The sequence below is a fragment of the Leptonychotes weddellii genome, chromosome 4 (assembly GCF_054177405.1).
Source record: "Leptonychotes weddellii isolate Sample4059 chromosome 4, ASM5417740v2, whole genome shotgun sequence".
Lineage (NCBI taxonomy): Eukaryota > Metazoa > Chordata > Mammalia > Carnivora > Phocidae > Leptonychotes > Leptonychotes weddellii.
Genome location: NC_138372.1, coordinates 50253076 through 50319267, shown reverse-complemented (window position 1 = coordinate 50319267; position 66192 = coordinate 50253076). Strand labels below are relative to the sequence as shown.

General features: G+C 37.6%; 4 protein-coding genes across 23 annotated transcripts in view; 2 read left to right on the top strand and 2 right to left on the bottom strand.

Annotated features, from left to right (window-relative positions):
- Positions 1-1977, top strand: part of DNAI4 (dynein axonemal intermediate chain 4) — an 89840-nt gene extending 87863 nt beyond the window's left edge. For both annotated transcript variants that reach the window (XM_081818597.1, XM_081818596.1), the window contains one exon: positions 690-1977. In XM_081818597.1, the coding sequence (XP_081674723.1) occupies positions 690-740 (51 nt within the window). In that variant the 3' untranslated portion in view covers positions 741-1977. The remainder of the gene's footprint in view (positions 1-689) is intronic.
- Positions 1978-10746: 8769 nt separating this feature from the next.
- Positions 10747-16473, top strand: INSL5 (insulin like 5). Its single transcript, XM_006735433.3, is given in 3 exon segments — positions 10747-11566; positions 11569-11643; positions 13636-16473. Coding segments are annotated over 3 exon segments (399 nt in total). The 5' UTR covers positions 10747-11472; the 3' UTR covers positions 13866-16473.
- A 9753-nt stretch (positions 16474-26226) lies between these two features.
- DYNLT5 (dynein light chain Tctex-type family member 5) lies at positions 26227-53980 on the bottom strand. Its single transcript, XM_006735438.3, has 5 exons — positions 53548-53980; positions 51585-51706; positions 36350-36441; positions 29537-29661; positions 26227-28477 (listed from the first exon to the last, which is right to left on the bottom strand). Exons 2-5 carry the CDS (start codon positions 51701-51703, stop codon positions 28274-28276), a joined length of 540 nt encoding a protein of 179 aa, XP_006735501.1. The 5' UTR covers positions 51704-51706; positions 53548-53980; the 3' UTR covers positions 26227-28273.
- Positions 53981-56928: 2948 nt separating this feature from the next.
- The window catches only part of SGIP1 (SH3GL interacting endocytic adaptor 1), a 200018-nt gene continuing 190754 nt past the window's right edge, over positions 56929-66192 (bottom strand). For all 19 annotated transcript variants that reach the window (XM_081818575.1, XM_081818576.1, XM_081818577.1 and 16 more), the window contains 4 exons: positions 65840-66042; positions 64626-64690; positions 63895-64059; positions 56929-62899 (listed from right to left, as the gene is read on the bottom strand). In XM_081818575.1, the coding sequence (XP_081674701.1) occupies positions 62877-62899; positions 63895-64059; positions 64626-64690; positions 65840-66042 (456 nt within the window). In that variant the 3' untranslated portion in view covers positions 56929-62876. The remainder of the gene's footprint in view (positions 62900-63894; positions 64060-64625; positions 64691-65839; positions 66043-66192) is intronic.

Below are 66192 nucleotides of genomic sequence, written 5' to 3'. Positions count from 1 at the left end.
ATGAACCATGAGAGACTATGGACTCTGAGAAACAACCTGAGGGTTTTAGAGGGGAAAGGGGTGGGGGGATGGGTTAGCCCAGTGATGGGTATTAAGGAGGGCACGTATTGCATGGAGCACTGGGTGTTATACGCAAACAATGAAATCTGGAACACTACATCAAAAACTAATGATGTAATGTATGGTGACTAACATATACTAAAATAAAATTAATTCAAAAAAATGATCCCTTGGGGCGCCTGGGTGGCTCAGTCGTTAAGCGTCTGCCTTCGGCTCAGGTCATGATCCCAGGGTCCTAGGATCGAGCCCCGCATCGGGCTCCCTGCTCAGCGGGGAGCCTGCTTCTCCCTCTCGCACTCCCCCTACTTGTGTTCCCTCTCTTGCTGTGTCTCTCTCTGTCAAATAAATAAATAAAAATCTTAAAAAAAAAAAAAAGATCCCTTAACAGAATCCTTATAAAATTGTTTATCAAACTCCATTAAAAGAGTTTTTCATAGGAAAAAGCAGGTTTATACTAGGAAGTAACTGTTACTATTTAAATTTACTTTGGTTTGTTTACTTTTTACAATCTTATTGGATGCCCTTTATATGTATCACTAATTTATAAATTTTAAATGGCATTTTAAAGGCTCCTTTATCTCTTAATTTATATTTTATTGCATTGTAATTGTTTAACTTTTTCTTTTCAGGGAGATATAATAGATACTTTGCTTGGACCCAAGTCAAACCAACAAGGATAATTCATCATTACTAATATTTTCTCTTGTTGATGTTTAAAGAAAAAGAAACAGTATTTAATGTCCAGTAATCCAATTTGTATGCAGTAAGCTGGGATTTTGATGTTAGAAAATGATATTTGATATATAACCTCTATTTTAACTTAACAAATTTAATAAACTTCTATTTCAGAGATATGTGATTAGTTTGAGATCTAGGCTAATTATAAGAGTTCTGTTGGGATTTTCTTAATATTTTTAGTTATATTCCAAGTACATATAACTACATATGTGTACTTATGAAATATCCAAATAGGTTAGAAAATTATTCCATTAGAAGCAAAGCTTGGAAATTATTAGAATTACTTAGACCAAAAATCTTTACAAGATGAAGTTCCATAGACTTTTAAATCTTCTGCTTTCCAAGATCTATCTTCCAGAGTTTATGAATTATGCATGTGTTAGTGTTATGAGAATATTGGATTCTCACACCCAACTTTAAATCAGAATTTTATCTTCTTAGATTTGAGAGCTGAAGCTATGAAACTTTATTAGACTATCTGACAAGCAAAAGACATGACAGAAAATGTTGAAATTGCATTGTTTAGCCACCAGGCATCACACTCCCAATTCAGTGAGAAGAGTTAGTCTGGGACACATGGGAGCACCCTCCTCTGCATGCCCCAAATCTGCTCTGGGTTTTAAGCCCTGACGTGAGTGGGCCCAGAGAGAAAATAGAAAGTCCTTGCTCTATAGTTGGCATCAGGATGTTATCTTATGAAGGGTTCTAGAGCTAGCTTGTGGATACAGGAGGAGTGGGAGGTAGCAACTCCCCCAAACAGATTGCTAACAGCCTATCCCATGCTGTTTGTTAGAACAAGTCCTGCGTTTTGTTAACTGAGGCCATAGGACAGTATGACCTGTTCTGTAAAGCATTCTAAGTGGAGAGGAGAGGATAAGGCATTTGAAACTCACTAAACTCTCTGGAAAAAAAGTATGTGTAAAACTAAGAATGGAATCTGTGCAACAGTAGAAACTGCCTTTTATAAGTGTCCACTTCTTCACAATCTCCTTTTCTTTGGAGCCATCCTTTAAACAAAAGTAAGGTGATTCTCAGGTGGATTGAGAGCTTAGATCAGGTAATAATTATAAATTTTCTGCTGATATAAATCATTGTGGTTTATCTCTTTGTCTTTCTGAAAGGTTGGATTTTCCATAACACTCTGTGTAACAAAATAAAAACTTGATTTAATTGAAAAAATGTTTCTTTTTATTATGTATTTTTGACTTTCAAAAATTTTCACATATTCTACCATCACTGCTCATCAAACCTAAATGAAAAATAAAACTATTTTATTATTCTTAGACCCTGGGCAACTGATCCTGAAGCACTGGACCTATTCCATTTTACCCTTCTCACTCCTGATCTTATAGGCTCTCCCATGCTTTTAGATTAGCATCAATTTTTATTTTACGATCTTTCACCTTGGTGTTACAGAAGGAATTATTTTGCTGGCTTTCTGGGCTGGCTTTGGATTCTCACTAGTAAACTCTATTTCCAATAAAATACTTTTAAAAATTTAGGATTTTTTGGCTCTTTTAGGTTTATAACAAAATCAAAAAAAGGTATAAGAGATTTCCCATATACTCCTTGCCCCACCAATGTATAGCCTCTCCCATTATCAAAAACACTCACCAAAGTGGTACATTTGTTACAATCAATGAGCCTGCATTGACACATCCTAACTACCCGAAGTCCATAGTTTACGTAATGGTTCACCCTTAGTGTTGTATATTCTATGGGTTTGGACAAATGTATAATAACCTATATCCAAATTATAATATTATATAGAGCATTTTCACTGCCCTAAAAATCCTCTGTGCTCTGTCTATTCTTTCCTTCACTCCCCAGTCCAGCAATCACAGATCTTTTACTGTCTCAATGGTCTTATCTTTTCCAGAATGTCTTATAATTGGAATCATAGTGTATATAGCCTTTTCAGATTGGCTCCTTTCACTTAGTAATATGAATTTAAGGTTCTTCCATGTCTGTTCATGGCTTTATAGCTCATTCCTTTTTATTGCTGAATGATATTCCATTGTCTGGATATACCACAGTTTATCATTCACCTACCGAAGGACATCTTGGTTGTTTCCAAATTTTGGCAATTATAAATAAAGTTGCTATAAACATCTGTGTGCAGGATTTTGTGTGGGCATACGTTTTCAACTCCTTTGGTTAATACTGAGAAGCATGATTATTGGATTGTATAGTATGTTGTTTTGCAAAAAGATAAAAACCCCAAATTATCTTCCAAAGTGGCTGTACACAATTTTTCATTCCCTCCATCAATGTATGAGAGCTCTATTTTTCCATATCCTTACCTGCTTTGGTATTGTCAGTATTCCAAATTTTGGCTATTCTAATAGATGTGTAGTAGTATCTTGTTGTTTTAATATGTTTAATATGCATTTCCCCAATGATAGAATTTTAAGAATTGAATGAGAGGGGCGGCTGGGTGGCTCAGTTGGTTAGGTGACTGCCTTCGGCTCAGGTCATGATCCTGGAGTCCCAGGATCGAGTCCCACATCGGGCTTCCTGCTCGGCGGGGAGTCTCCTTCTCCCTCTGACCTCCCCTCTCTCATGCTCTCTCTCTCTCAAATAAATAAATAAAATCTTTAAAAAAAAAAGAATTGAACAAGAGTTCTGCTTAGTAGTTAGCCATCTCATTTTATCCTTCAAACACACACACACACACGTACACCCCTAATGGACTAATTAGGGGCCTAAAGAAGGAGTAGGGACTGGCCTGACTTTAGACTCCTATTTTGTGCTGGGTATTCTTTGCTTTATTTGGTTATTCTCTACCAGGCATCTCTCACATAGAACTTACATTATCGTTGTCTGTGAGTAAGTTGTTAGCTGCTCTTGCAACTGTTGTAGGGAAGGAATATTGTATTCATGATATAATTGTGTATCATAGTGTGTTCATTTGGTTCACTTCTATGTAATTACATACAATTACAAATGAGAAGTTGGACACTTAGTATTTGTCATTTTGTCTCAGTAAAAGTCTCCCTAAAAGAAAATGTTGAATTGTACTGTGAATAGATTTAGTTATCAACAACACACTTGTAATAATGTACATGTTAAAGTCCTTTACAGTTTGTAGGACACTTTCACATACATTATCTCATTATACCCTTCAGCAGTCCTATGAGACAGATAGGGAAAGTAGTTGTAATATTATTATAATCTCTATTTTCCAGGTAATATAATTAAGGCTTAAATAGGTGATGTAACTTACCAAAAACCATACATCTGGTAACTGGTCAGGCTTAAACTCAAGCCCAAGGCTTTGAGAAGTTCTTAAACATTTTTCACTATTGTGAAGTAAATGGTTAATGTCTATATAGTTTGTTGAGGTCTCATAAACAAAGCACAACAGTGTATATTCTTCTATAATTAGGCTTTGTCCCTAAATGATAATGCTTATAACTTAGTTTTTCAGTTTTCTCCTGCCATCAGACCTTGCCACATGTATCCCTTTGGTTAGGAACACGCTCCTTCCCATCCCTCACTCCCCTTCAACATGTTAACTCTTCACTCCCCGCCCTTCAGATCTCAGTTCATATCTCATCTTCTCAAGAGAGCCCTTTCTGAGCTCCCTCCTACAGGACCTGCCCCCCAGCCAGTCTAAATTTACTCCAAGTATCTTAAACATAAAGGGAAATGTGAAGTTTCTATGGGGCTAGAAGAGGTGGGGAATGAGGAAAAGAGAGAGTCCTAATGAATCCATAGAGCGAGGGGACCTATGTCCTGCTTCTAAATAACATTCTTCAGGAAGCAGAAAGGCCTATATAGGAAGGAATACAGTCAGCCTCAGAAAAACCATTCTCCATGTAATGAGTGATGTGTAGAAGCAGCAAAGACCACTGGAACCAAAAAAGCCAGGCAGCTGAGGATGATTAATGATCTACTAAAAAGCAACAATTTGATGATAGAAGGGCCTTGTCAGAGAGTAAGATGCTAGAATTACATCCTGGGAAAGGGAAGGAAGCCAAATCTGAGAGAGAGTGTTACTAACTTTGTGTGTATATCGTTTGTTTCTGCCAGCAGGGTGGAATGAAGACTTAGGGCTAGAAACTGAATTATAGAATGTACATTTCTTGGACACCCAAGTTTCTGAATTGAGATTCTCACCTGCTGTGCTAAATATTGGTGTGATTATTTGCTTAGTGTCTGCCTCCTCCCCTAGACTGTAAGCTCTCTGAGGGTAGGGACTATGTGTTTTGTTCTCCACAGTATCTCCAACACCTAGAACACTACCTCCACAGAGGGGTTATTGCAACAAATATTTGTTGAATGAATGAGTGATCGAATTAATGGGAGAAGTGTTGGCTTCATGCATACCCCATATTAAAATATGATTTAGGGGCGCCTGGGTGGCTCAGCTGGTTAAGCGTCTGCCTTCGGCTCAGGTCATGATCTCAGGGTCCTGGGATCGAGTCCCGCATCGGGCTCCCTGCTCCTTAGGAGCCTGCTTCTCCCTCTGCCTTTCTCTCTCGCTCTGTCTCTCATGAATAAAAAAAAAAAATTAAAAAAAATAAAATAAAATAAAATATGATTTAGTATTTTAAGTATGATTTCCTTAATATCCTAACAAGATATCTTAACATCCCACAGAGGGTAAAACATTTTAACATCACAGAGGGTAAAACATTTGATTTGAACATAAAATCAAACAGAACATAAAATCAGCCTTGAAAATCAGCTAAACATAGGTCATAGTTTTCTTTGCTCTATAACAATATAAAATCAATTTTCCACCTCAAGACAAAAACTGAAAACAAATTTATGATGACTTTCTTTAGGTGAATATTACTGCTACTTTTGAGATTGCGTTTCCACTGACTGGTGCAGTTTATCTCCAGTATAAAGCACTTAACACAATGCCTGGCACAAAGTAGGTACTCAAAAATGGTAGTTGTCATTCTGATTATCCCAGACCACATTCCCGCTTCTTGGTCCGAGAACCTCTTTGCCCTTTGCAGCTGGCTAAGTCCTTGCAAGACCCTGCTGAAAAAACCAGACACAAAGCCCAAATAGAACAAAGGAGATCATTAGCACAATCTGTGTCTCCCGAAGGATTTACTGCAGTGTTCAAGTCTACCCTCAAATCCATAGAACATTTACTAGGCTATTAGCCCTCATTTGCTTGGGTTGGCATACTCAGTGGGTGATAAAACTAAAAGGCTAACAGTTTACATGAAACTAATTCCTGGGTTAAATAGAAAGCAGAACATGTCCATTAAGTTGGAACATATAAAACATTGTTATGAATCTTATCAAAATAAGCACTGCTTTTTCTAAATTGATGACACATTTGTGTAGCATCCAGAACAACTCATGAAAAACGTACTCTCACCATGTTTGTATTTCTTTGAATAAGTCAACTATTAAAAGATATGATGCTATCATATCAGGAAGGAAAAAGTATCCCAGGATATTTTAGGGATCTTACATCATAACTCACTGATAATAATTTTATTGAATTTTTTGAATTATTATATATTTCAGTTACTTATTGAGCTTTTAAAATTTATTTATTAAGCTTTTAAATTTCTAAAAACCCAAAATAATGACAAAAACAGAAAAAGAAAAGAGCTTCTTTGTCCATAGAAAATGAAGCTTTAAATATCAATTACTGTCTTCTAAGATTATTAAGAACATTTTTAGGTTCTCATTTAAGTTCTTACTGATAGAGCACTTAAAAAATTACTAAAGTGAGTAGCAAGAAAGTTTTATCTGTAAAGTTATGCAGAAAGTTTTCTAAATAAGTGATATTTCAATACCCATCCTACAGATATTTGTGGAGAAGAAGTTAACTAGTTTTTGAAGAGGGGCAAAAAGAGGTGTTTCAGGTGAAGAAAGCAGCAGATACAAAGGCGTAGAGAGAGAGAGGGAGAGCACGGACTTCCCAAAAATGGTGAGGTTTTCAGTAGAGCTAGACCCCTGAGAGTTTGAGGTCCTGTACAAGTAGACACATGCCCATCATGAAAGGTCTTGTAGGCCATAGTAAGGAAATTTTGATTTTTTCTTGAGAAAAATGCAAAGCCATCGAAGAGTTTTCAAAATGGGTAATAATATAAGCACATGTTTAGAAAGATCATTCCGGCAGCAGTGTGGACAATGGCTTCATGAAAGATACAGACCAGTTGAAAGACTGTTGCAGTCTCTAAGTGAGAGTTGAGATCATGGCAGAAAGGATAGAGAGGAATGGGTGGATCACAGAGAAAGTTAGAGGTAGAACCTATGAGACTTGGTGATTTAATAGATGTGTGTGCATGAAGGAGGTTTTAATCAGGGAAGAGAGAGGGAGAATGAGGAGTTATGAATGACTGCCAGGAATAGCTGGATGAATAGTGGTGTCCTATGATGAAAACACCCTCGAGAAGTATGAATAAAAATAAATTAATGTTTGATAACAAATTTATAGAGTGATCTTATCATCATCATCATAAAATAACTATATGTGGTATACTTTATAATTTATCTGTGCTATAATTAACATTGCTTCATTTGTCCTGTGACATTTTTCCATGTTGCAAATTAGAAAATCAGATTACAGTTTAAACTACTTTATCAAGCTCTATTAGCTGGAAACTGCAGGACCAGTATTAAAACTCTAGCATTCTAACACCAAGGCCACTCTGACACAGTGTAATATTTGGTAGGATTATAATTCTCTCTCTTTTTTTTTTAAGATTTTATTTATTTGAGAGAGAGAATGAGAGAGAGAGAGAGAGCACATGAGAGGGAGGAGGGTCAGAGGGAGAAGCAGACTCCCCGCTGAGCAAGGAGCCCGATGCGGGACCCGATCCCAGGACTCCAGGATCATGACCTGAGCTGAAGGCAGTCGCTTAACCAACTGAGCCACCCAGGCGCCCTATAATTCTCTTTATTACCATGAATGAACACTCTGTTGAAAGCTCCCTTTGTGCTAGAGACTCTGACAGTACTCTGCATAATTTAATCCTGACAACCACTCTAATGAAGTCAGTATTATTATCTCCATTTTTACAAATGAAGAAACTGAGATTCAGAGACATTAAGTATTTCCTAAGGACACCTAGATATTAAATGGCAGAATGGAGATCTGATTTCCCAAATCTGAATGCCACAGGAAGTACTTATAACTCATGCCAACCTGCTCTAACCAGTGTATTAGGTGTTTTTGTGGCCATAGTTCCTTCATAAGCAATTTATAGATGAAATACATGTTTACTCAATCCATTGTTTGGTTGTTAATTTGGAATTTTGGTTTCTGTTAATTGTGGATCTTCGTATTATCAATCATACTGAGCCCATGGCAATTAATTCCAGTTAAGACCAAATAACTGATCTTACTTTGCTTTGATTTAAAAACTTGAATCATATAGGCATACTCTACATCTATAAGATGTAAATAACTTTAATTATACTAGTCAGGATAAGTCAAATTATGTTGTCATAACCAATAATCACCAAATCTCAGTGGTTTTATTTTTAAAAATTTATTTATTTATTTGACACAGAGAGAGGGAGAGAACAAGCACAAGCAGAGGGAGCAGCAGAGGGAGAGGGAGAAGGCTACTTGCTCAGCCCAGGACCCTGGGATCATGACCCAAGTAGAAGGCAGACTCATAACCAACTGAGCCATCCAGGCGTCCCAAATCTCAGTGGTTTTAAATGATGAGAATTTATTTCTCATTTACATTATATATTCATTACAGGTGAGCAGGTGGCCCTGCTTTATATTGTCCTGACTCAGAGACCAGAATCTATCAAGAATGCTTTTGGTCATCAAGATGGGAGAGAGGGAGAACTGGGGAATCATGAACCAATCCTTAAATGCCAGGTACAAGTGACATATGTTACTTCCACTCACCTTTTATGTGGCAAAATATGTCACGTGGCCACATCCAACTTTAAAGAACAGGAAAATAGAAAAAACGTGTGCCTGAAAAGAAGAGAACTAGAAATATATCCCTTTAGAAATTCATGACTAACTCAGATGTTAGTCAATTTCATGGTGAAAGATTTTCTAGGGTCAAATAAATTTGGGAAACTTTGAATTAAACATATTAAGGAAGTTTCTAAGTCTTCTCTGAACCCTTATATATAATATGCTTTATTAATCTCCAAAAAAGGGACCATTACCATAGGATATTTTTTCCCAAAGACTTTTTTCAAAGACTCATGTCCTAAAGAAAACACTTTCAGAAATAGTACTCTAAGGTTCTGCCTTTTAGAACTTATTTGTGGAAAGAGGAAAGGAACAAAGAAGGAAAGGAAAGAATAAAGAAAGGAAGGAAAAAGACCAGGGCAGTGCAAATTTATGGATAGTTTTGAGATCAACAGCCTTCCATAGTAGCTAGTTGCAACCAAAAATTGCATTTCTAATCTCTTGTGTATCACATAGTTAATTTATTGAGTTGTTTATTCAACATCTAATAAGATGCTATGTACTTTACTCATGTTACCTCATTCCATCTTCACAACAACATAAAAGGCAGATTATTATCTCCTCACAGATGAAGAAACTAAACTCAGAGAAGACAATTACATGTTCAAAGCCACACAGATAGTAAACTGAGTTGCAGATGAGATGAGAAGGAAAAGTCATGTCAACCTCCAATAAAAAGGATTAAGTGCTCTAGTTAGAGATTGGTCAAAAGATGGAAAGATTCATCTTCATTTTGATTATCTTCTCTGTTTGGACCTTGAGTTATGTGGAAGCAGTGATATTTGGGGGCCTGAGTGAAGAGCCTTGAATGCCAGGCTGTTTGGATTTTATTCTCCAGGTAATGTTGAGCCATGGAAAGGTTTTGAGGCAGGAGGATCAGACAATTATAACAAGACTTAGCATTTCAAGTCCCAAGGAGTCCTTGGAAAGGACTAATCCTTCACATCTGGCAGAAGAGGAGTCTATTTTGAGCCCCGGGGGATCAAGTCGGAGTGGTAGCAGCGTCAGAGGTATCAGAGTGTATCTGACATCCAGGGCAGGGATCATCCCTTGGCTGAATACTTCTCTCCTGGCTTGTGCAAAAGCCCAGCCCATAGCCACTGATCACAGCTTTATTGGAGTGCTATGTTAAACCTAGCATTATCAAGATGGGCAGTATGAGTCTCCAAAGAAAGGAAGAAAGAAGTTGGTAATCAATGGGTAAATAATTGCTTATGTTGTGGGTGTGCAGGACTTGGTCATGCAGATGCCCCTCTGGAGTTGGTAAATGACAAGATTCACCTGCAATTTTCACCTATGAAAAGATGAGGTAGCTCTTTCTGCAGTCAAAACCATCCCTGCCCCTTAGGTCCCTTTCTTAGCAAATGATTCTCCTCCAACATCCCAGTTGTGCAAGCCAGAGCCCTAAGTACCATTTTTTGGCCTTATTCCTAATACGTAATCAGGACCAAGCCCTCCTATATTTTGAATACTGCCACTTGCCCCATCTTTTCTGCAATAACCTTAGTTTAGAGCACATCATGTCTCATCTAAATTATTGCAAAAGCCTTTTTTTTTTGTTTCTCCTGCCTCAAATCTTGCTCCCCTTAATCAGTTCCCCATACTGCAGCCAGAGAGATTGAGAAAGCAACAATTCTTTGAAATAACATGTTTATTTTTCAGAGTCAGAAATGCTTTCAATCAGAGCATAGGTTATTTTGTTCCATTTTCTGGCTTCCTTACAGAAAAATGGCAATATCACAAGAAGTATGGGTGATATGATCTTGATCACAGGCTGAAGGGATTTTTTTTTTTCAACCAGAGATCACAGAAGAGGAATCAATTTAAAAAAATTATTTTTCAATTTGCTAAAAAGTGAGTCAACAACTCTTTAAGATCTGAAACTGCAGAATTCCCAGTTTAGGTAAGAGCTTTGTAAGAACTAGCACTTTTAGGAAGTTTACCAGAAGAGAAATTTCACTATTTAGCTCTTTGAGGGTGATGTATCCAGCTTTCTATTGTAAAAATGTGTATTGATAAATGCATGCCTAAGTCAAAGAGTGAAGAATAAGAAGAAGGATTCTAGTCAGAGAAACTCTCCTATGTTCTAAAGGAAAGTTATCTTTTCTAGTCCATCCCAATGGTGAGGGAAGAAGATACAATTTATCTCATTAGCTTTAAGAGTCAATTACTATCACAATTTTACAGAGAAGTATTCTTGGGGAGGTTAAATATCTTGGTTAAGATTCTAGATCTTCTAAGTGGAGATTCAAACCCAAACACAAGAATGTGAGTTCTTAAGTTAGCTTTCTCACGGCTTTGATATAAGTGTTGCTTTCAATACTCAAACACTCTTATGAGATAGGTTTTCTCATTCTAGAGATATGGTTATCAAAGTTTAAAGGGTTTAAAATTTGCCCCATGTCATTCAGTAAGTGACAAGGCTGACATTGAAAGTCATACTTGGCTACTTCCAAAGCCCGTGTTTTTCTAGATGTCTTCCAAGAGAGCATTCTGTTTATTGTCTCATGGATGCAGTTAATGGTACGTGACAGTGTTCAGAAGTGACTGAATAACTAGCAATAATCATAAAAGCACATTATCAAAACTTCACGGTGTAAACTTTGTGCTTCACAAATATTGTTAAAATGAGGTTCTGACCAATAAAATGTCAGGAAAGTTAGTATAAATTGGACAAGGGCGTGACGGTAACTTCAAAACTTAATTTGGCAATATTCACATCAGATTCTGATTTAATCCTTAGCAAAATGAAGGGCTCCCTTTTGACTTTAATTCTATTCCCTCTCTTACTTGCCATCTCAGAGGTGAGGAGTAAGGAGTCTATGAAACACTGTGGGCTAGAGTAAAAGCAGATGTCTACATTTGGGCTAGCTCCAGGTGGAGAAGGCACCCGGAAGGGACCCCTCAACGTCAGCAAGGTAACATTAACTCATGTGACTCCTTCATTTATTATTTTTTTTCCAGGCTTGTTTTAGCACCTGTTTCTCTGGATTTCTAAGCCACTTCTGTATCAGTTTAAGGGGTTAATTATCAAAATAAATTGAATTTGGCTTGGGAAAGAAGTGAGCTTGATACCTTTCAGAATATAAGGACCTTTTTTGCTTTGTCTCCAGCTTGAAGTCATTTGATTGTGTAACTACCTCTATGAGCTCACCATCTATGGCTGGTGCTATGGGGACTAGAGAGAAGCACATGATTTATTTTTTTAATTTTTTTTAATTTTTTTTGAGAAGCACGTGATTTTAAGGGACATGTTGAAGTGGCAGGGATAATTTCACACGTGGGTAACTGCCGAATAACAAGTTGGAATTCAGGTGAGTGCTAAATAAGGATGGAAGGAAGGAAACTGTTATTGAGCACTTATTAAGTGCCAGGTGGTTTTATGTGCAACATCTCATTCAGTCTACTGATAAGCTTCCTGTGAAGTAATATTACCCCCATTTACCATTTTACTGGGGACGAAATTGTTCACCCAGCTAGTAGGTAGTGTGGCGAGGGAGCAAAGCAGGTCCATCTGGCTTCAAGAGCTGAGGTCTTTCTTTGTTCTATACTGTGTCTCAGGTGGGAAAAAGAAGATGGTGAACCCGTGTCATAAATGATAGCGTCATAGAGGCAGTGGTGTAGGATTTGGGGAGTGCTGAGGAGTGGGGCGAAGTGGAATTCTGGGGGGAATCCAGTAGGAATTGTTTGATCAGGATGTTGAAGGTAGGAATAAGCCTAGTGTGTTTCAGAAATACGGAGGGGACTGACTTCACGGTTTATTTCTTCATTTTTCAATTCAAGGAGTTTGACTGGAATTTTCTGCTAATCCTATATTAAAGTGTGAGGTAGAATTTATTTAAGACTCTATTTTAATCATAGAGTGTTATAGTTTTATAATAAAAAGTTCAAAAAGGAAAATGTGATTACATAATAAATGTTCCAAACACATATATAATTGTGAAGATTCCAGTGTGGTTTCAGATGACTTTGGTAAACAAAAGTATTTTAGAAAATGACCCACAGTTTTCATATTTTGGTGGGCTAATTTCTTGAAAAATTATGAACTTACCACTCCCACAATGAGAGGTTCACAGTTACTAGATGTTAACAGATACAATAAAGGTTTTTAATCTCCAGAGAGTAAGCATAATTTACCAGACTTACCATTATTTATCCATCTCTGCATCAGCAAGCCAAAATGCACTAGAAAGAATATATTTGGAATATCTATGAAATACATAGGGCAGTGAAATGGATGTCTGCGCAAGGCTTTCTTTTTACCACCACAGACATCATAATACAGTGTATATAATCTTTCACAGAGTATTTTCTCATATATTATTTCTTCGACCCATTAGTGGCTTACTAATGAGCATTCATTCATGTAGGTTTTCTTAGTGCTCGCCAGTAAGCCAAGGTACTGATAAATAAGTTGGAACCAAGTTAAATTGAGGGAGGACTTTGTTTGGGATAACAATGCAAACTACTTTTTGTTTTCAGACCTAGAAGTTTAAACCTCCACTTCCTTCCTTACCAATCAGCTTTGCAAGGCATACCCAGGGTTATTTGTTGTTTGTGTGTTTTTTATTTATAGCATGTAACGAATACCTCGGAGGCAGCTGGTCAACGAGCAGAGGCGGCCAGTACAACGCAAGGCGAGCCCTGACTTGGCTACTGGCTGGCCCCCAGCCCCTGGTTGTGTCATGCCTCCTCTCTGCTCTCATGTTGCCTCCTCCGCCAAAACAGGAGGCTGGAGATGACTGAGTTCTCCCCAGAATGTCTAATCTTTCTGAAACCAGACCAACATTTAAAGAAAATGATGTGTAGGGTTCAATTTCTTTTAAAAAATCCAGGCGTCGAACTTGGCGGCTACCTTCCTTCTTTGTCAGCGCCCTCGGAGGAAGTATGGTTTTTTGTCTTCTGTACAGCTGAGTGAGGAAACGAGCTCCAGCTCCCAAATGAGCCTGTTTCTGAGGAAGGCGCAGCGCCAAACCTCCCGAAGGTGGATTCCTCAGGGGAGGAAAGTCTTCCGGATGGACAGCTGCCCCCTGAAGGGCTTTGGGGCTCAAAGAAGCATTGGGTGATGTCAACACAAGACTCACAAAGAGTCAGCTGCCCTGCCTGTTGTTCCATGCCTGATTTGCCCGCTCTTTGTTAAGACCAGAGCCGATACCCAACAATGGTGGAGCTTTAGCACGTATTAACATGTTTTTACTGCTCAGGACAATGCTTATATTGTGTTATTAAAACAATGGCTTTTGGCAAGGCAGTCTTTCTTCCCTAAAAGTTGTGGGTGAGTGGTGAAAACCACAATGAAGTCTATTTTCTCCCTTTGCCACGGTGAATGCACTGTTCTTTTAAAATTTTAACGAATCCTTTGAAATTTGAAATGCTGTGCAAAACTGCAGTAAAAATGCCATAAACCAGGCTCACTGTGATTTTCTCCTTTTAAAAAATATTTTAAAGTAACTTTAAAACAGTAAACAGATTATGCTGACGGTAAGAAAATGTAAAACAAAACAAAACAAGCATAAAAAGAAAATAAAAATCAACTGTTACCACATCACCCAGAAATAACTATCCACTCTTAACTTTCGGGTTGCTGTATATTATTACTGAGAACTTAAACACTGATTCATGGTCAAGTATAAGAATCTAAACAAAGTGCTTTTCTCAAAAAGTGCTTGATAAACATTTCCTAATATGCAGCCCTTCTCCTTGAGGATAGCTGGAGGCAGATGTGTGTCAGGTCCCCAAACAGCTAAAACCCAGAAAACGTTTGAATAATAAGCTCTTTCCTATAGTCTGGGCTGTTTTGGGTTTTGCTTTCCCAGAGATAAAAGGACATTGTATTCTCATTCTACAAGTTAAACTGAGACCCACATAGCTGAGTCTTGTGACACAATTGGATGTCTTCACAGACAGAAAGACAAAGTAAGGAAATCACAAAACTATGTTTTCATTTGTAACTCTGACAGTCAACACTCCAGGGGGTTGTAACAATAGATTCTCTGTTATCTGAGGTGCTGCTCTTATTAATACCGCAGTCTGTATTTGAAATTCATCTACTACGTATTGGGCACTGAAACTGTGTCAAGGCATTGTGCATGGCATTTAAACATTTACTTCATGTATTTGTTGCAGGAAACCTATGAGAGTGGATAGTACTTTATCACGGTTTTGCAGATAAAGAAACTAAGGCTCAGTGGAATTACGTAAACATGTCCTAAGTCACACACAGCTAAGGAGGTGGTGTTACTGGATTCAAATTTAGGCTACTTAGCATGAATCAAGGCAGTCACATCAAACTGTACTGGTAGTCAATGTATTCTTCACCACCAAGAACAACACTCCGATAACAACGGGAACTACCCTGGGTTCTTTTGTTTGTTGTTTTTTGGGGGGTATTTTTGGTTGTTTGTTTGTTTTATTTGGTCTCACTGAAAGAATGTCCATTGATGAGGCAATAAGAATTCATTATATTAAGTCTCAGTCCTTGAGTATGTGCCTTTTCAATATGGTGGGTGGTGAAATGGGAAGATGCAGGAAGCACTTTTGGAACATACTGGAGTGTGATGGTTGTCTCATGGTAAAGCACTTACGTGATTGAGTTGTGAGCTTAAAACTAGATGCTTTTTCCAGGAAGCACTTTTCTTTTCTTTTTTTAAAAGACAGACTAAAAAACTGTAGTTATTCAGACTTGGATATTTGAAATTAAATGAAAAAAGATATGAAAATGAACAAAGTAAGCCTGTCACTTCAAGGAAAACAATTGACAATATTTGTTGCTGGTGATAAAATTCAGGCTTACAAGCAATTTTGGAAAACTTTTATCCATCACCATGAGCATCAGTGGTGATATTAATGAATTTTATTTTTTGATATTCATTGTGTAATGAAATGTGTCAACATTTGGGAGATCAGCATAACTCGGTGAACCAATATTTTCCAAATGAGCAATGCATGATATTAGAAAATCATAAATAGGTAAAATATCCATCCCAAGTGCAAAATAAAGATTTTAATCTAACAGTACAACAATTCATTGATGTGATTTCAGATTCTACATTGCGACTAACCTTTAATAAACAGCCACTTGTTGGGTTTTGGTATACTATTAAAAAAGAATATCAAAATTATGTGAAAAGATAATTTTATTAAATAAAACTGAAATAATCTTAAATTAATGAAATTAAAATAATCTATTAAAATAATCTTCCCTTTTCCAACCAAATATCTGGATTTTCTATGAGGCTGGATTTTCTGTGAGGCTGGACTTTCCTCATATATATCAATCAACACGACACACAGTAACAGATTGAATGCAGAAGCTGATATGAGAATTGAGCTGTATTCTATAAAGCCAGTCTTTAGAGATTTGCAAACATATAAAACAATGCCATTCTTTTCACTATGTGTTTTGTTTTGTGAAAATAGACATTTTTCATAAAATATGCTATTGTGTTAACATGTGGTAGGTAGGTTTATTATTTTTAAATGAGATAATAAATATGTTTAAATTTCTGTTGTAAATTCCATTATGATAAATATGGATAAATTCAACCCACACAGACAAAAACCCTTTGAAGTTCTTAATAACTTTTAAGAGTGTAGAGTACTGAGACCAAAAAGTTTGAGAGTTACTGTTCTATAACATGTACTTTTTGAGATTTCACCAATAGGTATTCAAGTTGTTTGAAGTATTTGCCATTACAAATAAAGATGCACTAAACAGCCTTGTTTATGTATCCTTACATTGTCACTTTTATTTCAATGAGATAGCTTATCAAGTTTTTAGGGGAAAGGTGTGTTTATTTTTTTCAGTATATTTGTATTAGTTACTATTTATTTGATATATACTTATTAGTTATTTAAAATGTATCTATGTATTTTAAGTACATAGAGAAACAAAGAGGAAAAATGGGACCTACTCTATTCACTTGAATAAATCGTATAGCCAGGTTTTTTTGGGGGGGGAATATATGTATCAAGTTAGGAAATTCAAACAGTCCAGAGAAATATAAAATAAAACAAAAGTTTCATTCTCTTCCATTTGGTTCTAAGTTATAGTATAATTATAGTATAACCCTTATTGAGGGTTTCTTATAATTTCTGCCAGGAATAAAAATCATGTTTATACTGAATTTATGTAGTATAGCTACAAATACAGTTAGATAGCTTCCTCCCTATCTATGTATCTATCATCTGTCTATCTACCTACCTATCTCCCTATTTATTATCTATAGCAGAGACTTTTAGCTGTCCACCAACATTTCTCCTCTTCTTCTTGGGCACACAGCTAGATGACATTTCTGTCTCCTTTGCAGGTACATGTGATTGTGTGACTAATTCTGGCCAATTAAATGTGAGTAGTAGTGATACGTGCCAATTCCAAGATTAGCCCTTAAAATCTTAGCAACTTAGCAAGCAACATCCTTTGAGTTGTTTTATGTTTGATTTTATTTTTTGTAGTAGTTGGCCTAATACAATACCTACTGAGTTCATCATACTATTTTACACAAAAAGGGGTTATACATACTATCTTACATCTTGTGGTTGTATGTAGTATACCTTGGAGATATTTCAGTAACACCCTGGTATGTGTATTTTAAATTTAAAAACACATACTGAGAGATTACCATCTAAAAAGTTTGTATTAATTCATATTCTCACTAGAAATTTGTGAGAGTACCTATTTCTCTATATCCTCATCTGTCCATACGGTTATTATGCTTGCAAAAATTTGCAATTCTTAAAGGTGAAATATTGAATATCATTTTTGGTTTTATTGGCATTATCATGACTATGACCACCTTTCATATTTATTGGACATTTGTATTTTCTATTCTGTATATTAGTCTGTTTATGTACTTTGCCCATTTTTTTACATATTTATAATACCTTTATTATCAATTTTCAAAGCTTTTTTTATATTAAGGATACTAACTTTTTTTTTAAGATCTTATTTATTTGACAGAGAGAGAGAGCATAAGCAGGTGGAGTGGTAGGCAGAGGGAGAAGGAGAAGCAGGCCCCCTGCTGAGCAGGGAGCCCGATGTGGGGCTCCATCCCAGGACCCTGGGATCATGACCTGAGCCGAAGGCAGGCACTTAACCAACTGAGGCACCCAGGCACCCCAAGGATACTAACTTTTTGACTGTCATCAGAGTAAAATATTTTCCCCTAGTCTTTTGTATGTCTTGACTTCAGTTAGGATGTCTTTTGCCAATGTCTATCTTTTCCTTTATAATTTCTGTATTTTCTGCTTTGCTTAGGAAGATCTCCCTTAGTGCAAGGTTGTACAGGAATTCTACTAAATTTTATTCTGATAATTTTGTTTTGTACCTTTGCATTTAAATTTAATCCATATTACATTTATTTTTTTATAATGTGAGGTATTTAATTTTCATCTTCTTCCAAATTGACAGAAAATTTTTCCTGCATTATTTATTAAATGAACCATCTTTTGCCCATGAAAAGTTCATGTCACTTTAGTCATATGTTGTTTTCATTACATTTGGAACTATTATAGGGCCTTTATTCTGTTCACTGCTCTATTTATTCTGAATTAGCCGCATGCTATTTCAATTGCAGTAATTTTATGGTAAGTTTTAATATCTTTTAAGAAAAGTTGTCCATCATTACAGATTAGGTTATGGGGGGGGTTTTATGGCGATTATGAGACATAGATTCTTCCATATGGATTTTATAATTGTGTTATTTTGTTCCCCCCCAAATTTCATTGGAATTACAATTTCAATGGCATTACATTTGCATTAATGCAGGAAATATTGTATTCTAACATATTAAGAATTCCAACCCAAAATGTTACTATAATAACATAGGTATTTTGTTCCTTTTAATATCTTTTTGTAATATTAATTATGTAGGTCTTGTACTTAAAAAATATATTTTTTTTTCTTTAAATTCAATTTAGTTAACATATAGTGTATTATCAGTTTCAGGAGTAGAATTTAGTGATTCGTCAGTTGCATATAACACCGAGTGCTCATAACATCAAGTGTCCCTCACTCATCTTCCCTCCAGCAACCCTGTTTGTTCCCTATAGTTAAGAGTCTCTTATGGTTTGCCTCCCTCTGTTTTTATCTTATTTTATTTTTCCTTCCCTTTCCCTATGTTCATTTAGTTTCTTAAATTCCACATGTGAGTGAAATCATATGGTATTTGTCTTTCTCTGACTGACTTATTTTGCTTAGCATAATACCCTCTAGTTCTATCCATGTCATTGTGAATGGCAAGATTTCATTCTTTTTGATGGCTGAGTAATATTCCATTGTATATATACACATAATACATCTTCTTTATCCATTCATCTGTTGAAGGGCATCTCAGCTCTTTCCACAGTTTGGCTATTGTGGACATTGCTGCTGTGAACATTGGGGTACAGGTGCCCCTTCTTTTCACTACCTCTGTATCTATGGGGTAAATACCAAGTAGTGCAATTGCTGGGTTATAGGGTAGCTGTATTTTCAACTTTTTGAGGAACCTCCATACTGTTCTCCAGAGTGGCTGCACCAGTTTGCATTCCCACCAACAGTGTAAGAGGGTTCCCCTTTCTTCACATCCTCGCCAACGTCTGTCGTTTCCTGACTTGTTAATTTTAGCCATTCTGACAGGTGTGAGGTGGTATCTCATTGAGGTTTTGATTTGGATTTCCCTGATGCTGAGTGATGTTGAACATTTCTTTATGTGTCTATAAGCCATTGGTATGTCTTCTTTGGAGAAATACCTGTTCATGTCTTCTGCCCATTTTTTGACTGGATTTTTGTTTTTTTGGAACTTGTTTGATAAGTTCTTTATAGATTTTGGATACTAGCCCTTTATCAGATATGCCATTTGCAAATATTGTCTCCCATTCTGTAGGTTGCCTTTTAATTTTGTTAATTGTTTCCTTTGCTCTGCAAAAGTTTTTAATCTTGATGAAGTCCCAATAGTTCATTTTTGCTTTTATTTCCCTTGCCTCTGGAGACGTGTCTAGCAAGAAGTTACAGCACCCTAGGTCTAAGAGGTTGCTGCCTGTGTTCTCCTCTAGGATTTTGATGGATTCCTGTCACATATTTAGGTCTTCCATCCATTTTAAATTTTTTTTGTGTGTATAGTGTAAGAAAGTGGTCCAGTTTCATTTTTCTGGACAACATGTGGCTGTCCAATTTTCCCAGCACCATTTGTTGAAGAGACTGTCTTTTTTCCATTGGATATTCTTTCCTGCTTTGTCAAAGATTAGTTGACCATAGAGTTGAGGGTCCACTTCTGGGTTCTCTATTCTGTTCCACTGACCAATGTGTCTGTTTTTGTGTCAGTACCATACTGTGTTGATGATTACAGCTTTGTAATACAGCTTGAAGTCTGGAATTGTGATGCCTCTAGCTTTGGTTTTGTTTATCAACGTTACTTTGGTTATTCAGGGTCTTTTCTGCTTCCATACAAATTTTAGAATTGTTTGTTCCACCTCTGTGAAAAATGCTGGTGGTATTTTGATAGGAGGTCTTGTACCTTTTTTTTTTTTTTTAAAAGATTTTATTTATTCACTTGAGACACACAGAGAGAGAGAGAGAGAGAGAATGAGCAGGGAGAGAGGCAGAGGGAGAGGGAGAAGCAGGCTCCCAGCTGAGCCAGGAGCCCGATGTGGGGCTCGATCCCAGAACCCTGGGATCATGACCTGAGCCGAAGGCAGATGCTTAACCATCTGAGCCACCCAGGGGCCCCAAGGTCTTGTACCTTTTTATATTACCTTTTTTATTTACCATTTTTGTTTGCCACAGTGAATGAGAAATTTCCCCCACGTTCATTTCTAAATGCTTGTTATGGTACAAAGAAAAATCTTGTTTTTTGTATATTCATCTTTATCTCCAGCAGCCTTGTCCAGTTATTTTACTAATTTTAGTGGCTGCTTTATTAGTCTTTCTTGGGCTTTCTAGGTATACGATATTGTTATCTACTAATAAAAAGGTAATTTTGTCTTTTCCAGTATTTAAGCTGATTGCTTCACATTCTTATTACATGACTCATAATGCAACAATTAGTTATTGAGATTAATGCCAGGCATTGTTGTGGATACTAAGGATACCAATGTGAATGAAACAGATGAATAAAGTGTCTATTCTATGGAAGACAAACATAAACACAAGAAATATTAAATAATGACTGAGAAAAGAAAGTATGGAAGGGGGATTGGAAAGCTTGGTGGGGGAGTGAATTTTACACAGGGTGGCTAGGGAAGGCCTCACTGGGAAGGTAACTACAAGAAAAATTCTTAATAATGGTGATGATGTTAGGCATTTCTTTCATAGTCCTAATTTTAATGGAAACAGCTTTAACATTTCAGTACTCAGTATGATGTTTGCTGGTTAAAATATTTTTAAAAATAAATAATATAAATAAAGTAGTCTTTACATTATATATGTGTATATAATATTGGTCATCTTAAGAGTGTTATTCTATTATGTATCGCTTAAGAACTTACTTTGTTATAGCTTCTCAATTTTATCAAATATCTATTTAACTTCATCATATGATATTTTTCTCTTTTGTTAAGATGAAAAATTACTTTGATAACCTTCCTTATGTTGAAATTTTTCTGCATTCTCAGAATAAATCTATTTGATCATAGAAAAATATTCTTTAATTCGATATTTTGTATATCAGAAGAACTGAATGTGTTTTTTATTTATCTGTGGCTTTTGTTAATTCAATTTGATAGGAAAATGAAGCAAATTCATGTTTAATGAGTGACATGATATACTTGATTATATTCCATATAATCTAGTATTCATTTTAATTTTTTTTGTTTGCATGGCTAATGTAATTTTTTTGTTTGCATGGCTAAATTAGTAAGTCAGAAAGGGGGTTTCTCACTTACTAATTTAGAAATGCTATTGTCATTTTCTATGTATTGCTGCTTACTTTCCACTTTCTGCTAGATATATTAAAATCTCAACTTCTTTATTATGATTACAATTCTCTTCCTCCACTAAGATGAACCCTTTAGAAGCCAGGTGGTCAAACTATGGCCCTTGGGCCAAATATGCCCTACCATCTGATTTTGTATGGCTCACATGCTAGAAGGGTTTTTACTTTTTAAATAGTTGGAAATAAGTCAAAAAGAATAATAACTTCATGATACATGAAGAATACATAAAATTGAACTTTCAGTTACATAAAGAAACTTTTATTGAAACACAGTGACACTTACTTGGTTACTTACCATCCATAGCTGCTTTTGTGCCTCAGTGGCAGAGTTGAATAGTTATGCTGGAGACCATATGGTCTACAAAGCTGAAAATATTTGCTATCTGGCCCCTTACTGTTTGCTAACCTATGCTTAAGGACTGTTCCTAATTGTCTAATTTTCCTCACATTGACCCAGCTCTCTAGAGTGGGTCCTCAGAAGGCTTTAACTTGTGCTTATGAACTGGGACGCAAATAAGCAACTTAGCTGTGGTTTTAATTTTTTAGCTTTCCTACCAAAGTAAAGTTCTTGATATAGAATAGATTTTCTTAAAGAAAAAATATAAAGATAATGTATTTTTATAATTAACTAACAACATATAGTTTATTTTTCCTTAGTTTCAAAATGAAATAGTGGCTCTTGAAGCTTAGTATTTCTCATATGAATTTTAATTTTGTCCTTTTGGCAGTTAGAAGATCCATCCTTGTTGTCTGTGGGAAGCAACAATTTTCCTTTTTTGATTACAAATGGAAAGTGAAGCTTAAAGCTTCCCATACTGGTTATACTGGTTTCCTGTCTTGCTAAGTAGGGAAATAGCCTCGTGGGTGGGTGGAGAACCACAAGTTTCAAGTTATGTCCTGCACAATGGGGGAAAAAAGTTGTGTACCATAGTTAAACTGTGATGAAAGAAACAGAGGAGAAATTACAGGAAACTTTAATCAGATACTTAATATATTTAAGCCTCAGTAAACCTTATAGTAGTGTTCTAGTATGTGTTCATGCATGTGAAGAAGGGAAGAGAACATGTAAGTTCAAATGGACACAAGACAGGAAAAAATAAGTAGCAATAAGTAAAACATTAAAAGTAACTAAGAAAGTACTGAAGTGGAGATAAGACATCTGACTGGAAGTATAAAAACAGGCAGAGATTAGCAAAAAGAAGCTAAATTTGGGGATGAATAGCATTTTATAATAAATGTGGACTTGAGGAGAAGTTATTTAACATTCAAAGATGGCAGTAGCAGACGATTGAAACTTTGAACCAAAAGGAACCAAGTAGTCTAGGGTATTACTTTATGGTGGTGAGCAGAAATTGCTAAAACATATGATCAATTCTTTAGGAAAACAGGATCTGCAGGAAGAAATTGGATGTCCAGAGTAAAGGTCTGTGATGGGCTCGATGTTTTACATGTATACTCTCTCTCTGCCTTCAGGGCAAGAACATGAGCAGTGGTCATTGATCACTGATCAATAACAAATAGTGATCATTATTATAATCATTTTTACCTTTGAGAAAACGGGCTCAGGACATTGGCCACTTTGCCCAAAGTTGCACGGCTAGGACAGGTTGGAAGCTAAAATGAGTATTTGTCTTCAAATCTGTGCTTAAAAAAGCACAATAAAACAAAACAAAACAACAACAATAAAAAATGACTTCAAACAAAAAACAACTACATCACACTGCTGCTCAAAAGAAATGAATTCAGAAGAGAGCTGAGGTGGAATGGGGCCGAAGAAACGCGTGGCAGATCTGGCCTGGAGCACCACTTGGCTGTTTGTGAAAACATCTTGGTGGTAGGCATGCAGATAGTAGGAGGGAAAAGTGGGAGCAGCAGAGATGGTGGGTGCAGGTCACTTCTTTAAGAATTTTGAGAATAAAAAAGCATAAAATTATAAGTAACTATTTAATATTGAGTTTTCTTAATGCATTTTTTGGATAATACCTAGAAAGACAGGTCAAGTAATGGTCCCAACAAGGCAAGGGTTCATTCTCTAAAATGCTAGATTTAAAAGCTCTAATTTCTCAACTGTTGTTTTTTAAATCACCCTCTATACTGGATAATTCCCAACATTAAAAAAGAAAAAAATCAATGAGCTGAAGTAGTGCTTAATTTCCCAGCACATAATCTATTGGACTCTGTTGTAGGGCCTCCTAATACATTTCCTTTAAAGTCGTTGTATTAACAATGACAACAGACAACAGCATTGATATTTCCATTCAAGATGCTGATGTATTTATTTCTTATGATGTCTGGCAACAGAAATGGATCATACAGAAGTTTTTTAGGGGCACCTGGGTGGCTCAGTCGTTAAGCGTCTGCCTTTGGCTCAGGTCATGATTCCAGGGTCCTGGGCTTGAGCCCCGCATCAGGCTCCTTGCTCAGCAGGGAGCCTGCTTCTCCCTCTCCCTCTGCCTGCTTACCTGTCTGCCTACTTGTGATCTCTCTCCCCTTTGTCAAATAAACAGAATCTTTAAAAAAAAAAAAAAAAGAAATTTTTTAAAACAAAAATATAAAGAAATAGAGGCCTTATTTAATTTTAGCTTTGGGGGAAAATTTTCGTATCGATTCTGGGGGAGGGTTTCCTGCTGACATTCCCAGAGTTAACTGAATTTTCAGTAATTTGCTATTAGTACTCACTATACTTGCTGCTGCCGCTGCTAATGAATATTTTATAAAGCAGGAGGAAGATGTTAGGTTTCAATTTGGATGACTGCCAAGTCTAAATCTCTCACCTTGATGTAGCTCAGCGCCAGTCCCATTTTTTCAGCTGCCTCAGGCTATTTCCATCTGAAAGACCCATTATTAACTGAAATTCAACAAGTGAAAAATCAAGCTTAGTATTTTAGTCCTCAAATTCTTCCTTGCTGACTTCTTTATTTTTGCTACCAGGACCACTGATTTAGTTGCCCAGACTCAAACTCTCAGCTACGGTCAAAGGAGCTACTATTGACTGAGGGCTTCCCATCTGTTAAGCGCTTAGTAAACGTGCACTTCTGCTTGTTTTTAGCAAGCAAGGCTGCACCTCCAAACCCCTCCCTTCGAGTCAGTGTTCAGCTTCATGGTATGGCTCTGATGGCTGCCGGCTCCACCACCGTCTGCCTCAGTCTAAAACTCTGTGAGGTGGATTCCAGCATTATCACTGCTTTGCTTGAAGATGAGGAAGCTTCGGCTTAAGTGAGTTATGTCATTTATTTAAGGTCAGTTACCTAACTAGTGACTAGGACAGCAGGACTCAGACCTGACCCTGCAAACATCCAGAGCCACGGGGCGCCTGGGTGGCTCAGTCGGTTAAGCGACTGCCTTCAGCTCAGGTCATGATCCTGGAGTCCCGGGATCGAGTCCCACATTGGGCTCCCTGCTCGGCGGGGAGCCTGCTTCTCCCTCTGACCCTCCCCCCTCTCATGAGCTCTCTCTCTCTCTCATTCTGTCTCAAATAAATAAATAAAATCTTTAAAAAATAAAAATAAAACAAAAACAAAAACAAAAAACATCCAGAGCTGCTTTGTCACCTCGGACTCCTCCTTCCCTTTTGCCTGGTCATGAAGACTGTCCCTAAACTGCTCCATACAACTGTCCTCTCCTTTCCATCTTACTCAGTTGCTCCTCTCATTACCTCTCCCGTCTCCTGGGTGGTCTTCCCGCTCTTTACTGACAGATTCATCTTCTTAAAGAGTCACTTCACCTACACAATGAGCCGATGAGCTGAATGAAAAGCCTTCAATGACTACCCATGACCTGAGTGTGGCTTTCTTGCCCGGACATTCAGGTTACCATCCATGGACCCTTCCAGTCTTAGCTCTAACCCCTTATCTTCATGAACACTGTGTTTTATTTATCCAGGCTAGACTTCTTCATGCACTCTGAACTCCTCTGTCTGTTGAAATTCTACTTAGCAACTTCGTCGTCTAGGTAAGTGCCACTTCCTTCATGAAGCCATCCCCGATTCCCTTAAGCAGATAAAGATATTCTGGACTTTTCTTATGAAAACATATTCTAGCTTGTACTGTGGTCACTTGTGTACTTATCCCTATAGGATCTCAGTTCCTCTAGAGTTAAACTGTGTGTTGCTATTATCTTTGCTGTTGGTAGTTAGGTAGCATAGGGCAATCAGTGCCTGTGATCTCACTTGAAAAGTTAAAATGTGTTCAGTTTTATTGTCCAGTGCTGTCAGGATATGTGGTCCATGTACTCCAGATGTTTTCAGTCTAGTAAGGAAAACAAAACTATTATTCACAAATTACCTAGAGAACAATCAGGAGCCTGACTATGAGAGATGAAAGCAGAGAGAGAACAGGAGGGAAGGAATGGATGGAGGAGGATTTAGAGAAAAGGTAAGACCAGAGTTTGATGCTGAAAAGTGAAGAAATTTGCTTTAAGTGGAAAGGGGTGTTCTGGGTAGGGAAAAGCATGAGTGAAGGCTCCCTGGTAGGGGTGGGCACAGCAGGTCTGGGAAGAAGGACATCACTTTAGGAACACCTGCTGGGAAGGCAAAATACTAGGAAAGTTCAGGGTGTCTCAAAGTAAAACAATTCCCTCAAATTTACAGTGTCATTTCTTTTTTAAAAAAGGTTTTATTTTTAAAACCAAGATACAATTGACAACGTGGTTTAAGGTATACAACGTGTTGACCTGATACATTTGTATTTCACATGATTACCTCCATGGTGTTAGCTAATGCATCCATCAAAGCTTCCTATCATCAGACTTTTTGTGATAACCAGCACCCTTCCAAGTTAGTCGCAATTAGTGGGTTTTTACTGTATATTCTTATGCTGCTATATAATTGCTAGAATTCATCATTGACTGTCTGAATTACAGTACATGGCAATATGCTGTTTAACTGCTTCCTTTTTTGCTTTTTAACCACCATTATGTTTTAAGGTTTTGATTCCTAACACAGCCTAGGACAGATGGTAAGAAATTATCTCATGGATGAGACTTTAGGACTCTAAAAAAATAAAGCTGTTTTTGTAATGGACTTTCTATGTACTATGAATTTTCTTCATTCTGATTTACTCATGCAAAATTGCAATATGATTGCCCCTGCTCTTGCTCCAAGAGGGGAGATGTTCACAAATGTATAATGAAAATATGCAGCTCATTTACTTACTGTACTTATGACCTAATCCAGATTCAAAACTGGCCTATGGAGATGGGCCAATATTGGTTGTGATGAATTATTACACAGACATATTCCCACTAAGGCACTAACAGAAAAAAATAATGAATATTGACTAATTCATTTTGAAAAGCTACCTTAAAAGCCAGAACAAGCGGAAGGAAAGGGATTTTAAAAGTATACACTTTTTTTAGTACAGGTTCTTTTGGGGGAAAATAAGACATCAATTCATTTTAAAGCTATAAAGCATTGACTCTTTTCCCATTTGCTAAATTCTTTATGATATGAATGACACATCCTTTTTTTTCCCTTAAGACTATAGCGTTGCTAATTTTCTCCACATGTGTACAATTTGTCTTTGACCTTTAACAAATGTCCTCTGGGCAGTTCACTTACCATCCAGGAAAAACGCAAAGCGTTGAAAGCTCCGTAAAAATAAATGATCCATAGTCCGAGCTACATTAAGCAGCAGAATAATAAGCTATTTCAGCCCTGTAAATTTTAGTGCCATCCATTCAAAACTGCACAGGTCACTTCAGCACTAAATTCATAGGAACAAAATAGTAAATACACATGTTTTATTTGTTAAGCTGCCAGCTATCTATTTTGTGTAAAATGTTGGTTAGCCAAGAAAAACCTATTTACAGGCACATCAGGCAGCATATATTTAAAAGCGGTGTCTCTTTCCAATACATGATTTTAAGTGTTACAGATACATTTACTATTAAACATCATGTATATTTAATACAGTAATGTCTACTGCAGTGCCCTAAAAGCCTTTGTTCGCTTTATAGTCTCCATTACTGGAGAGCCAACATTCAGTTCTCCCACAGTTTTGTAAAGTGCAGGCAACCCACAAGAGCTTCTAGTTTTAGCTCTAGCAGCCCTGTGGGACTACAATAATTGTTATGAAATCATTAATTCTACCTCAGCAGTTTCAACTGTCAGGTACATGTAACAATAATTGCAGTTAATGAATGCTGCTCAATTTATTAAGTACCGAATGAAAACCAGTGTTCTTTTATATGCAGCACTGAGACACATTCACATTTATCATTTGTGTATACCATGTTGAATATTCTTCTGCCCTTTATTGGTCAGGGGATGTAGTCATGCTTGTTTGTTTGTTTTTAACTTCTCTTCATTACAAAAAACAATACAGGAAATTTTATCTCTCTCCATAAAGAGCAATTAAAGTAATTAGTACCAAAAGTAATATTAAATAAGAATCCATGACTAAGAAAAACAATCTAGCAGAACCAAGACTTAGTTCTTCCTCTGGATAAACAAGAGTCTTTCCTGTGCTACCTTCCCTCCCTCAGTTCTTAGAAGAGCATGAAAAAGTCCAAAAATTCCAGTTGTTTGAAATATTAGTGTTGTTTCTTTCTCAAACTTCTGGGTAGTAAAAATTTCGTGTACATAGATATGGCCTATTTTTTGATTAAAAAAAGTAAGAACTAGATTTCTTCTTTTCAGTCACTCGAAGTAAACAGCATAGACACTTGCAAGAGCAAAGAGAGAAGAATTTCTGAAAACATAAGATGAAAAGGTATCACTTTTAGGATCCCAGAGGCATCTGCTTCCAATAAGAATGCTCTGACTGTTCAGTTGTCCAATGTGAACAATCACAATTAGCTTGTACCGTGGAATCATCAGGTCCTTGACCTGGGTTTTAATAACCTAGAAATTGAAAGAACAACAACAAAAAAGGTCCTCAGCCACATGGAAACTTAGAAGTCTTTATCTTTCATAAATATGGTGGATTGAAGAAAATCACATGATGTGTTGTAGATATTTTCAGTAACTGTTGTAGAAACTTAACTATGATTTCCTTTATTTTTTTAAGATTTTTTTTTTTATCTATTCATTTGAGAGAGAGAGAGCAAACAAGAACATGAGCAGGGGAGAAGGGGCAGAGGGAGAAGCAGGCTCCCTGCTCGGCAGGGAGCCCAATGTGGGACTCGATCCCAGGACGCTGGGATCATGACCTGAGCGGAAGGCAGATGCTTAACCAACTGAGCCACCCAGCCACCCCCAACTATGATTTCCTTTAAGCACTCTTCTCCTGCGATAGGACACTTAAGAGACAAAATTATAGCACCAGCAGTGTGTCTACATTTTCTAAGACACATGGAAAAACTGTAATCCAGAGAACAGGATTTAAAGGATTTGTTACATTCTTTGAAAATCTACATTAAGACAGCTTCCCTTCAAAGAATGTTGGCATGAGAGTTATATCACCTTGTTTATGTGTAATTAAGTGAGCACATATCTGGAGTCTCCTGTAATAGGACTAACCATGAATGTTTATTAAAGAGTTTGTTATAAAGAGGAAAGTGAAGAAAACTTAATGGAGTGCCAGCTCTTGAGTTGATAAAAAGAGAAATGTATTTAAAGACCACAATATCTATATTTGATGGCACTCAAGGAAACTAACTTGAACAAGAGAAAATGATCATTAAAATATATCCTTGGCAATAAATTTTTAAATAAATGGGGCAGTTTGGAAACATTTTTTAAACAAAATACATGCAAAATGATACACATAATTGTTTTGGCAAAGGCTTTTTACACACACACACACATACACACACACACAGAATATGACCCAATAAATATTTTCATAAAATATAAACAAGCGTTTTTACTGCTACTGCAAATTAATCGCCTTCATCAAAAAGTAAGAGTTGTCCTCTTAGCAATATTCTAGTTAACACTTCGAGCAAATCACATATATACCTCAGAAATTGTTTTAGTCATCTGTCTACAGAGCTCTGGTTCATATTGTTCTTCTTGTAGATAGTTAGTTAACACATCTTTCAGGATATGATTGACAATGGCCGCAGGAAAATGTTTGGTAGGACCTGAAAATACAGATGAAATTTCTAAGTAATTTCAAATGCTATCCGCCCACCCATAGTCTAATCAAAAGAGTACTGAATCATGGAGAGACATTTCATTTTCTGGGTGCCCTCTATTTAAGGAAAAAATGGTCCTAATTAGGTTTCTACACAGGTTCTCTGGCAGAGGGGCAGAAGACAACACACTCGTCCATTTACTAGGCTACCTAAAGAGTGTATATTTAGTACCATTGAGGTTTAATATTGAAAGTATCCTCCCTTCCAGTTTCCAGTGTTAATGACTTACTTTAAAGTCTCAGCATCTTTCTAACTGACCCTCGGCTCTTATATCTCCAGCTCTTTTATCTCCCACCTATGTATACCACACTACAACTGGAGGGGTCGTTCCAAAACCCAGATCTGGCTGTGATATTTCCCTTAGCAAAATCTAAGGTCCAGCACCTCTAGCCCCTTCGCCCCCCACCACAGCTCTCTATGTGGCTGGTGTTCCAGTCTCATGAACCTCATCTGTCTTTTAAGGGATGCTTGTGGACATTTGTTCTTACTCCTCATTTTAAGGGCGATGGCCTTCTCTCTCTTGTTCATCTGAGAAATACCCACGCACATTTCAAGGCCAGTTCAAATGTCTTCTTCTCGAGGCAGCCTTCCTCCTCTCCTCAGGTAAAAAAAAAAAAAAAATCATCCCTTCTTTTCAGTACTCCGAGTTCTCTGGATCCCCACTGCTCCGAATCCACCTGACAATAGCTAAAGCATTTCTGCCTTTCTCCTCAGTGAAATGGTAAGCTAGATCAGATTTTATCCTCCTCAGAGTCTAATACAATGCTAAAGGCAGAAGAAATATTTAATGCGTGATTTCTGGATTTAAATAGAAATAAACATTTTATAGGTAATAATCATAGTACAGATAATAACTACTTTTATTGAGCATTTTCTACATGTCATGTACTGTGATAAGTATATATTTATTACCTTACATTATCTTCCAATAAATCATTGGGGCCAATTTTACTGTTATCTCCCTTTCACACATGGGAAAGCAGAGGCTTAAATACATTGAGTAACTTGCCCAGAATCACATAGTGACAGAGCTGGGAGGTCCTTCTTGTTTTATCTGACTCATGAGCTTATATTCTTAACCACATCTAGTCCACGTTCAGAGCAGAGGCTTCAGATGGATCTTCTTTATCTTGCATCCCAGGAATCTTCCCTATCCCTCAGGGGAGTATTAACCTCATCATCTCTCTGCCATTGAACGACACGTGCATGTGCCCAGAGCCTGGCATATAGTGGCCATCAGTATTTGCTGAATTGATATGGATAAAGGAATGAGATCAAGAATTATATTCAATGCTATTTTACTAGTCATCAGTATCGTTTAAGTGTTTATTTTTAATGACTGTATCAGGGTCCAAAGACATCTATGGCACACTAAAAGTAGGCCAATTCCTGGAGGATTTAATAAAGAGACTCCTTAGGAAGTTCTGAGCAGGATGCAGGACCAAAGGATGGTGCAGTGTCCCTTGGCTAGTGAAATGGAGGGTGTTACCCCCATCCCACCCCAGGCTTGAGGGATCTGAGAAGGGAACTCTTACTAGACCCAGAAGAGGCACGTGGAGAGGGATCACTTGAGGGCAGCTATGCCCTTCCACTGGTGGATGCAAACAGCGTGAGATGAACCCAGCTTCAGGGTGTGGGGGGAAATAAACACCCTAGCTCACACTCCTCCCCCACTCTGACTTCCCACTGAAGTTTTCCATTGACCAGACTTAACTGGAAGGTTATAGCCTGTGCCTGTAGTTGAGCTCAGTCAGCCTCCTGGGACTCAATACATAGTATTTGTATTCTGATTATCATATAGGAATTGTTCAATTAAATCAGCCTGGGGAGTGAATCTGGATAGGTGAAAGGGAGAGACACCTGATACAAAGAGTATGGAGATTAACCCCGATATTTAGTTAGCAGGAATCTATGTTCTACAGGACGGACAAGCAGTTATAAACACTGTAGGCCTGTAGGTTTACCACTCCAGGTTGGTCCTGACTGCTCCCGTCTCATGGGGTCTGATATAGGGCACCAGCCTGTGTGGGCAAGTTCCTAGGTACCTACAAGCTTCTGGGTCGTCTTCCTGTGGATCTTTTACATTTCCATTTGCATTCTCAAGTGAAACGAGGCTAAATTTGAGAGTGGTTTCCCCCTTCCATTCAAGAAATTTAAAGATGTTACTACTGGCTCAGACTAAATTAAATAGATTATGTATGTTCTAACTATACCTTTCTGTTGTTCACTCCCTCCTACCAAGCACGCATATTGCATATGGCTTGACCTACATCACTCACATGGAACTTAATTTGGGCACATATTATGGTAACTTGTATGCCTTGTTCCCTTCAGCAAATAGTAAATTCCCTCAGTGCAGATATTTGTCTGTCTAGTACTCCTCCCTGTCATTTGGGAACAGCCTCTTGCCTCCTAGGAAGATGAGAATTTTCCAACTCTGACCAGATGGTTCTCTAGGATCTACCGTCACCTCCTTGAGCCCAAGTCCAGTTATGGTAGATTGGGCCAGGAGCGGCACTTGCCCCAAGCCGGGCCAATTAAAATCCTTTCTCAGAATTTTGATTTTAAGCTGGAACTTGGGGTGGGGGGGAAAGTCAATCTCTTTCTGGTGATAAAATGTTATGACATGTGACCCTGAGGCACTGCGGAAGGCCATGATTGTCACCATGGAGAGGAATGCAGGCCACGGTGAGAGGAGGAGGCCCACACCCAGCTTAGTGCTGGACAGACAGAATCCTGGTTGCACCTGAGTCCCTGTTTCCAACAGCTCCTACTGTCCAGCTGTACCAATATCTTTTCTGCACTTGGCTTTGCGGCTTTTTTTTTTTTTTTTAATCTCATTAACTAGATCCTATTTTGAAGATATTTTGAAATATCGTCATAGACTTTTTTTTTCTCACTTGTTTTGTGACCTCTCCCTTGTGCAGCCGGAATCATCCCTTGCCTAGCTCAGGATGGGAAGATGAGACGCAAGGACAGAGAAAGAGTGAATGTTCAGATTTTGACTTCCCAAATGAGCTCCCTAACCTACTTTCAGAGTCAACTAATGGGAATGGCAAAACTTTTTTCTTTTCCTTTTCTTTCTTTGTTTCTTTTTTTTGAGTGGATTTTTTTTCTTTAGGAGGAAAAAATATTTTTAGAAATCAAAAAGCAAAGATCTGAAGAAGCGTTGGGGTAAAAAAAAAAGAAAGGAAAGGAAAAGAAAGGAAAAGAAAGAAAAAAGAAACACTTGTCACAAAAATAGATTTAAGGTAGAATAGATAAAATTTTGGTTATTTAATATGTCTGTGTCAGCTTCCCCAAATTGGCATAATAAGAATTATCACGTATTGTTTTTTTGTTGGGATTAAATGAGGTAAAATATTTAAAACCTTTAGAATAGTGCCTGCCATGCACAAAACCCCCCTACTCATTAGGTATTTATTATTATTAGTGTTGTTGTTATGGTTGCTACCTCATTTTGAGGGAGGAGATGGGGATTGTTCTTGCAGAGAAGGCAGCAGGATTGGGCAAGGGTATAAGTAGGGAGGCAGTGAGACTTCCACAGTCAGGAAGGACCCTAGGGGGTGGAGTGAAGTCAGAGTGGAGAGCCTGACAGTTTTTGTCCATGAGAGCATTTGATGACAGGGTCTGATCATCCCATGGACGCTGAGCTCAAATGATGTCTCTCTCTCTCTCTCTCTCTCTCCATCTTTAGGTTCTACTTTTTTGCTATGTTGTCTACATTCTCAGGCAGGCTGTGTCGATGTGCCAGCAAAAATAGCCACCAATATAGGTCTTGCCTGACCTCCTGCTTACAGTCAGTATTTTTAAAGAATCAGATCCTTCTTTAACCATTGCTCCAGAAAAAGTACTGTGGAGAACTCATTCCATATTTAATAGGAAATTATATTGGATGTCACAGAAGGCCTGTCTTCTTACAGATTTAAGGTGAAGTCCTAGAGTCAGTCACTTTGAGAAACAATAACATAATGAATGAAGAAGGAATTTAAATGCATTCCTTCATTTAATTCTCACAACATCCCTATAATGTATGAACTATTATCCTTTTTATTACAGATAAAGAAACTGAGATTCAAGGATGCTGATACCCTGCTCAAACATTATTTAGGAACTGGCAAGACTAGTATTCAAATTCAGATATATTGGATCCTACATCTTGTATTTTTTTCTATATTCATGGTTTAATAATTAATTAATGAGAAAATATAAGTGGTCTTCATTATAAGAAATATACTTTGATTTTTCCATTCCCCTTTTTCCTTCATTAATTATACTTATGTTTCATCTCATTCTGGCTATAATTACGCAGATAAAGGAGGCCAAATGTACTAAGCATTTAAAATGTGTTTAGATGATGCAAATATTATTAGATAGAATGTGAAAGATTAAACACAATAATGCTGATGATTGACAGGTTCCCCCCCACACACTCTTTTGGGAAGTATTGCATTGTGTAGATATGAGAGAAAATCTTTACCAAAGGTCCACAGAGTACCTTTCAGATGCAAGATAAACTCAGAAACAAGTAGAAGTGGAAATACATTTTTTTTAAGATTTTATTTATTTATTTGAGAGAGAGAGAATGAGAGACAGAGAGCATGAGAGGAAGGAGGGTCAGAGGGAGAAGCAGACTCCCCACTGAGCAGGGAGCCCGATGCGGGACTCGATCCCGGGACTCCAGGATCATGACCTGAGCCGAAGGCAGTTGCTTAACCAATAGCCAAAGGCAGTCGCTTAACCAACTGAGCCACCCAGGCGCCTGGAAATACATTTTTGTTTGAGTATTAACAAGATGGCTAGTTGAATGCTTAAGAAATGGATTGATAAGCATAAAAGACTTTAATCATAAACAAATAACTCACATGACTTTTTGTAAGAAAATATGGGAAATACTTTATGCTAAGCTATTTATAACATTACTTTTTTAACTTGGTTCAACACTCAGTACTTCTAAAATTGATAAGATGATTTAGTTTGTTTATTTAAGGAAACAAGTTATGAAAATATATCCTTATGAAGAAGAAACACAGGACTTCATAGTTCAACTCCTTTATCTTGTCAAAATCTGATTCAAACCCTTTCAGCATGCAGAGCCTAATGTCATAGGCATTGAAAGGGTAAGAGCTTTTAGTTATAAGTGGAGGAAAACCTGACCCAAACCTAGCTTGCCTAATGAAAAGTCTAAGAGCAGATAGCTAAATTTAAGACTTGGATAATGGATTTGGTTCTCTCTCGGTCTCAGGCTTCATATGTTGGGGCGAGATGGCAAAAGCTCACATAGCCCTACTTCTTTCAGGTTTCAGAGCCTAATCGGCTTCTTCAACAGCCCGAACAACATTGTCTAGGTTGAATCCCAAAGGTTTTGATTGGCTTGACCTATCAAAGGGTCATATGCTATCCCAGAATTAGTCACTGCTGTATCTCTGAAGCTAGTGTCAGCTTCAGCAGAACGTCATGGACCAAAAGTGGTAATGATGGCAACGGTGGGCTTCCCCAAAGGAAACTGGGTAAGGTTACCAGAAAGAGTAGAAAATTATGCTGGATGGCAGGAATATTAGTTGTCTACTCCGGGCACTGTGAAAATGCCAATAGACAGACTAATTATGGAACCTTGTAATCCATGTAGTCTTGGGGATTACTGTAGAAAACTGGCTACAAGGCCTAATGGGATGCATTGATGGTCTATAATTTTCTTGAAGTTAACTGGCTACAGATGGAACCACTCCAGCCCATAGAGTCCTTCCTTTGGTCATTGGCAAGTCTCTGTGGAATTTCTGTACAGCAGTAATTATATGCAGTGGGCAGATAGTAGTGGGCAGGTACACATTTGGAGAAAACAAGTTGGTCTATGAGAAAACATGAATGCGAAAAAGTATTCACTGTGGATTCCATCTGGGAGTATAGGAGCAGGTGCAAAGATCTTTGTTTTCAAAGACCCAAAGCCTCAGTGGAAAGGGATAAACACCTCTGTCAACGAGGGACCAGAAATCATTTGTTTTTGCTTTGAAGGCTTTTTTTCTCCACCTATCAACGACATTGGTTGGGTTTGCTGGCTAAAACTGCAAGGCATATCTCTTTCCTTTAACTTGAGTATGTATAAAATAACTGTACAAGATAACCCAGAAATACCCAGAAATGAACTTCTTCGTCCAGTAATACACAGTACACATCAGTGCTGCCCAGTGAATTGCTTGGTATTTAGGAAACACTGATAAAGAAAACTAAGCAATGGGTGTTGGTCCTATCTTGCAGAGAAGAAATTAAAACAGCATCAAATCACTTAATTAAGATTCCTTATATTGTGTTAGTATTGAAGATAATGCCATGTTATCAGAAGCTATTTTAAGTAAATAATGAGATTAGAAGTTTAAAATAAGGGGGTGCCTGGGTGGCTCAGTTGGTTGAGTGGCCAACTGTTGATTTCGCTCAGGTCATGATCTTGTGGTCTTGGGATGGAGCCCCGCGATGAGTTCCATGTGCTCGGTGCAGAGTCCACTTGAGATTCTCTCTCCCTCTTCCTCCGCCCCTTAGACCCCTCCCCCCGCTCTAAATAAATAAACAGATAAATAAATAAATAAAATCTTTTTTAAAAATGAAGTTTAAAATAGGAATGAGTGATAAAATAACAGACCCAGCTGATAGGTGTTTTCCATCTGAGCTGTAAGGCGAGAGGCATTATCCCGTTGGCTCGGTTCATCCGTATAAGACACAGTACTCCGGGAGCTAAAAGCAAGGGAGAAAACAAATTTCAATAGTTACCATAATAATAATAACAACAAAACACATTCTGCTTTCAGCAAAAACGTTACAAGGGTAAGGTTTCTCTAAGAATATTTCAAGCAAGTCTCAGGTAAATATCCCGATGTCTAAAGTCTAAAACATTTTGGAGATGGAACCATTAAAGCCTAGAGAAGTTACTTGGAGCAGGTCTCCATATAGTGGTTGCAGGCCAGCGCAGCCCAGTGAAGCCCAAGGCATCTGCCTATTCAGAAAGTGTTCATGGGGTGGTCTGTCTGTGTGCACATGTTTCAAAGGCCATTGCCAACAGCATCTCTACCACAATGCAAAGGCTCTCTCCTCAAAGTGGACAAAACTGACAAAAGGGCCTGGGGGATTTAGGAGGAAGCTTAAAATGTTGGGAAACAACTATATATACTCGGGATATTATAATTTATAAAAGTTCACTCCTATACATACCACACACAATCCCTTTAGTAGAAAAAAGAAAAACAAGAAACTCACCTACATGGGGAGAGAAACCACAATTCACCCAAGCTATGGTAAATGGTAAGCATTCACCACCCTTTCCAACATTAAGAAAGGGTTTTGGCTTGGTTACCAAGGCAATATAAACTTATCCAGGTGCTGAACAGGAGACGCAAGCAAAGAGGAGCCCCTAATGTCCCTCCAGCACCACTTAATTCTGCTTAGTTCAGAGGAAATTCAACTGTCGCTAAGGGCAGCCTCAGCTCTACCCCCGATTCTCTCCACCTGTGAAAATGGAGGTTAAGACAGATGTCATTTCAAAGGAGATACTACAATAGTGTGTGTGTGTGGTTATGTGTGTGTGGTTATGTGTGTGTGCTCAGAGTGACCACTTTTCTAAGCAGGCTATGTTTTGCCTTAATTAAATAACAGGTATTTGTTCTTAATCTTTTGGGATTTTTTTTTTCTCTGCAAGGAGATTAAAATACTTAGTTTTCAGCTGTTTGCAATGAGTAAAGTTTTTGCAAATGACATTTTAAGAAAATCACAGGAAATCTTTAAAAAATCTTTAATACAATTTGTGTGATAAATTAAGGTTTACCCACCCATCCCAAGAAATTGACGCAAGTAATTATGGCTGCATTTTCATGATAGATTTCTGGATTAGTGATTTAGTCCTCATTCTTGTAACACCTGCTTTCCCCAGTTTTCTGCTGCCCTTTGAAGTAGCAACCAACCTGTTTGGTCACATTGGCTGCAGGTGTTGTGGGCAATACCCACAGAAGATGATCGCTTCTGCTCAGAAAACTCCATGTTGCAAAAGCCCCCCTGATTCGAAGATAAACCAGCCTGTCTTGATATGTGCTACTTTTCACTTTACCAAACATTTTCCATCAAAGATCTCATTTTACCTTCACTAGACTCTCTTAAGCTAGTAAACAAGTGTTCATTCTACCTATTTCACAGATAAAAGGAACGAGGCAAAGGGCTTAATGCCATATGTGTAGGAAAGACAGACTTGGATTTCAAACATCCTATTTACCTCCCACTAACAAAGTCTCACACATGATCATTTTCTGACAGAATGAAAATAGGGACGACGACCACCTGAAATCATTAATGACTGCATTTGAAACTCACTTGCACAAATATACACCAGATGTTAATAAAAACCCAATTTCTTTTCTACTGAACACCATATTAAAAACTGATAGAAAGAGAAGTAGTGTTGGTACAAAACTCAAAGTAGTATAACTTGGAAGTCTCAGACAAAAGAACAAATAAGAATTTTTTACAAACACTCCTCACTATTGCTTTGTTCTGTGTTACTGAAAAGTTGATAATCAGTGCAGTACTGTTTATCAGTATGAAACTGGAAAGTTGTAAGGGCAGTTTAAAAAAGCCACTGGCTGAAGATAGGTGTGCAAACAGAAGGTGTTGCAGACTGACTTTTTAAAACTTACCGAAAATGATTTCATTCAGTGCCTTTTCGTTTCCACAGTAGTCATGTCAATGGTGCATGCTCATTGTAAAAAGTTCAAAACATAGAAAAGTATAAAGTCTAAAGTAAAATTACACAAAAAATTACTAACCCTAGTGGTTACCTAACCACTGTTAACATTACAAAAATCTTTTTAGACATGACTTTGCATATGGGAGCATAGGATAGATGCTTGGCTCTTTTTTCCTTCACTCGAAAATGTACCATGGATAACTTTCTATGTTGATAGATAGTAATCGACATCAATATTTTAAACATCAAGACAGTATTTAATATATGAACATACTACGTTTTATTTACCCACTTGTTCTTCTGGCCATCTAGGCTGTTTCCAAAACTCCATTGCTGTGAAGAAAGCTGTGGTAAACATCGTGGTGGGGACTGCCTGCCGTTTGCTCTCTAGTGTCCTCTCCTTCTTCTTTGGTAACAGAATTCTAAATTTGTAGGGATATTTCTCTCTACACTAAAGACAAATTCTTGGATTTCCCTGGTGCTATTGTGGCCATGTGGCTTGTAAGCCAATGAGATGTAAGCGGAAATTTTGGTTGAAATCCTGAGAGAGTTCCCTCAAAAGAATGAATTCAATCAAGAAGAACCTGTTTCTATCCTTGATGACTGGAATGTGGATATGATGGCAAGAGTTCAGCAGCTATCATGGGTTTTGAGATGACCTTATACATTACACATCAAGAAGAGAGAAGAAGCCTAGGTCCCTGAATATCTTCCCTCCAGACTTTTTACATAAGAGAAAAATACATTTTTATTATAAGTCACTATTTTTTTAAAAAAATTATTATTATAAGAAGCATTATATAATACGATACAAATTCTAACTGATACAGAATTTGCTACTTGGAAGTGGAATGTTGCAAGTACTTGAGGACAAAACTTGGGGTTAGTTTTGGGGAGGAGATAGGGCTTTGGAGAGTGAAGTTCAGATATTTTGCTGTAACCTAGAATCCTTTCTCATGCAGAAGGAAAATAGTTGGTTTGTCTATTGCTTTCTGTACCATGTATCCACTAAAATTATACCTTCATGGAAAATTACAGAAAATTTTTACTTGTTACTTTAAAAAAAAAACTGTTTATGGTATTTTTTGAAACTGAGATCTGCTTAAAATGAGAGGGGTTGGAAAAAGGGAGAGAGAAGAGAAAACAATGAACTGAACAGAAAAAATAAAATATTTATTCCTTGAAATAGAGACAGAAGGAAGAGATAAAATATTAAAAGTGCTTGCAATCTGGGTAGCTAACGTTAAACCAGAATATGGGCTTGGTAAATTTTTAGAAATAAAAGAGATTCTGTATTTGAAAATGGGGAATGACCAACAGCAGTTTAGAATACTGACTTGGAAATTAAGCAGTACATATTTTCTGTTTGATAAACAGCTTTACTCAAGCCCTTTGAAATTTTTACAGATAAAAATGTGAGATGTTCAAAAAGCAATTTTATAATTTTAATTACCAGTGCTGTATACATAGCAGAAAACATTTGTTGGGTATATGTCACAACATTACAAGTGGCTAAGTTTCAGTTGTCTATGACCAGACTTTCCATAGTTTATAATAATAATCCTTCTAGATAGATACATGATCTCATCGCAAGGGGAATGTTGTAGTTGATTTTATTTTTTTAAATGTGAAAAATGCTCTTGGGGCGCCTCGGTGGCTCAGATGGTTAAGCGTCCACCTTCGGTTCAGGTCATGATCCCAGGGTCCTGGGATCGAGTCCCGCATCGGGCTCCCTGCTAGGCGGGGAGCCTGCTTCTCCCTCTTCCTCTGCCTCTCTCTCTCTCTCTCTCTCTCTGACTCTCATTAATAAAAAAAAAGAAAAGAAAAGAAAAATGCTCTTGCCGTCTATGTATTTCATCAGCTTATTGGCATTTAGGGAGGAACAAGATTCAATTGGCAAAACAGGTCCGAGAGAGTTGTCAAGTTTTAGGAAGGAAGGTAGAAGAAAAGTAAACACAGGAAAACTGAAAGTCTGGCAGAAACGACTGGTGAAATCAAGGAACAAATCAACCAATGTTATTCTTGAGAGAAGAGTAAAAATTTGTAACTCAGTGCAAGTTTCAGTAATACTTGGAATCATATGTACTACTGCTGAGGACAGACGTGGCATTAACCTGGATGCAGAATTAGCTGCATGAAACTGGTCCACAATAACAAAAGGAACCCTACTATATTGTACCTGACTGACACAGGAAACATCCATGCCAACCCAACTGCCTGTGTTCTGATTATGCAGGAAAGAAGCAAAAAGAAAATTAGCTAAAGAGTTGGAATATGGTTTACTCTTTCATGAAGTTCAGTTCTCCTGAAAACATCTTACAAAGGTACTCGCTGGTCGTTCCTTGAATTACACCGAATAAATACAAGGCTTGTCTTATTGTTATGACTGTTAGACACAGAAATAATTTCAATTAAATCTCACCAGCCTCAATATTATCTAATTATTATTGAGAATTCATTTCCAGACATTTTCACTGCCGTTATTACTGAGATGTTTTGAAGCTGCAGTAAGAGATAATATTTGAATGCATAAATGGCCTTGGAACCATTAATTTAGTAGACTAAGAAAGTCAGAATATCATCTCTTTTTTCCATTTGTAACCATTAAATGTCTGGAACTACCATATTTTGAATGGTATCATTTAAGCAGTTTTCCCCCCAAATCTGTTACTAAAGTTACGTGCTGCCTCCCAGTGGAGATATTTCAGAGCGCACAGAATAAAAAGAAGGCTTCAGGATGTACAGATTTGGACTTTTGTTCTTTTGTTTTTCTCTCATTCTTTCAACAAATATTTATTGCTCACAACCAGAAGGCTGGTGATACAAAGAAAAATTAGATTCCCTGTGCTCAAGAAACAAGATATTGCAAACAACATGAAATATGCATAAAGGCTCACTTAATTGAGAACTTTCTGCCTCAAAATGTCCAAAGGATGTTTTTATGAATGTTATGTTTAAGAGCAAAAACATACCAACCCTTCACTAGAAGATGGAAGTTGTCTAGTAAGGTAATTTAGTTTTGTGACCATTTACTTTATAGCAAGTTTGCTGGACTTTTATGTAGCTTTGAGATATTTTATTCACATTATTGGTCCCATCGTGCCAGTAAGAGAAAGGTTATAATAGAAAGGTCAAGATACATTTTCATAAATGAGAGAGGAGAGAAAATGACATAGCATGTGTTCTTGTAGGATATGTTTTTCAAGAGTAGGAATGCTTCTAAAGGACAAAACCACACAACCTGTAAAAAATCTAGTTCTGATGTGACTGAAGATAATCCAGGAACGGTGACTGACAAAATACAATAATTTTGAGTGTGTGGATAGAAAATCAGAGCATCTGAAACCCACTGAACTAATGTTCACTCAAGAGAAGGTGAGGTTAAAGCCAAAGGCAGCTGACGAAAATTCTGTTGCAGCTCCTGGATGAATGGATAGATTCAAAGTTGCATTACTCTTGGCAATCATCACTCAGGTGAGGCTGAGAGTATGGGTACCACGGTTACCGCGACAACACTACGAGATCATGAAGGTGTGTGGTCTATCTGAACAGATTTTCAGCACAAATGGAAGTCTTTCTTTCTCTTTCTTTCTTTCTTTCTTTCTCTTTCTTTCTTTCTCTTTCTTTCTTTCTTTTTCTTTCTTTCTTTCTTTTTCTTTCTTTCTTTCTTTTTCTTTCTTTCTTTCTTTCTTTCTTTCTTTCTTTCTTTCTTTCTTTCTTTCTTTCTTTCTTTCATAAGGAGGGTGAAAGAAGATGAGGTTACAAAGGTGTTCGGCAGCTAGACTATGTGGAGCTTTGTGCAGCACTGTAAAACCCTGGTTTTTACTCTGATCAAGTGGGAGCCTATAGAGAGTTTTGAGCAGAGGAACAGCAAGATTCACTTTATAGTTTACAATGATCACTCCAACTGCTATTTTGAGAACAGACTATAGGCTGGTAGGTGTAAAAACAGGGAGACCAGTCAGGAAGCTCTTATAGTAATCCAAGTGAGAGAGGACAGTAACTGCTATGGACTAAATTTTGTCTCCCCCAAATTCATATGTATGTGGAGGACATATGCTGCCTTACCACGTGACTGTATTGGAGCTACTGCCTTTAAGAAGTAATGAAAGTTAAGTGAGGTCATAAGGGTGAAGCCCTGAGCCAAAAATATTGGAGTCCTTCTATAAGAGGAAGAGACACCAGGGTTCTCTCTCCATCATGCGAAGACACAGTGGAGAGGTCCCTCTATGAGCTGGGAAGAGGGAGGTCATGAGAACCTGACCATGCCAGCATCCTGATTTCAGACTTCCAAGCTCCAGGATGGTGAGAAAATCAATTCCTATGATTTAAGCTGCCCTATCTATGGTATTTTGTTATGACAGCTTGAGGCGACTAACACAGCGACTCAGACTGAGATGGGAGCGTTGCGGGGGTAGTGGTCAGTAATTGGGTTCTGGATATATTTGCAAAGTTGATTCAACAGAAGTTCCTGAGGCATAAGAAGGGGGGCAGTTAGATAGAGAGTTCAGTTGTGAGCATGCTGAGTTTGAGATGGTTACCAGGTACTGAAGTGAAAGGTCAATAGGCAGTTAGATCCATGAGCGTGGGTTTTGGGAGAGATGTGAAGACTGGAGATAAGAATTTGGCGGCATAATACCATGTCTCAGTCACTAGACCGGAGGAGATTCCTGAAGGGATAAGTTCAGGACAAGAGGCGAATAGGACAAAAGACTGCTCTCTGAGGCACTCCAACATTAAGAAACTGGGGGGAAAGAAAAGAGCAGGAAGAAGACGGAGAAGGGGGAACCTGTCAGGTAGAAGGAAAATAGGAGAGTGTGTGTCCTGAAGCCAGGTGAAGAAACTGTTTCCAGGGGAAAGGAGAGGTGAGTGGACAGTGCCAAATGTTGAGAGGTCAAGTAAGCTGAGGACTGACCGCTGGATCAGCAATGTGAGCGTCATGATATTGATAAGAACAGTACCATAAGTTCAAGGACAGTCTATTTTGTTCACCGTGGTATCTTCAGCACTTAGCACAATGCCACGACCCAGGCAACAAAAATGTGTTTAATGAATAAAAGGAATGACTCTGTCGTCATTATGATTCTCATTTTATAGATGACATATTAAGACTCAAAGAATATTAAATAATAGCTAGTTAAGCAGATCTGGGATTCAAACACAGGTGTTGTTTGACTCCAAAGTTCTATGTGATAATAATAATTAATACTTGCTCTGTTTTTAGATGTGCCAAGAACCATTCTAGGTGTTTCCATATATTTTTTTAATGAATTCTTACCACACCCCAAAGCAACAATGACTATTTTTAACCCATTTTATAGAAGAAGAAGCTGGAGTAAAGAAGGCTCAATAACTTATGCAAGATCAGCAGCTTAAGTGCTCAAGCTGGAACTTGACCCCAGCCAGTCTATGCAGAACAGATCTCTGAGCCACTCCATTCGACTCCCTAGCTATGTTCCCTCCTTTAGAAATACTGCACTAGTTAGCCAGGGGCTGCCATGACAGAGTACCATAGATGAGGTCGCTTGAACCCCAGAAATGTATTATCTCAGTTCTGGAGGCTGGATGTCTGAGAACAAGATGTTGGCTCACTCAGTTCCTTCTGAGGGCCGTGGAAGGAAGGGTCTGTTCCAGGCTTGTAGATGGCTGTCTTCTCTCTGTGTCTTCACATCCTCTCCCTCTATGTGTATCTGTGTCCAAATTTACTTTTCTTAGAAGGATACCAATCATGTTGGGTTAGAACCTACCCTAATGAGCTCATTTAAACTTAACTACCTCTTTAAAGACCCTGTTACTAGATAAGGTCACATTCTGAAGTACTGGGGATGAGGACTTCAACATACGAATTTGGCAGGCATGGCGCAGTTTAGCGGTGGGGTGTGGGGAGTGCACCATTCAGCCCATATGACAAATACAAACACTTTCATGATGTTCTAAATTCTAGGGTCAGAGAAGTACAGATTATTTGCCCTGTTGTCTGGGAGTTGTGATCATCTTACAAGTCACTCTATCTCACCAAGTGTCATCTTCCTCAATGTATGGGGAGAATAGGACATGCACATATTTATTTTTTCTAAATACTGGGTTGGATTTATTTGCTGAATGGGTATTTGTTTTTATTCTCATTTGTCTAGCAAATACCAATATTTGGTATTATTTTTCTTTCTTATATTTTGCCATTCAGATGGATACAAAACAGTATCTTGGTTTTGTGTGTGTGTGTGTTTGAAAATTTTATTTTATTTTTTAAATTGTTATGTTAGTCACCATACAGTACATCATTAGTTTTTGATGTAGTGTTCCATGATTCACTGTTTGCATATAACACCCAGTGCTCCACGCATTTTTCTCATTCCAAGTGAGTTTGAGCATCTCTTTATATTCCTCTTTTTGAGCGTCTCTTCATATTCTGCTTAGCCATTTGGCCTTTGCCTCTGCAAACTGCTCTTTATCTCCTTTGACTATTTTTTTTATTGCCAATGCGCATGATTTAAAAAAAATATATATCTTCTGCTGGCCTATTAACTGTGTCTATTGTATTTTTTATTGAACAGAAATGCTAAGTTTTATTGTAGTTATATTTATCAAGTTTTTTTCTTTATGGTTTTGTTTTTTCATTGTGGGATCTTATTTAAGAAATCTTTCCCTAGCCATAGAACACAAAGATATTCTCCTAAACTTTCTTCTATTAGCTTTAGAGTTTTCCACATTTCAGTCTCCCATGTGGAATCTACTATGAAAATGGTATAAGGTAAGAATCCCGCTTCATTTTCCTTCACCTAGTGAGCCATTTTTCTCCCAACATAATCTATCGAAAAATCCATAATTTCCCCATTGCTTGTACATGATGTTTCCATATAATCGTGGGTCTATTTCTGAGGTTCCATGTGTTCCATTGGTCTGTTTCTCTATTCGTGCACCTGTTTATTCCTGCATTTACTATCATTTTTACTTACTACAACTTTGTGGTATATCTTAACACTTGATCACATTCCCAGGGCAGTTTTTACAAAGACACCAATGAAGGATTATGTACAAAGATGTTCCACATGGCATGTGAAAGCCAGTCTGGATGTTCATCCCTAGGGGAATGGACACAAACATATGTGATGGATATATATGAAGAACTATTATGCCTCAGTAAGAAGCAAAGAGCTAGAATCCATAGTTACATGAGTAAATAAAAAAATTAAAATGTTGAACGAGATATATGAAAGCAAGAAAACAAAATGAGATTTATAGCACAACACCATTTATCTAAGTCAAAATCTTTGTAAGTACTTGTTCTGTATTCTTTCATAAGGTGGTCCATCAGGTACGGCACAAAAGGAGACGGCGGGAGGAGCTCGGGAAAACACAGCTTACTATACTCACAGATCCTAGAGATAAGAGACATGCCACACCATGCAGGGCTATGTGGAAAAGCACCAGAGTGTCAAGACGCAGAAGACAGGAGCAAGGGAGAGATGGGGCCAGAGCCTTTATTGGGGTTTCTGAGGAAAAGGCAAAACTGGGCCCAGGAAACAGTTCAAGACTGGCTAGTCTGAATAGTTTTGGTGGGCTCTGAGCTAGAGGAGGGTACCTAGTTGCCTGTACTTGGCTCTGGGCCAATTAAGGCAGAGGAATATTGCATGCTGGGTGTTGGGGAGTGTGTAGAGGGGGCTGGCTCTGGGTTGGATAGTTGCATATAGAAGGCATGTTTCCAGCTGAGACCTTAGCTAGCTTCAAGAATTGGCTAGACCTGGGAGGGGCAGCCTCTCCCCAGCCAGAAAGGTTTTTTTAAAATGTCAAAATATCATAATATACAGAAAATTGAAAATATATATACATATATATTTTATAAGTATATATATATACATATATATATATACACTTAAATATGTGTATTCTTGTAGCATGTGTCATGCTGTGTGTATTAGAGTGGGTGCCTTTTGAGGGTCAAGAGCCAAATGTGGAAGGGGAAGAAGAGGGACAATCAGGTAAACAACAGGGGTCTTGCCCATATTGGTGATGGCAACATGCTATGAAATGAAGAATATTTTCAACTCTGTTCCTGAGAGAAAGAAGATAATAAATTAGATAACTGGAGATCATAAAAGTATCTTCTCTACTTAGCCCACAGGATTTTTATGAGAATCATCTGGGTATTGTATGTGAAACAATTTCATCATCTCTCAAGTACAACATGAGATTAGTTTTTACTGTGGTTTAATTTGGGATCATGGCCATTTCGGTTTTCTCAAGTTTCTCTCTCTTTGAAGAGGGGAAGCTGGATCTCATCCAGGTCTTTTGGGGGCTTTAATTTTATTTAGATGGCAAGGGAACTTATCAAAATCAGGAAACAGTTCGGGCAACATCATTTTGTAATTGCACGTAAGCAGCTCACAGCAGTCTAGGTTGAAATCATAGGATAAATTCATCATGTTTATTTATTTATTTATTTATTTAAAAAAAATTTTTTTTTTTAAGATTTTATTTATTTGCGAGACAAAGAATGAGAGACAGAGAGCACGAGAGGGAGGAGGGTCAGAGGGAGAAGCAGACTCCCTGCCGAGTAGGGAGCCCGATGTGGGACTCGATCCCGGAACTCCAGGATCATGACCTGAGCCGAAGGCAGTCGCTTAACCAACTGAGCCACCCAGGCGCCCTAAATTCATCACGTTTAAAATTACTTGCTCACCAACTGTCCCACCAGATTATAAACTCCCCAGGAGCACAGATTATTTCTTTGTGGTTCCCTACCCAGCACAGTGCCTGGAATGTACCCACTGGGCAATAAACATTTATCTCAAATGAAGTAATGAATGCAGTATTTTCCATTATTGCAGAGAAAAAAATTACCAGGTGGCTTTCAGTTTACTTGAAAAACGACCTTCTCCAGAGTAGAACTCCACAGTTAGTTACGTTCACACGCCCACCGGGTAGCACAGTAATTGGCACAGAGTAGAAGCTCCGGAAACCTTGAATAAATGAATAAGTGAAGGAATATCGTGTGGCCTAACTAGGGTGTTAGATGCCACCCATGGGTTTAAATAGAGAGCAGTGGGATCCATACTCAAAGTTCCTGTAACATGACATCATTGTAATTTTGGTTTGAGACAAAAGAGAGACTCTTTGGTCCCCGACCTTGGGCCTGACCTACTAGGTGAACTACCGGCCTCAGAGAAAATAAACCTCGCTATCATGTCACATTATCCTGGGAAAGTCACTTAACCTCAGCCTTCTGTTTCCATTTTAAGAACATGTGAGTAGCACATCTGTTCAAATACTGTTTGAAGGCTGCCAAAGGCTGACCTTCCAACAAGAAAGATGTCATTGTCATTACCTGCTCTTACCCATGGATGGGAAACAGAAGGCTCAGGTGAATGAATAGAAGAGTTTCATTATGTAAGTTACACACTGATAGCCAATTTTCAGAGAATGAGAATACTTGCCCATATACAAAAGCCCATTTTGCCACTTGCTAATTCTGTAGCTTTGGAACCTCAACCTTTCTAGGCTTCTGTTTCTTCCTTTGTAAAATGGGGATGATCATAGCATCTATCCTAGAGAGCAGGGTCAGCAAACATTTCTGTAAAATGCCATCAGGCAAATATTTGGCTTTGTGGATCCTATGGTTTCTACCGCAACCACTCCACTCTATAGTGTGAAAGGAACCAGAGATGATACATACATGAATAGGCATGGCTGTGCTCCAATAAAAGTTTATTGATGGATACTGAAACTTGCATTTTTATTAATACTCACAGGACAAAAAATATTATTAAAAATTTTTTTTCAACCACATAAAAACCATGCTTAGCTAGGGGACCATACAAAAACAGGTTGGACCTGGCCCTTGGGCCATAGTTTGTCACCCACTGCTACAGAGGTTCTGTGAGACTTAAATGAGGTCACAGTGAGGGCTCAATAAATGTTAGCTATTTTCAGCCTTATTACTATCAATTATTTAAGTGAAAAATCAAACGAAATTCAAAATTATAGATGAAATATGACGACAACTAGAAAGGTATAAAAAGAAATATGCCGACATTCTCACAGTTATGATGCTGGGGGAGTAAGATCCAGCTTAAGATGTTTCTTCTTTTAAGACTAAAACATAAAAATTACATTATAATAAAAAAAACATGATTTAAATAAAAAAGGTCCAGCCCTAAAAACAGTTAACAGTAATTATACTGAATATAAATTCAATCTTCCTTTTGTAATTCAGAAGGCACTTGGGATATCCATTATGCCTAGGGATCAATGTAAAGAACTAGTTACTACATCAAAAACTAATGATGTAATGTATGGTGATTAATGTAACATAATAAAAAAATAAATGAAAATAAAATAGAACCAAAAAAAAAAAAAAAAGAACTAGTTACTACTATAAAACGATGTAGACATAGAAACCAAGACTGGAGGGCTGAATCTGTGCCGATCTTACACCACACCCAAGAAGTGGCTTTCCAAGTAGGTCTCCGTCCTACTCTTCTTTGCCTTCCTTATCAGTGTGTTTACTGCTATAAAGGCAAATAAGTCCACAATCTAACAAGAGAGACCGACATGAAAACAGCCAAATACAGTAGCATGTAGAAGAGAAAAGCAGCAGGAACAGAAAAGAACATCCAACCCAACCAGAAGTGGAAGTGGTTGTACTTGAGTAGTTGAGAGAGCTTCCTAGAAAGATGGAGCTGGAGCTAAATCCTGAGGAGGAGGAGAAGGAAGCCAGAGTGTCAGAAGAGCAGTCCAGACAAAGGTATCCCATGGGAAAGCAACATGGGGCAATGGCTGGAGGCAAGACAGAGCACTGAAGGATTATGAATATGGAAGTTGAGTATGGTCAGAGAGTAAGACGTAAGCAGGATAGTGGAGAACACAGCGCTAGAGAAGTAGGCAAAGATCTCTGAACCCTATATGCCTTACTCATGATTTAGGACCCTCTCCTGTCACTAAATCATTCCTTGACCAGTAAGCCTCAGTTATTTCATGGTAAAATGGTAAGAATGAGGTCTACCTAGTAGGATTAATGCTAGGGCTATTAAATGAGATGATGTATTTGGTCCTCGGTATATTTCAGGATAGGTTTTATACTATTGAAATTGATCTAGTCAAAAATTGTTTTTAGGGGCGCCTGGGTGGCTCAGTCGTTAAGCGTCTGCCTTTGGTTCAAGTCATGATCCCGGGGTCCTGGAATCGAGCCCTGCATTGGACTCCCTGCTCAGCAAGAAGCCTGTTTCTCCCTCTCCCACTCCCCCTGCTTGTGTTCCCTCTCTCGCTGTCTCTCTCTCTCTGTCAAAAAAATAAATAAAATCTTTAAAAAAAATTGTTTTTAAATAACTTTGAAAAGAAAGGTATATGCTTTTTCCATAAAACACTGCAATGTCAAAACAATGCCTTCGTTTGATAACCACTGAACTTTCAGAATTTTTCTGCTAAGCGAAGACTCATTTCATGAAGGAGAATCACTCACAAAGTCTGGTCCCAGACGGTGCTGAAGACCTTGAAAGTAAGTCAGAGTTAGAGTTGAGGAGGCAGCCTCCCAAATGGCCTCTGTACTGCAACGGTATTTGGAAGCTGGTTATTTGCTTTCTAAGAAAAAAAATATTCAAGTAGAGGATTCATTCTGAATGTTCTGAGAGTCCAAATTTCTAACTTTGAAATAAATCAATGAAATGATCACTTAAATGTATTTGTCAGTGAAAAATCTATCCTCATGTGTTGGTAACATGATTTCTGTATTTTTGTTACTTTTAATTTGTATTTATATTTCATCAATTAAAAAAGAGAGCTCTCTAATTATTCAAATTTGGCCATGTTCTCTGATTCTAAATTACTTTCTAATTTGCTTTGAAAGGGAAGATGTAGATGAAAATGATGCAAATAGGAATGACAAGTGAGTCTTTAGATGAGAGCAGTTTTTTTTTTTTAATCACGGAAACATGATTTATGTCAGACTATTATTATAAATATTTTCTTGGAAAAAGTTGAATTTAAGCTAACAATTATTTTAAAATAATTTTAAAAAGAACTTTTACCCTTAAATATTGGAAATAGAGGCCAAAATGGCTTAAGTTCAGAAGCAAAAGTTGCAGAGATTAATTTTTCTCTCAGCTTTGGTTCTGACATTGGCTGGGATTGCTACTCCTTTACATTTCCTATCTGTAAAAGAGGTTGTATTTGTAATCCACAAACATCAGGGCTGGGAAGTCAAATTTTAATTAAGTACATTAATACACTCTGAGAGTAGAAAGTAGAAAGATTTAGTGTCAGAATTATAATGTAAATCTATTCCAGTTTTTCTGGTCTCCACTCCATAGGACATACCAGCTCCAGCTGCCCATCCTTCACATCCTTCAATGTCGTGGAAATTGTTAAGAAGGAAAGCTTATTATATAAGTTTATTAACCTCTGCATCAGATATTTTGTTTTGCTTTCTTCGCAATGGCAGTCAAAAATAAATGCTATGCAAGTATTAAAAATTAATTAATCTTTTTAAGGGAGCAAATGCAGTATGTAGCAAGAGCCAAAAAAATGTACTTCCTACCCTTCAACCCACTAATTATATTTCTGGGAAGAAAACAAGCAGAAACTTATTATATAGTGAAAAAGAAAAAAAGTGGAAACAAACTGAAAATGCCCAAGAATTGGGGCATGGGAACTAACCCAGAATTATAAACTGACAAAATATAATGCAGCCATTTAAAAGGAAATGGTGAAAACTATTGAAAATACATTACAAAATTTGTATAAAATAATGCTAAATGCAATATGTATATATATATATATATACCCTATATATAAAGAGAAAGAGATTATAAAATGCAAAATCTATGCATTTATGTGATACTGAGTAAAACAATTCAGGAGGTGTGTAAGAAGTAGCTGGTCCACACTGCATATGGCATTTCATTTGGGTAGATGATTTTTTGGGGGTGCTCTTTGAAATAGTACAAAATGCTGCTGGAATCAACAGAACACTTAGATTTTCTCACTCTCTTTTCCTTTCTTTTTTAAAATATAGCCCCAAGAGATGACCCAAAATGTACTTGCCCATTTTCTTCCTTTTTATGTCCCAAAGGACATTTTTTTTCTTCCAATAAGCACTATGCGCTGGTTATTCAATAACTGAATTTAGGTTATTAGACATTCAGTTACTCACTTTTTGGTGTTCCCGTGAAGTTCCTTCTGCCGGAATTCACGACCACTTAAAGAAGACACACTCCCCCTTTTCCTTACTGAATGTGCCATTCTGTCTTTAGCAATTTCTGACATCATCATAACCTATGGAAAACAACTTCTATAAAATAGCAGACGAAGGATCTAAAAACATTTTAGTGAATATAACACAGAGACTCGTTCTGGTTTAAAAAACACAGATAATTCTTCTACCATTTTTTGAATGGGGAAGTATGGTTTCCCTAACAGTGATTTTTAGGAGATGTTGTTATTCTGGTCAGTATAATTGGAATAATTGATAACTCTGATGACTTTTATCTATGCAATAGTATAATTCACATAAGCAGATGTTAAGCTGTGGCAAAATGCTTAATAGCAGAAGAGGTTAAGTCACTGAGAAAAGATAGCCTTGTGTAGAAGAAAGACGGATTCTACACCCGAAAGCAATATTTTTTACTGCCCTCCCCCCAAATTAATCTTGATAAAAGTTTGCTAATTAATATTTGTTGTTGTTGCTGCTTTACTTTGAAAAATTAAAACTGTCTTCCCCAAAGGGTATTTTTTTCAAGCAACAGTGACTTACTTTGTAAAGAGCACAAAGAACTTAACCTGTAACAAAGTATTTTATTAGAAAACCTACTTCCTTCTCCCAAATGCTTGTCCAAAAAGCTGGTAGTAGCAACAGACTTCTCAGAATTTAGACTGTAAGTCTACTGCCCTGTTGCCTACATACAAATTTAGATATTCCCTTAAATTACTTTATAATCTGTAAATCTGAGAGCACAAGGAAGTTCTGCGCTAGATACTAAAACAGAACTAAAAGTCCCTGCCTTCAAGGAGCCAGCGTTGAGTGGGTGGGGCAGACAAGGGCACCATCTAAAACCTCGGTGTGATCAGTGTCAGGGCGGAGAGAAGCAAAGGGTTCTGGAGGGCACACAGGATGGCAGAGGTACTGTGTGTTGGAAGGGAGGCAGTGAGGAGTGTGTGTGTGAGTGTGTGCCTGTGTGTGATTGTGGGCCTATGTGAGAGAGTGTCTACATGAGTGTGCACATCCCTGTGTTTGTGTGTGTGTGTCTGCGGGTAGGGGCCTGTGTGGGTACGAGTGTGTCCCCATGAGTGCGTGAGGCTGTGTGTTATGAGTCTCTGTGTACATGGATATAAGTGTGGGCCTCTGTGTACCCGTGCGTGCACCTGTGTGTAGGAATGATGGATTATCTGTGCATCCAAAGGGGTGTGTGCCTGTGTGTGTGTTTGCGTGTCAGCCTTTGTGTGTGATGTGTACTGAATGTATGTGTGCATCTTGGTGTGTGTGCTTTTGAGTATATTAGGGTCTGTGAATGTGAGTGTGTGTGTGTATCTGTGTGTGCTTGTGTGTATGAGTGTCTGTGTGTATGTCTATATATAATGAGTGTGAGTGTCTACGTGAGTGTGTCTATGTGTGTGGTAGGACACACTGAGCCTGATTACGTGGGTCATTCAGGTTCTGATCCAAAGTGACATAGATAGATCTTGGTCTGCTCCCTGGTTTCCAGAGCTGGAACCTAGAGGTCCCCAGGGGTGCGGTCGCCCAGTGTTGTCTGGCCTCAGAAGACTGCTCAGGACTCACGCTGCTCCAGGAGCAGAACAAGCTGGCCAGCTCTGCGCTGGGCATCACTCTTAAGCTCAGACATGCAGCAAGTCGGTGGTGGTGGTGATGGTGGTGGGAGTGGTAGGGGGCGGGGGTCGCTACCAAAGGCCAGGAGTTACTAGCAGTTCCCAAATTTGGGGTCACTGTTTCTTATTTGTCGGGGGGAGGAGGCGTGGGGGTCAGGGAGCTCATGGCCCAGGCAGACAGGCCATTTCCTACCACAGGGCCCTCCCTCCGCAGCCCCATGCAACCCTGGAACTTGCGGCGTCTTCCTCTTCTCAGCTCCCACCCCGCGCCGCTGCGGAGAGGGCGCACTTACCTTCAGCAGCGCTGGAGTTGCCGTGGGGCTCCGCCGGGGACCTCCTGGACCTCGCGCTCGCTCACTGCGGGAGCGGGCGCCGCAGGGCAAGGCTCCCTCCTCCCGGGGCTCCCTCTGCCTGCGGCCGCCCGCTCACTCACTCCCCTTGTGCTCTGCGCCTGGTCTCCAGGGTGACCTCCTCAAACAGAGTCCTCCTCCCCCCCCCACCCCCCCACCGGAGCGGACACAGTAGCTGTGTGGTCCTCTGAGCCGCCCTAAGGATGTAAGGATCTCATCGTCCCTGCCCAGAGGGCGCCGCCCTGAGCCCTGTTGTGCCCTGGGGTGGCCGGGAGCTGGGGGGGAACCGGTTCATCCTGCTGCGAGGAGGCCGTGGGGACTCAAGGCGCAGCCCCGTGTTCCCTCATCCAGTTCCTTTCCCCTAAATGTCAGGGCCAGGAGTGGGAAGTACTGCGGTTTCCTGGGACAGGAAATCTGAGGCACAAAGAGAAAGTAGAGCTCCTGTCCCTTTCCCGGACCCCAGACCCTACTTCCCACCAGCCTGCTCCAAGGTACAGAAGCCTGATCATAAGGCTAGTTGTTGAGAGCTTGTATTTACCAGATGCTGGCAAACAGTTTTCGTTTTATTTAGTTGTCGCAACAACTCGGTCAGGGAAGGGTTGTTCTCCCTTTACAGTAGAGAAAATTGAGATTCTGAGATATTAAATAATACGCCCAGGGCCCCGTGCCGCGCACAGGATTATCTCCTAAGCATACAAACGGGGCTCCTTCACCTTCCTTAACAGCTCTCTTCCCAATCGCTTAAAGTTTAAGAAGCTTTGAAATGGAGGCTGTTTGGCCTCGAAGACCTACCTGACATATCTAATAGGCCCTTCCTCCTTAATAATTAACCCCAAGACCCCTCCCCCAACCCAAAGCAAGTAAGTCCAACCCTTTGAAAGGACCCTTATGTAGTGGGCAATCGCGAGTTAGAAATAAAACAATGCCTCTAAGTCCCTAGCTTGGCTCTGGTCCCTGGATGGGTACTCAGTGCAGTTAGCATTAGCTGACAGGAACAATACGCTGGGATAACAGTAGAGCCACTAAGAGTTAGGACAGAGTTGGAGAAAGAGCATTAAAGTGTTCTGGCCCCATCCCAATCCCTATTCACAGAAAAATAAGAAAAGGAAAGGACTGTTTATTGAATATCTACTACCTAGTAGGTAGGAATGATTAGATGATTGGTAAAGATTATCTCATTTAATCTGTTCATTGACCATATGATAAGGGGATAGTAACTCCATTTTCTTAAAGATAAGGATGAAGAATCATTGAGTAACATGCTCAAGTCTGTAGTTAAATCACGGAGCTGGGATCTGTCCGACTCTAAAGCCCTTGCACTCTGCCAAACCTTTCGCCCACTTTGCTCACCCCAAACATGCAGTAAAATTTTCCAGAAATATGGGTAAAATTTCAAGAGACTGGTGATAAAAGAGGTTCACAACTCAGTTTATTTTTACATTTTTCATTTATTTTCCAGAAAAAAAATCACATTTAAATAACAACTTACTTTAGATATTTCATCTTGATCTCATGTATAATTAAAGTTTGTTCTGAAACGGGAACCCTAGTTGCAGTAATGTGTCATGATAAATAATTGCATATTCAGGATTTTGTGAAATGGGTGATTGGGAAAATTATGAAGGAAAAAACATTTGTAAAAATCATTATTTACAAAAAAATGATATCCACACCTTTTCTAACTCATAAGGCAAGTAACGTCAAAATGTTCTCATGATTATCTTCCATAAGTCAGTACTATACACATTCATGTCACCATTGCTCAACAGCTTTGCAGCAGTGAACCCTTGCTTCTTTTGCTGGTTTTTTTCTTGAGCACAGCACAGAAGCAATAAACCTTTCATCATAGACAAAGCAGTAACGGCTATGAGAATAAAAGTACTCTCTGTTGAATTACACATGTAGGAAAAAGAGCCAGGCATCAACATTTTAACTAGATTTAAAAAATATTTTAAATATGTGAGTATTTTAACCCACAATTTCTTTTATAAATATGTTATGCTCAAGGAATTCTGTGAAATTATATATACTGCGTACAAGGTCATGAAGAAATTCAGTTTACTGTTGCTATAAAGATCATGGGGAATTCTGAATAAAGGCTACCACCAAGTCAGATTAAAGGATACACTAACAGCATTTTTCTTAAGAAAGACAACGGATGGAATTTTATTACCTATAGAAACACAGCAAAATTTCTCTGGGATTCTTTTCCTAGTTTCTCTGAATGTTAAAGTAAGAAAAAAAAATGAATGCCACTTAGGAGGCATGAAAATTAAAACTTGATCATTTCATTTATAGAGTTTTTTTTTTTCTACACGAAGTGAAAAATTTTTAAAAAAGTATTTGTATATTGAAACCCAATAATACTCAAACAGTTAAAAAAGCCAGCTCCATAAAGGACTGCTTGGCCTGTAATGAACTCTGCTCAGAGATAAGATTAGCATATCATCATAAATATACCAACACTTGGCTTTTTCAAGAAAAAATAATCAGGAGCAATTTTCCAACTCTCTTAGATTGAGAGAGAAACAGACGGATCAGACAGGAGCCAATCTCTTTCATGCACCTCCATTGAACAAAGCAAGAATTCAATACAGAACTGCAAAGTCAACACAGCTATAAGAATTATCATCCTATCATCTCTCACAAGGAAAAGAAAAAAATCTGACTTTGGACCTTGGGACAGTGATCCCAGTGGTAGTCATTTGGTGTATTATTAAAATAGTTTGAAGTAATGATGCATGTATGAATAACACTAAGCATTTGTTTTGTCAAAAATAAGAAAAGGAGAGAAAATGTCAATGAAGTAATATATAACTGAACAAATGAGATGGAATTAACATTTGCATGATATACTCATTCAATGGAATATTTAAAATGATAAATGGCTTATCTATCAAGCCAATTCACAACCTCTGAATGAATTAAAAATTGAGCTATATTTGGAGAAATGTAAAGTGATTCAGCTTTACTCTGAATCAGTTTGTCCAGGAATTTTTTTAAAGGAATTTTGCTGATTTTGTGTAAAAACAATTGATTTGCAGAATAAGGCCTAGCAAAAAAGAACTGTGAAATGTTCATTAATAGAGTGTAGGGTTCTGCAAAATCTTTGCTAAATAATATATCCCTCTCATTTAAAAATGTTTTTCATATAGTTTCTAACAAGATTATGTAAAAATGCGGTCAGCGTTCATCTATCATGATTCAATTTCTTAAATTTCATTCTGTAAAAAAATTTGGATTGTTTTCAACAGATGGTGGCATGATGTGCTGGTCATAGGAGCAGACCTTAAAAATAATACTTAAAAAATTAAAATATTAAAACAACATTGTTGTTTTATTTTTAATATTTTAGGTGATAAAGTTAAATTCACTAAGATATACTAATGAAATTTAAGATGATATTAATTCATTTGAAATGGCAGGAATTTTTCTTAAAGTTAAACAAGAACCCAGAAGCATCCTTTCAAAATATTCCTGGTTGTATTATTTGTGGTTCTTGAAGGATATGTAAGCTGGTGTTACAGGAAAGCTTTTCTAAAGTTTCTTCAAGGTGTGTTTAGGAAAAAAAAAGTGTTTATGTGATTTAATAACTTTCTTAAGCTTCATTAAAACACTAACCTTTATTATCAAATGTCCGAGGAGTGGGGACTATGGCATAGGATCATATATTCTCAGGACACAGTGAACATTTGTGAATAACAGTAGACTTGGACACGATTTGGAAAATACTGGAATATAGGTGAATGCAGAAGTATCCTTTAATTATTTTCTTTTAAGCATTAAGGGACACATAAAAATATATTTGCTTCTCATTGAAACATCTTTTCTTATAAGGTTAAAGGTGTATTTAGAATAAGCAACCTACCACCCTAGGGATAGAAGGAGGCAATCAAAAATACTATAAGTCAAGGAAAAATAACTTTAGAAGTTATACCTAGAGAATAAATTGTTATACTTATGGTGAATGTCAATAAGGAGGTGCCTTCTCTCACAAGAATACTCATTTAGGATAGAGATCAAATATTAAACATGAGGGGAAGTCAGGAGATCCGACCACAGTCAACTCAAGAGACCCTAAAATTTGACTTTCTGTCAAAAAGAATTTTTCAATTTGAATTAGATATTAAAATTGCAACTTTAGCCTACAGAAGATGACAGAACATCAAAGCAATGACCCAGGGAAAAGCTAGTGGGTTTTCTTTTGTTGTTGTTTGTTAATATTTGGAGATTTAAATATTGGATTTCTACCTCATTTTCCCTCCATACATTCCATGCACAAAAAGTAATGTAATGGCAAGCATGTTTAATTCATGAGTGAGGGAATCGCATTTAGATGTTGTTTGCCAAATGGAAAAAAAAAAAAAACCAAACACAAAAGAAGCAGGAAAATCCAATAAAGCCTCCTAACAGAAGTGCACACAGTTAAAAGTGGTGGGGTGGGTTATCAGAACACTTTCTTCAATCAGTGTAACACAGATCGATTTGTACATTCATATCAGCAACTTAATTTGACTTATTTCAAGGAAACATCATTCTTACTTATATTAACTTATTTAGAGGTCATCCTCCTTTTAATATCATAAAAAATTTTGCTTCCATTAAAAAAAATTGCTGGTCAGAAAACCATGTGGCAAAATGAGTACTTTTAGACTGAATGGGATTTTGCTGAATGCATAATCTGTAAGGAAAAAAGAAAGCTTAAAAAAAAAAAAGCAAAACTCAACAAAGTCATCTTCTTAGTAGTATCTATATATTTTACTGTGTCATTCAAATTTAATTGACAGCTGTGATTATTATGAACAAAATAAAGGAAAAATAAAAATGATTGGTGCAACTCTTCTAGAATGACACTGGTCCATGCTTATAAAGCATCCAATTCAAAGGTCTACAAGATAAATAGGGCCAGCTCACAATCTACATATCCATCTGAGTGTCTCTTGCAAGGAGGAAGACATTTATTGGGACTTTGTATTTGCAGTGAGAGACAGCTTGCAATCAGCCTACTGCTTCTCTAGGTCTTTTAAGACATTGACGAAAAGGACAGAAATACGAAAACGAGAGAATGCATTTCAGGCCACTTTGAGACTAGATAGCATGACAGGAGAACTTTAAGGAAAAGATAGGGATTTTCCTAGAAAAAGCCCTGAATCCTTTTTTTTTTTTTTTTTAAGATTGGAGAAAGTTAAATGGACTGAGTGAAAAAATAAACTCACTAGAAAAATGATAGTCAACTTTCAATTTAATGTTTAAAATTTGATATAATGTCATAACTAAGAAGGACCTCAGAGGTCTATTAGGGCAGTGGTTCTCAGATTTTGGGTGCTTGTCAAAATACACATTCCTAAACTCCATCCCTAGAGATTTATTCATTCAATATAAACTTGTTGATTCCTGCTATCGTCTAGGTTCTGGGATAGTGGTGACTGAACCAAAATCATTGCCCTTTTAAATGTATGTTAATACAAGTGGTCCACAAGTCATACTCTGAGAAACATACCCTTTTCCAACAATTTTGCTATTGGAATTATCCTTATTTTGATACTAATTTTCCATAGCACCGTTAACCTTAGGATTCAAATGATGTATGTATAGTAAAATAAAATAGAAGAGTTTATTTCCCAGAATGAACAAGCAAAACTGGTCAGAGGCCCCCTCTGCAGTCAAGACAACTGGGTTACTTCCCGCTGCTATGTCACTTGGGGGAAATTAATTACTCTAAGCCTCAATGTCATCAATTGTGAAACAGGAATCACAAAGAGTACTTAACTTTTCAGTTGCTATGAGGATTAAATTAGCTAATATCTGTAGTGACTGGTATATGGTAAGCACTCAAGTAAATGTAAATTTTTATTATCTATCAGTCAATTACTGTGATTGTACAAGTTTTCTTATGAAGCCGCCACAGTGGATCTATCTGATCTAGTCGAATCTTGGAACTTCAGAGGTGGGAGAAATTTTATAGGTGGCTGGTGTGTTATGACAGTGTTTAAATCCTACTGGGGTGGGGTTGGGGCGCCCAGATCTAAAGTGCTGCAGGAACTCCATCATTGTTTTGAGCTGTTTTACCCAACAGGATTCCATATGCAATTTTAGTAGAAAAAAGTCCTGCTGTTAAGAAAAACTTGAAAACCACTGGCAATCCCAATCCCTCATTCTAAAGATGAGAAACTGAGAAAGGCAGCGATTTGTCCAACGTCACACAACAGCAGTTTGCGATAAGGTTAATGTAGTCACTAGGCTTCTTTGAAAAGAAGATTTAGAAATGAAAATATGTGTCATGATTGCCTCAAACACTTTGCAGATTGAGTAAAAATACATAAAAGCAAAAATAAAACATCTCTATTCACTCAAAACCATTTGAAATGTGGACATTCTTTCTTTCTAGGTGAAATAGATTCCCAAATACCATACAGTGAATTTTCATTTTTCTGTAGGTGTAGAGAAGAACAGAGCTTTAAAAATAATTAAAAATTTAATTCTTAGGAATTATAAATTCCAACTATGGTAAAATTCAGACTAATTCTTAACAAGAATTTATTTTTCAAAATATCAAGAAAATATGGAATTTATTTAAAAAGAAAAACATACTTTTCATGTTGTCAAAATAAAGCAATATCATTCATACTTTCTATCTTGTTAGAACAGAAACTTTTAAAATCATGAATCTCAAGAAATGGTGTTCTGGTTAATGAGAACTCTTTATTTTAACCCCTGGTATTGAAAATATTAATATGTACTTGCCCATTTTGTTCTGTTTTAGGAATTGATAATGAACCTGACAATTTTTTTTTAGTATATAGTAGAGACCCTTGCATTGTCTAGGATCTTTTTTCCTAATATGAATTCTTACTGTACAGTACTATGGATACGGGTATAAGAGGAGATTGTAAACTACAAGATTAAAAAAAAAAAAACCTACCAAAATCTAAAGCCCTGATATGAGTTTATTGTGTTATTATTTGACCTATTTTTCTGAAAGGAGAAGGGATATCTTCTCTATTGAGGTTCTGGTTATTGAAAGTTTAATAATTATGAAGCCAATGACCTCCATTCTGTTTCACAAAGACCAGCTAAGGGATCATAAGAGATCTTCATAGTGTCAAATTTAGTTCCTGGAAATGTTTGAATAATGTTAGAGATTATTGTAGTCTATGTTTTAAATTATATTTTTACAATATCAACAAAATTATTCTTTGAAAAAAACCCTTGTGTTTAATTACTAATTCACTCTAGAACTATATAAAATAAAATATAAAGAGCAAGACATAAGAACCAGTAATATTTACACATTTTTAATATGTTTCGTGTTAATACTCAATACGTTTTCCTTATGAATTGATTACTTAAAAACGCATTTTTATATTCGTATGCTGGATAATTCTCAGTTTTCTGCTGCTTACTCTCCATTGGTTTCAGTGTTTGATGTTTCCCCATGTTTTGTGGGATTTAAAAGTTTGCATTTTCTATTTTGGTTTCAAAATCAAATTGAATATCTTTACTTAAAATGAGTATATTAATAATTTGTCCAAAAAACTTCCACACCAGACTGTCTGGGGAGCCAACTGAGAGTGTTTGAATAGTAGGAATTCTTCTGAGGTAAAACAGATCATTTTGAACATTCTCTCGGTAGCAAGCACTGATTGAGAAGTACAAATATTAATTTAAAAAGTTCCACTATAAACAATTGCCAGTCACAATCTCATTTTAAAAGTAAGACTTACAAAATTTAATTTGATTCTAAAATTTAAAGGAACTAATGATTCTTTGTCAAATGTAAGTGAACATAAAATAAAATTTAGCAACTAATGATAAATACAACAGCTTAAGAATTCCAGTTATTTAATAGTATAACTTAGAATAAGAATTGGTTCATGTTTAAAAGAAGGTCTATGACTTAAAGGAAGTTTCATGTTTTCAGATAGTAGAGGAGGAGAGTTTTACAACCAAGACCCACCCCAGAAGAAGTGCTTCTCCGTTCTGAATAGTCACATTGTGAGGCCAGACTGAGTAATTAGTTTTAATTATACCTTGCGACAATTAAATTATGACATAAATTTTTGATAACTCTCTGATTCTCAGAGAATGGCAAAAATTTATAGTTAACATACGATGAATCTTATCCAAAAGGAAATTTATTGCACAATAATGTGGATTGAATTTCATTTATAAAGCTTTTTTTTTTCCTTCTCAAACGATATAAATGATGATGATTAAAATTTTCCTTCTGGACTTAAACGGGGCACTAATTTTTTATTCTGAATTTTAGTCTTAATGTTTTGATTCCTGCAGGTAAAGAGAAAGATATGTGGTACCATTCTCCATGCTAGATGGGAGAGACTATTTAGAGTAATTGTGCAAAAGTTGTTCAGCAGTTCAACTATGGAAAGTCTTGAAATTTTAGAATCACAATTTTGGCTTTAATCTGATATTATTCAGCAATCTCCACATTCGTTAAACTGCAGAGAGAGGGGGAAGTAGTTAAGACTTCAACATCTTCTTTACTCTTGATTATAATTTCATATACTTAAACTTTAAATATGAATTGCTTTCCCTTTTTACACAAGTTATAAAAATAAGAGGCCCTGTTTACACAGTTCGCATTTTTATGAAATTTGCAGTTTGAAAAAAAAGCTTTTTAAAAAGTGGTAATTAATGCTCTTCTTGAATATGCTGTAACTTTAGAACTTTTTTTTTCTGAAATAGTTTCTGAATTTAACCCACTAAATATTTGAAGATAGAATTTTTATTTAGCACTAGAGTAAAACCTACTAAGGATTGAAGAAAAGGAAGTTTTTTTTTTTCTGGTTCCACTTAATTTTCTTTGTATGTGGCACCCCCTTTATGACAGCTATCAATATTATATTTAAATTTTATATATTGACAAAATGCAATCTACCTCTGTAAGCATTGTGCCATTCAACAGTACTACTATTAAATTTACATACCACAGTTTAAATTACATCCATTTTAGGAATGGTAAAATGCTAAAACTCAAGTGTCTAACTGCCTTACTGGAATGAGTACAATTTACAAATACAATAATTACATTTTAAAACCATTAACAATATTACACCTAGAAGTAAATACTGTTAAGACTGGTCATCATGGTATTGTGTGAGGGAAATCATTGCTGAAAGTCATGGACATTTCCAGCAGATATGTCCCAAGTGCAGATTTTGGTTTGTTTCCATCAAACCAAAATTAAAACCTGTTTCTCATACAACAGTTCTCCATTATATGAATCCTCCAAATCCTTGCATAAGATTTTATTAGTTATCTGCCAAGTATTTTCCTGCAAAACAAAACAACATATCAGGAGGTTACCTGGTAGTTCCATAATGTGATTATGATATGGGCAACATTTTTATTCTATCTGCCCTACCCCTAGAACCCAAATATGGGGTGCATCTTATGGGGTGCAATATTAGTATAAAATATATACAATTTCTTAAGTTTTCAATTTCCCAGACCAGCTAGTTGCCTTTTCACATTTCCACGTATGAACACTTTGCAGAGGTTTGGGTTTTAGGATAGGCTGGGAGATTTGTTTCTGGATGTGGGAATCCAACTTGTTATGAGAAGAGTAACCATATAACTTGGGTCATTTTTGAGAGTGGAAGGGTTATAACTAATAATTACATGAGTGCAGCGGGCATAAGAACCAGGACTTATCCTGACAAGTCATTGATAAGTATAATCACCCTAGTGTTGGAGACTCCTTCGCCAACAAACTATCATGTTGTGCCAAAAACCTGTCTCATGGAACCATATTCAGCTCATGGGCAACCACTTCTGATACCTGGCCTAGGTTCTTTAAGGTTGCTTATTTTAAAGTGAAAGATGGATCCTCTAGATTCCAGCTATGCCTGACAAATACAAAATCTATGAAGCCTTGTTGGAGAAAAAAAGTCTTCAGGTAAGAGGTAAATTCAGAGGCACATAGCATTTATTTTGTTTGTCAAAATAAAAACAGTAGGATTTACTCCATTAAATTAACCTCAGTGTATATATGTGTATATAATGTATATACTGGGAATAACTGGTCATTCCTACAGAAGAAACAGAACCAGATAAGTAGCCAGGGCCTTCCTAATTCTGACTTCCAGTTTATTATCTCATTTTTGCTTCATTCTACAATCGGTTTGCTTTCTAACTGGGATGAGAAATGGGGATTGGGAGTGAAGAAGAGGAAAAGAAAGAAGATGAGCAAATCAGACACTATCCCTTCTTGAGAGTAGCTAAGGCGACCTATTTTTGCAAATGAAAACCCACAGGATGCCCACTTACCTGCAGCAAACCTTTTCTTGATGAGTGAGAACCGATACCCTGCTCCAACAAGTTCAATGTCACATCCAGAAAGGGTGCTTCCTTCACTTGTGAACTGCACGACCAACGGGGAGGGTTTGCTTGGGCCTTCAGACAACTGAAATCTCGCCAATAAAGAACCCACCCCTATAAAAAGAGTATCATTACAAGATAGCAGTCAACACAACATGCTGGATATAGTTTTGGAAATTGTATTCAAAAGTTAACATACAAAATCTAACTTACTAGAAAACAGTATATGTTTCAGTGACAAAATGCTGATGAATAAAATTTATGATGAAATATCATGAGGAACTTTTTTTGCACACTGATGAAAGTGTAATTCAACCAAATGGTACTTCAAAATTTGGAATCATGTTCCTTGGAAGGCAATGTTATTTTCCTAGTCAGAGGAAAGTGAGAAATACCTCAACTACCAGGGAGTGGAGATCTGACACAAAATGAAAACATGTCTCATTAAAAGCTCTTCTCTTTTTGAAGTATGGTCTGTTTGATGTGGGGTTGGGCAGAAAAGGGGAAGTAGAGGATTCACTGAGGAATTATTTGCTTTTTATTGGTTGAAATGAGTATACACCAAAGCAAAGTGAAATATTTTGCTTGCTTCTAACGCTGTATATTTTAATAGTTTTCTAATAACCTGAAAGTTATTTCAGCTTTATATATTAAATAAAGTAAGCCTGTGATTACATTACCTCCATTTTCTGACTTCTGAGAAATATCAGGAATCTTCCACAATATTCTTTGTTGTTCAGCATTCCTAAAAATAAAATAGGTAAAAGGCTTTCTTGTGTATGCAAATGTTTTGTTTAATGGATACCATATTTTTTCTAGATAGTGTTAATTTAAAAAAATGGATCTTGACAATGTTAACTACAATTTAAGCATTATCTATGTATCTATCTATCATCTATCTATCTATCCATCCATCCACACATAAATTCTCTTTTTTCTGTTCCTTATTATAACTAGCCCCAACACTGTCAGATAGGAAAACATATAGAGGACAATGCAGTTAAATTTTTTGACACACCTACTTATCATAGACGGTAAGTCGTAATTCAGGAAACTTAGGTTTTAGCTGTCATATGGATGACTTTTTTTTAATGTTCTATTTTTTGCTTCTGACAATCCCATGGAAAAACTAGAATACTTTTTCTAAGAGAACTAGTTCTTTTTAACAGCTACTCTCAGTACTCAGTGTCTCTTCAGTGGCTGTTCCCGTACCTTCTCTAGTGGTGCCTTTTTAACAGTCCAGAGGCTACAAAACAAAACCCTGCATTTCTCAGACGCCCCTGCAGTTAGGGTCCTAGACGCAGATTAGGGTCCGCCAATTACAGGCACTGCTTGAGATTTGGAGGATGGAAGGGGGGCAGAGGCCCTTCTCCTGCCATATTTGTGGTTCTTTCCTGCTAGCCAGCAGCCTAACTGAGACGTGGGGATCTTCTCACAAAGTGCTGCCTGCAGTCCAGTCTCCAGTCGTGTGAGCGCCGAGAAGCAGTTAAGGCGGGCGGGTAGGGACTTTCTCATCCTTGGATCAACGTGGCAGTGGTGAGTTCTTGAATTCAATGGCTCCCTGGGCAGCTTTCTGATTTCTCTGCTTCTTGGTTGTGGCCGAGGGAGCACCTTCCCTGGCGAGTCAGTTCTGCGGCGCTCTGGGACGCGTTCCTGGAGATCCAGTCGAAGGCTTATTCCTCTTGCACTTCCACTGTTGTGTGAGCATTTAATCCCTGTGTTAAATCCTTCTCTGCTTAAAATAACAGAACGGTTTCTGTTTCCTGCCCTGAACCCTGACACACAGGCCTGCTGGGATGTCGTCCTGGAGGAAATAAAAACGCTAAGAAGGCTGTGAGGCCTTTGCCCGGAGAGAGCCGTTTGGGAAAGAGAAAGGGGACTGGTGGCTCCTTACCAGACTGCGGGTGGGAGCACGGCCTGGAGCTTGGTTACTCCTCCATCTATGGGGACCAGGAACTGCACATTGTTGAGGGCTACGGCAGTTGTCATTGCATCCGTATTGTATTTGTAATCTATGCGCAGGTCAGTGCTGACCGGCTCACACCGCCAGTTCACGGCCAGGTTCAGAGGTGTGGACTGAATGCCCTGGGCAGACACCTTGCCAGACGACAGGAAAGAGAATATTTAAGGCTCAACTGTTAATCTGAAGCAAAGCCAGAAGTTGTGATTATCTCCCATAGGAAGGTTCTGAGCTGTCAAATGTCATCGTGTGGTTGGTGCTGCTCCCAGGTGAGCTCTCTCAGCAAA

Coding starts and splice junctions, on each gene's coding strand:
- DYNLT5 (XM_006735438.3), bottom strand. CDS start 51,703: ATGATGATGTCAGAAATTGCTAAAGACAGAATGGCACATTCAGTAAGG. Junction 36,442..51,584: donor CTTCACGGGAACACCAAAAA/GTGAGTAACTGA, acceptor CCTTGCTTTTAG/CTCCCGGAGTACTGTGTCTT. Junction 28,478..29,536: donor TGACTAAAACAATTTCTGAG/GTATATATGTGA, acceptor TTCAATTTCTAG/GTTATTAAAACCCAGGTCAA.